General features: G+C 35.3%; 5 protein-coding genes across 9 annotated transcripts in view; 3 read left to right on the top strand and 2 right to left on the bottom strand.

The window, feature by feature from the left end:
• The window catches only part of LOC133882024 (E3 ubiquitin ligase PQT3-like), a 6,342-nt gene extending 1,663 nt beyond the window's left edge, over positions 1 to 4,679 (top strand). Inside the window, exons 4-14 of one of the 5 annotated variants that reach the window (XM_062321112.1) lie at positions 1 to 24; positions 114 to 190; positions 298 to 354; positions 576 to 693; positions 790 to 938; positions 1,099 to 1,263; positions 1,349 to 1,477; positions 1,727 to 1,768; positions 1,944 to 2,194; positions 2,320 to 2,373; positions 4,261 to 4,679. The exon at positions 1 to 24 is cut by the window's left edge and continues 143 nt beyond it. In XM_062321112.1, the coding sequence (XP_062177096.1) occupies positions 1 to 24; positions 114 to 190; positions 298 to 354; positions 576 to 693; positions 790 to 938; positions 1,099 to 1,263; positions 1,349 to 1,477; positions 1,727 to 1,768; positions 1,944 to 2,194; positions 2,320 to 2,373; positions 4,261 to 4,413 (1,219 nt within the window). In that variant the 3' untranslated portion in view covers positions 4,414 to 4,679. Of the gene's footprint in view, positions 25 to 113; positions 191 to 297; positions 355 to 575; positions 694 to 789; positions 939 to 1,098; positions 1,264 to 1,348; positions 1,478 to 1,726; positions 1,769 to 1,943; positions 2,195 to 2,297; positions 2,789 to 4,260 lie in introns of those variants that run through there. The other 4 variants (XM_062321111.1, XM_062321110.1, XM_062321107.1 and 1 more) reach the window with 4 other exon arrangements.
• Positions 4,680 to 9,462: 4,783 nt separating this feature from the next.
• On the top strand, positions 9,463 to 21,506 carry LOC133881714 (methionine--tRNA ligase, cytoplasmic-like). Its single transcript, XM_062320722.1, has 18 exons — positions 9,463 to 9,655; positions 9,773 to 9,918; positions 10,016 to 10,160; positions 11,010 to 11,163; positions 11,751 to 11,906; positions 15,403 to 15,633; positions 15,743 to 15,886; positions 17,197 to 17,287; positions 17,455 to 17,561; positions 17,664 to 17,778; positions 18,144 to 18,274; positions 18,383 to 18,448; positions 18,597 to 18,725; positions 18,839 to 18,976; positions 19,070 to 19,190; positions 19,599 to 19,834; positions 19,944 to 20,045; positions 21,023 to 21,506. Exons 2-18 carry the CDS (start codon positions 9,783 to 9,785, stop codon positions 21,251 to 21,253), a joined length of 2,433 nt encoding a protein of 810 aa, XP_062176706.1. The 5' UTR covers positions 9,463 to 9,655; positions 9,773 to 9,782; the 3' UTR covers positions 21,254 to 21,506.
• Positions 21,507 to 44,367: 22,861 nt separating this feature from the next.
• Positions 44,368 to 49,990, top strand: LOC133882927 (gamma-glutamyl peptidase 5-like). Its single transcript, XM_062322166.1, has 4 exons — positions 44,368 to 44,871; positions 48,612 to 48,764; positions 49,363 to 49,530; positions 49,647 to 49,990. Exons 1-4 carry the CDS (start codon positions 44,563 to 44,565, stop codon positions 49,746 to 49,748), a joined length of 732 nt encoding a protein of 243 aa, XP_062178150.1. The 5' UTR covers positions 44,368 to 44,562; the 3' UTR covers positions 49,749 to 49,990.
• A 6,282-nt stretch (positions 49,991 to 56,272) lies between these two features.
• Positions 56,273 to 59,219, bottom strand: LOC133882158 (uncharacterized). Its single transcript, XM_062321268.1, has 5 exons — positions 59,070 to 59,219; positions 57,777 to 57,830; positions 57,509 to 57,592; positions 57,213 to 57,388; positions 56,273 to 56,678 (listed from the first exon to the last, which is right to left on the bottom strand). Exons 1-5 carry the CDS (start codon positions 59,089 to 59,091, stop codon positions 56,580 to 56,582), a joined length of 435 nt encoding a protein of 144 aa, XP_062177252.1. The 5' UTR covers positions 59,092 to 59,219; the 3' UTR covers positions 56,273 to 56,579.
• Positions 59,220 to 67,589: 8,370 nt separating this feature from the next.
• Positions 67,590 to 69,290, bottom strand: LOC133882286 (anthocyanidin 3-O-galactosyltransferase 3GT1-like). The gene is made up of 2 exons (XM_062321417.1): positions 68,428 to 69,290; positions 67,590 to 68,298 (listed from the first exon to the last, which is right to left on the bottom strand). The coding sequence occupies exons 1-2, from the start codon at positions 69,236 to 69,238 to the stop codon at positions 67,748 to 67,750; spliced, it is 1,362 nt and encodes a 453-aa protein (XP_062177401.1). The 5' UTR covers positions 69,239 to 69,290; the 3' UTR covers positions 67,590 to 67,747.
• Positions 69,291 to 71,448: the final 2,158 nt, after the last annotated feature.

The raw sequence follows: 71,448 nt of genomic DNA, 5'->3' as shown, positions 1-71,448 counted from the left end.
TACTCCAGCCTTGGACTGGCAATGGTGAGATGCCTTCTGCTTTTGTTGCGTTATTTGATGCTAATGGTTGGTTTTAGGTTACCACCTATTCACAATCTTGTATTCAATTGCAGTCATGGTCCTGATGGTTTTGGCCCTAGCAGAGGATTTGAAAGGGGTATAGCTGGTAAAATGGGCGGACATGGTTTTGGTGAGTCTTTATACCTCATTTTGGTTTTATGTATGTCACGTCAATTACTGCTAAATCTATTTATGCGATAAGCTGAAATTCATTATCGTCTTTTTGTGGTCGAGCAGGGTTTGAGTGGAAAACACCTCCGCAGGGCTATGTGTGTCACAGGTGCAAGGTGCCCGGTATGTTCATTTTTTAATGATTTTTTTCTTCAATGTTTTTTTCTCTTCCTCGTCTTCTTAGTTAGTAAATTGCTTGCCGATTGCTGGTGAGAGAGAGAGAGAGAGAGAGAGAGGGAGGGAGAGAATTGCTTGCTCAAACATTTATCTTTGCAGCCAAAAAAAAAATTAGGAAAAGAAAAGAAAAGAAAGTGTGCTCACTGTGTGTAGCTTTGTATCTACAGGGCACTTTATTCAGCACTGCCCTACAAATGGTGATGCAAAGTTTGACATTATAAGGGCGAAACCACCAAATGGCTCATATACGTTGTCAAGTGGTGCAGTAGCTTTGAAACCAAATGAGTAAGCTGATAACCGTTAATATTTTTTCTTTAATATATATAGAGTATCTATATTTTGTCTTGAAAATTGATTAGAATGGTTATTTGAAAAATACAGTGTTGCTTTTGAGAAAGAAGTGGATGGTGGGGTACCATCCACATGTTCTGTTGGTGAGCTACCACCTGAGCTCCACTGCCGGTTGTGCAAGAAAGTAATGAAAGATGCTGTGCTGAGCAAGTGTTGTTTTGAGAGCTTTTGCAATAAATGTATGTTGTGATGCTTAAGTTTTAAAATGTGGTTACTTTCTGCCCAATTTGGATATTATATAGAATCTCAACTTTAATACTCTATGGTTTCATGAGCTTTTCTTCATCCATCAGTAAATGTTTTATTCTCAAGCTCATATGTTCATAAAATTTTACTCAGGTATCAGTGACCACATAATCTCAAAGACAAGGTGTGTATGTGGGAAAAAAAATGTTCTTGCTGATGATCTCCTTCCAAATAAAACGCTCAGGCATACAATCAATCGTATATTGGAGGGTGGTAACAGTAGTTCTGAAACTGCTGGAAGTACCTTTGCAGTTCGAGGTTCGTGCTTTACTAACATGGCTTTTATAGTAATCATAACTATGTGCTATTATACATTTTATTAACATTTTGTCTTAAAATTCAGATATGGAATCTGATCATTGTCTGCTGCCCAAAGTTCCATCCCCAACATCACTGGGGAGTGCTCTCTTGGCTGAGGAAGAAGTTCACCAGAAAGTGCCTACCAGTGAGGCTGGTAACGTTTTATTCTGTGGTATTTTGAATCTATTTCTTTTTCCTCCCCCCTCCCAATACCTATTGAGTCGAGTGTTTCTTAGATCTCATTCAGCTCATGGAACTCCACGTCCTGTTTTTTAGTTATGTTTGTTGCATTGGGAGCTTCATGGATAGTTGTCATAACACATCTGAGACGATAAACACTATTAAAAGAATGCTGAATATTATATCTGTTGGTTGTTGTAACGAAGGTCTCATCGATCTCACATTGTATTTGATTTTGCAGGAAAGAAAAAGGAAAAGAATAAAGCCCGCATGCCTGCAAATGGTATGTTCATGCTCTTCCTTTGCTTTTTTGTCTAACATTTGATGAAATTTTTCTAAAGATTGGGTTTCTTTTAGTGGCTCTGGCTATGAATATACTTAATTTTGGAAACTGCAATGGGGCGGTTGCATCCCTTACGATTTCAAGATAATTTATTCTAGTTTTGAATGCCTCGTAGATTTACAGTGGAAAACCTCTGAAGACCTTGCAGCTGAGAACAATATGATGCCTTCTGGTCCCTCTGCCTTTAATCCATACTGGACTGGCATGCAACCTGGTATGGATGGGTGTCTGGCACCATATCCTGGTGCTATGCCTTACATGGGTTATGGGATACTTCCTTTTGACATGGCTTTTGGGGGTATTGTACCTCAAGACCCATTTGGTGCACAAGGCTATATGTTCCCTTCTATTCCACCTCAAAGGTACGTTGCGTTGTACTACCCGAAGTTCTTGCTTTTTAAATAGTTTTGAACCATAAAAATGCAGTTTTTTTATATGACTAATTAGGTTAATTTCTTTATGTTGACAGGGAGTTTACCAAAGATTGGGAGTTTGGTGGGGTAGTGAACCGCGTTGCTGATGTTCCTTCAATAAAATTCAAATGTGTATGTCTTTTGTATTGTACTAATTTCCCTTTACCCTCATTATTTTTATACTGCTGTTTTATGAAAGGAAGAGATATTGTTTTGTTGCTTCTGTTAAGGTTAAATAATAGATATTTTAGAAGTTGGAGTCCATTTGTCTTTAGTATATATATTTTTAATGATGCCCCATCTAATTATGGAGTTATCATGGGAAGAGAGTGCCAGAACATTTCAAATTTTGATTTCTCTATCTATGCCTATTTGGCAATTAAATGCACATGTAAAGTGGATGAAAGGCAATGGTTTTGAGTTGCGTGGCTATAGCAGCTTGTTTCTGGTCCTATAGCCTTCTAATCTCATTAGTGTATTCATCTCCGGATATTAGAGTCCGAAAGAGAATGCATTAACGGGTTTAAAAAGTCTTTTAATACATAAAAAGATGTGTCAAGCAAAAATTGATCCTTTATATGTACTTTTTCTTTTTTCTTTTTGAACTCTAAAAAGGCTTAAATCCTTGTTTTGGAGAAAGCTTAAAAATAAGGCTTTTTATAAATTTTTTTTTCTTTTTTTCTTTTTTATTTTTTTATTTTTGAAAAAATACAATTTAGCCTCTTAAATTACCAATTATTCTCCGGATAGCCTCCGAGCTATCAAGGCTTGGGCTTTGGCCTCTCAAACTGTCAAAACTTTTGAAAAAATCATTTTTGGGGAAATGTTTCCACAATACCCCCGTCACATGTTATTATTCAATTAAAAATAATTAAAATAAAAAAAAATTCCAAAAAAAAAAATCATAAACTAAAATTTCTTTTCTTATTTGTATTTGTATTTTTTTAAAAAAAATTATGGGTGTTTGAGTGGTGTTTTTTTTCTAACCGCGACTTAATTTTTTTTTTAAAAAAAATGACACGTGACAGGGGTATTATGAAAATATTTCGTCAAAATGGGTTTTTTTCAAAGATTTTGGTAATTTGAAATGCCAGAATGCAAGCCTTGATAATTTGAGGGGTCATCCGAAAAAAAGGGTGACAGTTTTGGGGGTCAAATTGTATTTTTTCTTTTTATTTTTGTACACTTTATTTTTCAACGCAATTCTAAATAGGCTCTTAGCTAAAAGACTTCCTCTCTAACCTTTTAGCTTTTTGAATGGCACTTGCATTTCTTCCCAAAATGGGACTTGGAATTAGAGGTATAAAGCCAGTCGGTTATAACTGACTGGTAATTGGATAACCGACCATCGGTTTGAAATAATCAGTAATCGTAATCGGGTTTTCACACACTACTTGGAACAATAATGTTCTTTTTATTTCGAGAAATTCTAGGGTTACAAAATATTTTACAAAAAAAAAAACTCTAAAAAGATGTGGCATAACATGATTGAATTTCTCAAAATTAAGATTAATCTCCTCCTCAATCACGTTATATATCGGAAAAGTAACCGCATTCCATCTATTAAAACTGATGTGGCGTTCTATCCAACAAATGTTATGGAGTACTACGCCACATCAATTTTGGTGGATGGAATACAAATACTATCTAGTATATAGCATTTCTATTTTGAAAATTAACTAGTTTGCTTTGCAATATATTTGATTAAAAGAAAACATGGGTTATGAAAACATTTACAATGTCATATGTTTCTATAATTATGATATGGACGTGTAGTACCGAATTTGAATTTTTTATTTTATTTTAAAAACCAAAAGCATATTTTTGTTCATGATCATTAACAAATAATTTAAAATACAAAATATTTTTCAAATGATGATATGTTAAAAAAAAAAAAAAAAAAAAAAAAAAAATACACTCTTTGTAAAACGATTATCAAACATTAATTTCTTTTTGTGTCTAATAAGTAAAATGAGCCAAGAGAATTGGGTCTGATATGTGTTTATTCCCTTCATGCAGAAGCATATCTCCCCTTTAACATGCATCCACCGCCATGGTCCAGCTAAGAGGAAATCAGAGTACTATGCAAACGGAGAAGTGAGCAAGAAGAAGAGAGAGGCCACCAGTGCATTTGGACATTCGACGCATCATCGGTCAGCACGAGTAGCTTAGGATTCAACTTCAGCACACCAATTTGTGGAGAAATTTTGACCTGAAATCTTAATTGTTTTCTTTTAAAAAAAGAAAATATTGTATTTTATTTTATTTTTAGAAGTGTTTTTTGTGTTAAGAATATTTTTGTAGTTTGTTTTAAAAAGTGTATTAGTGGTGGAGCACTGGAGCCACATTTGAACATTTGTTTGGTTAATCAGTATTTGTATAGAGTTTTCAAGAATATATATTAAATTTTCTTTTCACAAACAGACCTTAGAATTGTTATGGGATTCTAGCACGTAGATTTTTTCAATTCTAACTATGATTTTTTCAATTAGATAGTTGATAATCAATATTTATCATTTTTAAATTATTAAAATATGATAAATCATAATAGTACTTGTAGGATATATATATACACCAGCCTAAGCATTAGGCCGGGCCAATCCAATACCATAGAATTTGAAGGTTTCGGTGCACATTAAGGTTTAGGTTCAGATTTAATTACACTTTCTCATTTTAAAATTTTAAAAAAAAAAAAAAAAAAAAAAAAAACTTCGAATGAAATCTAGACGATTAAAAAAAACTACAACACATAGCATAAGCCAATTAAAAAACTACACTGTTTCTCATGGCATGGGCTTTTTCGGTTTTTTCGTGAGATTTTAAAATTTTCATAAGCTCGTACTTGTTTGTTTTTTGAGCAATTTTTTTTTAATCTCTTATCTTATATTTTTAAACATATAGTAATTTTTGCGGAAAACCACCATAATTAGTACTCATCCAATCAAATTGAATTTGTGCAAGTTTTTTTTTTGCAACCTAAGCATGCATTGTTAGGTTAGTAACGCAACATCATAAATATTTTTTGACAAAATTTCATAAGATTTTTCAGCAAATTTTAAAACAAAATAGAAAATCCCACTCAAAACAAAACTTTTTCACAAAAAAAAAAAAAAAAAAAAAAAAATTCGAACTTCTTTCTATTTTATATCACATCAATACTATTTTACTCCTATTCAAAATTTTTCTTTTTTTAAAAAAAAAAAAAAAGAAACACCTCCCAACAAGGGCTACAAAACGGGACCATATCATTGCATTCACAAACAAAAAACCCATTTCCCTACTTTATTTTTACTTTTTTAAAAAACAATCAATTTCTAAACATTATAACCTTTTTTACTTTTTATTTCAAATCAATAATTTTTTTTTTAGCGTCTGGACGTTATACTGGGCCGTCCAGACGAAATCTTGGGATCCGACTTATTTGACTTGGAATTTACACAGAATCTTCTTTGAACTTCTAGAAACACATTCTGAAATAGCCTTCTTTAAGCATGTGACACTACAACTTGTCATAACAAGACTCTTTTCATATCGAATAAATAACCTCTGAATATCTAAAGACTCTGGAATACACGGCATTCCTATAAAAGCAACAATATTTCAGGATAGTGATTTATTTTGTCCCCCTTTGGCCATTCTGGGACAAAAATCACTTGACCAGTTAAAAATACAATTCCTGTCTAAAAACTAATATATTCTCATTTTTTATCTCAAAAGGACAAAGGGTAAAACAGAGTATGAAAACCATAGCTATAAAATACTCACCATTGATGTCTCAACAGGATAAGGGTAAACAAAGTATATAAAATCCAAGACAGAAAATTCTAAAAACCAAAAATAACAGGGATAAAGAGAAGTGTCTACAAGTAGCCCAAACAATCAGAAGTTTGTAAAACAACTAATAGAGAGAGGAATCAAAATCCTCAAAGTACCAAATCCTGCTGATCCACTGAAAGCAAGGGATGGAGAGAGATCCGTACATAAAGCTGGATTTGTGCTACTTCGGCTTCTATCTCCTGAAGCCGAGAACCATAGACTGAAAAACTTTAGTCACTTGAATTTGCAAAGCCTGAACCTGATTATCCGCATATTGAAATCCTCTAGTCAATTGGTCTGTAAGATAAAATAGAAGATTCACGATTGAACCTCTAACTGATGCAGATCTGGATGAATGATACTACGGAAGGCTCTGCATGAGCTGGGGAAAAAAGCTCATCTTAAATCCTGAAACCTTTGGAAATTTAAACAAATAACTTCAACAACAGTTAATTTTTCAAAGAATTCATTTGTCAGATATTGTACTGAGAGCTGCTGGACAACATATTTCTGAAAAGATTTAAACCGAAATCTATCCAAAAATAACACCACAAAGAATTATTAGATCTTGTTAGTTCCAAAAAGAATGTGGTATTATGACAGCTGTCAATTGGATGCCCAAGAATTTATAAAAGCCTATATAGCAATCCAAATGGCATAGATATATCAATATCAACCAAACACACAGACAGAAAATGATTTTCATGCACAATATTTCAAAAAAATATTTCAATATTCTAAAAAGCACAAGAACTTAACAGAATAAAGAAAGACACAGCAAATACTATAGAATAAGAAGACATGTACAGAGAAAGCCAAAATCTCGGGAGAAATCCGTGAGACAAACACACAACATGACATAATAAACCAATAAAAATGCAGTGGTGTAAAGATGGCAGAGAAAACAAAGAAAAGGATAAAAACCTGTAAGGATCTCGTCTGGACGTGATGCCAAAGTGTTCGTACGGTCCACTTGCCAGACTAGCAATTGATAGGAAGGCATGCGTCCGGACTGTAAGCCAAGTCCATCCGGACGTTTCACACTGAAAAGCTGAAAACAGAGGAAAATTTGTAGAAATAATAATTTTTCCTAAAGTTAGCTTCAGAATACGCATGTATAAATAATTGATAAGACAGTCAAATAGCAAATAAAAAATATACAAAGATATAATTGAGAGTTAAGTATTCAATTAGCCCAAATTTTCCTGCAGATAGAAATTTTATATAGATTACTCAACTGATGCAATGCGTGAGTGTGTGAAAGTTTTCTCAATAATGTATGATATTCGCTGATATGATTTAAAGCAACTGAATTTTCTAAACAAGAGAGAAATTCAATGTTGGATCAGTCAAAAGTCAAACCTTATTTTACTAGAGCCTAGCCGCCCTCATTTGATACACTCTCCTTAAGCTACAACACTTTTTCTTTATTTAGTCCTTTAGTGACTGTCTATTTCCGCAATGATTTGACCACTGACTGTTTCTATAGGAACAAGTTTAATAAGAGATTTATAGTACAAAAGCAGTGGATCTTTTTATTTATCCATATTTTATGAATTTTAAATGTTTTTTTATCACTTGGTGTTGTAACATACCTAGAAAAAATGCCATAATTTTCAGGTTCTAGGTTCAACTAGAGAATTTGTCAATTTGACAAGCTTAGCACAAAAAATCTATATTATCAGAATTTTCAAAAGTCAAAAACCAAAGAGTAAAAAATGTACCTTAAGGGAACTTTGGATAGTGTACAATTTTTCATCGCATGGGAAAAACAACTATCTATCATTAAGATGTAGCAGGTAAACTTAGTAGATATCACACATAACTCTCAATCATATATAAGCATATTTAATCAATGCATAATGAACTGAGATATCAGGCAAAAACACATGCAATATCTGAAAAGCTATCAAAAGAAAAAATAAAAATTCTGCATCTTCTTTCCCAATTTTTTATTTTATTTTATTTTATTTAATGTTGAAAAAGATAAGACAAAAAAACAACAAAAACATGTTAGATGAAAATAAATGCACAAACACCTCCTAACATGTATGGTAAGGACAAACCTGACCTAAGGGAAAGAGATTTGAAAGTACCAAGACAGAAAAGCAGCAGCCTGATGTGCTTTTTTCTGTTATCCCCAAATAATACCTGCAGAAGTTTCTCAAGATAACAATAGAAAATATGAGGGATAAAATAAATGTTTCATCAAACAAAATGCAAGGCATGAATAAGATATGACATGATGAATTATGCAATGCAAACATACCTGACATGCGCTAGGATTTATGAACCAAAATCCTAGGCATGGTAAGACTTCAACTTTACTAGGTGAGTCTACTCCCCCTCAAGGGGTGAATGATCTCATCATTCTTAACCCATACTTGCTTGACCTGTGGAGGTGATTTGCGGGTCATGTCCATGTTGGTTATTCTCCTTAGCATACCTTGCATCAGGCTCAACAATCCCTCATAGCTATGGTTGCTATTGGGCTTCTGTGGCTTTCTCTTGTAGCGCCTTGATTTGTTTTTCTTTAGTTTGTCACTCTGATTAGCAAGAACAAACTGCTGCTGATGCCGTGGAGCCTGATGTGCCGTCAGAGGTAGAATGCTTGAGGTAGCTTTTGTTGATAGCTTCCTCTGAACCTTCGCCTTGTGAGCTTGGAGCTGTGGACACTTGGGTCGGATGTGACCGGTGATGCTGCAGTGATGACAGGTGGGCATGTTTTTTTTGTTGGAATGCTTTTTGACAATCTCTGTAGATTTATGTTAGCATTTTCACAAATAATATTGTCCTTACCTTTTATATGTCTCCTATGCGGATGGACATTTAGTCGAGGAAGAATTTTAAACTTTACATTTCTTCAGAGCATCCTGCTTAATCCAAAGCCTGTGGGATTTTTCAACAAATAATAATTTGGTCTAATATGACAAATCTTCCCATAATTATGACAAGCAGTAACAAACTTACTTTGTGTTCCTGATTCATTGGACTTTGGCATCACATGATTATTTTAATCGACTGGAAAATCGGCTCCAGGCATTAACCGGCTCCGAGTAATCAGAAAATCGGGAAACCGGTCTGGTACCCGGTCATTTATAATCGGGTAACCGGCTACTCAGAGCTAGAACTAGTTATTAATTTTCTAGACACCCGGTTATAACTGGGTAACCGGCTCAGGGTATATCTATATATATATATATATATATATATATATATTATTTTTGAATGGGCTATAATATGTATAGTACATGGGCTTTTTTTTTTTTTTTTTGGTTGTTGTTGTTGTTGTTTGGGCTAGGCAAAGGACCGGTCCGATGATGGTCTGGGAGTACAACACTCGTTACACTCCAACTTTGCTTTCAGTTTCAGAACAATTTAGTAGACCCTGACCCGCCGCTCTATCCCCTTAAGTCCTAACCCTTGTCTTAAGGCTGCCCTCTCCCTCACGATGCGGTTTTACCGAGGAACTCAGGGTTTCATATTCATTTCCTCTCTTCCGTGTCTCTGACGCCGCACTCCTGCTCAGTCTGTCTCTGTCTAAAACCCCTCTGTAATATCTTGAAGTAGAACAAGTTTCCGAGCTGAGAAAAGGAAGGTATGTAATTTCAACGAGCTTTGCTTTTTTCTCAAATTTATTTGTTTGTTTGAATATTCAGTCTTTTCCCTTTATTTCTTCTCTTCTCTTCTCTTCTCTCCCTATTTGCTCGTAGAGTGGGAAGGAAATGGGAGATACCGGCAACGACGTCGCAGTGGAGCGGAAGGCCGGGAAGCTTCCGATCGAAGGCAAGCGGAACATCCTCATCACCAGCGCCTTGCCTTACGTCAACAACGTCCCACATCTTGGCAACATCATCGGCTGTAACTCTCTTGTCCTTTGTTTGGCTCCCGATAAGAAAGCAAAGATTTTCATGCATGTATTTGTTTTCTGATATCTCTGTTTTTTTTTTTTGGGAAGGTGTGCTGAGTGCTGATGTGTTTGCTCGGTACTGCCGGCTTCGGGGCTACAATGCGATATACATGTGTGGAACAGATGAGTACGGGACGGCCACAGAAACCAAGGCCATGGAAGAGAATTGCACGCCTAAAGAGATTTGCGACAAGTAGCATTTTCCACCCAAGTTTATTTTTTTTATTCTATTTTTCAGCCTCTATATGTATTTTATTTCTATGTATGACGTTGAATTGCAATTTGTATACCGATTCTATTTTAGGCTCAGTTTGTTTCGACTTCAAATGTTATCTGAGGTAAAATTTTTTTTAATAAGTCATTGGCTTCAAGGAGAAGAGGGCAAGGGGAGATTCAAATTAGTGCATGGTCCTCAACCGATTGAGCTATCCTTGGGATTAAAACTTTTCAGTTGAAAACATTTTTTTTTTGGGAAAATTACTGATTTTTCAGTGTTTTAGCTATTACTGGAAAATATTTTTCCCTGAAAACATTTTTCTTTGTTTAGTTTGCACCCAAAAAATTTTCTGCTGGGGGGTGTCTCCTGTGGGGATTGGTGCCTACAGAAGAGGGAGTGTCAGGGGTGTGGTGGGTGGCTCCGGTGGAGGTTGATACAGAAGGGGGTGGGGTGTGCCTTGAGGTGGGTATCCCTTGGGAGGTGAGATTGAAGAAAGGAGTTGAGGACGAAAATGTTTTATTTCTTAAAAAAGGTAAACCATTTTATGGAAATGGAAAACAAGTGGGTGTTTTATAGTTGATCAAGTTTTCCCAGCACAACCAAACACCAAATAATACTGAAAATGTTATATGTCAAAACAAATGGAGCCTTATTATTACCTACCTCAAATTCCATGAGGTGGGAATGACCCTTGGTATTTTTAAGCTATTCTCTCTTCTTAAAGTTTTTTCTTTTTCTTCTTGTTTCAAAGCTTTTTAGACGTTTAGAAAATAACCTGTTCCACAAGATAGGCCTTAACCCATCTAATTTGTTTTGCATTTGTAGATACCATGCGATTCATAAGGAAGTCTATGACTGGTTTGATATAAGTTTTGATAAATTTGGACGTACTTCAACCCCACAGCAGACTGAAGTTTGCCAATCAATTTTTAAGAAACTGTTGGAGAATAATTGGCTTACTGAGAACGTAGTGCAGCAGGTATGTGTTTTTTATTTTTATTTTTTGATACATAAGAGATAAATTTATTAAGGGCCTAAAGGCGCCCCTAAGCATACAGGAAGTATGTGTGCTTAGTGAAAGAAAAAAGAAAAAACACCCGTAAAACCCAAGAACATAAGGAAACTCAAACACCCCAACAGGAACTAGCCCACAAAACCTAGAGTCCATTACATCACAACAAGGGCACTCTTTCCTTTGCCTCGTCTAGAACCAAAACCCCTAGTATCATAATTGATCAAGCACTCAAAGTTTTTCACCTCTCTACTCCATTTAGACTTAGAAATGGAAATTGAAACCTCTTGATGCTGCGCCACATCAATTTGAGCCAATAAATCCAAAAAGCCCTTCATATTCCCCTCGCCGGAGACCCCCCTCGTGTTATTTCTTGTTTATACTTGGTGTATCCTGTACTTTGTTGACCTCTATATTCTTGTTTAGTTGTCTGGTTATTGGTTCCGGTGTCTCCTATTTGTTTTTCAGTTCTTATTGTGGTCAAATTATAAGCTTCAATGGTGATAAATGCATTTTACCTCTTGCTACTAACATCCAATTACTCCCATATTCAGCTTTACTGTGATACATGCAAAAGGTTCTTAGCTGACCGGCTTGTGGAGGGTACTTGCCCAAATGAGGGGTGTGATTACAAGTCTGCACGAGGAGATCAATGTGAAAAGTGTAGTAGGCTTTTGAATCCAACAGAATTAAAAGATCCTAGGTGCAAGGTACAGTGCTTACTTCTAATATTGAGGTCTCTATTTTGTTTATCCAATTTTAATTTAGGAATTTGATTGGATAAAATATTATCCATATCCACACTCAGGTTGTTTTTTGCTCCAAGGTAATAGTATCCCTAGCAATGTTGTTAAAAGCGTGCCCAAGCGTGCTTGATGTGCAAAGCGCGAAGTACCAAAGAAAAAGACACTTCTTACCCCTGAAGTGAAACTCATGTAATTAAAGCACCTGAAGCACAAAAAGTGTGTGCTTTTTTGTGAAGTGCTAGTTACTAGAAAGCAGGCTTTTTATTTTTTATTTTTCGTTAAACATGTGTGATTCAATTAAAAAGAGGATTGGATCTAAAGCCAATTGCAATACACTGTTGAAAAATTATATTGGCTCTATTTATGGTCTAATACACTACACACAAGTTTGTTTTGCTTTACATATCTAAATCTTTGGGATAAAATCTAGAAGAATAAGACACTTGAATCTTAAGGGACCACCACATCATCTACTCACCTCCTGTAATGACCTAGGGAAAACATTATTTACATATGCGCTATTACTCTAAAAAGACTAGTCAAGTTATAATTAGAGCTTCCTAAAATAACTTATAAAGCCCAGTCTCACATAATAAGGAACTAATGTGGGGCTTAGCTCAATCTCCCTTTTTCAAGACAAAATTTCATTTTTTTTTGACATTGTTTTTGGGGGTAAAAAAGAAAAAAAGTGTCATGGTACTTAAAACAATATATATATATATATGAAAAAAGAATGGCCTGCAATTTAAAATTGAGTAAAAATAGAGCATTGATTATTTTTTATTTTATTCTTTTAATTGTAAGTAGTTTAGTTATTTAGTTATGCTATATATTTTGCAGTTAATTTCTATACTTATCATTATTGCGATTTAGTTATATGGTATTATGGCCATTGAGGATTAACAAATAAAGATCTTGCATGGTAGTATGGCTATCTAGCAGATTCGAAGAGAACATGAATGACTTGACATGTATCTCAAAAATTTGCGCTTGGCTTTGATTAGGTATGTGTTTGCACTTTGGGTTCTTGCCTAGGCTTTTTGGGGTTTTTGCACTTAAATGTGCATGGTGCTTTTAACAACACTGGCACTGATCCTTAGCCAGGGAAGGCATAGCATGCTTGGATGCTTTAAAAGTATGTAGTTCATCTTGAAAGCGCATTTTTGCACTTAAATGTGCATGGTGCTTTTAACAACACTGGCACTGATCCTTAGCCAGGGTAGGCATAGAATGCTTGGATGCTTTAAAATTATGTAGTTCATCTTGAAATGGCATTTTAATCCAGACATTTTATTGCTTTCCCTTTTAGATAATTTTGATTTTACAACCTCTGATCCTTTTGGCCATTATGGTTTTAAAACTATAAACCTAATCTAAAATTCTTGTTAAAGTAGAAACTTTTCCAATAAATCATTCAGAGGATAAGAAAACTAGTGCTTGGTAAATGCTTTTTCCGACTAAATTATGACTTCCAGTCAGACAACCTTATTTCAGGGTTGAATTGAGTCCTGATTTATGTTTGAGAACATGTTTGTGAAATAATCACATCAGAAACATTGGGAGATCCCGACATGCCCTTACTCTTTTTTTTAATATATTTTTATTACTTAAAAAAATAAAAATAAAGGGAGATTTCCAAGGCACAAGCTCCATGTAAACATAGTTCCAGATTTTTCAAAAATATGAAACAACACGCAAAAGAAAGTATGATCACATACCTTAGTATTGATGGCTAGGGTTTTTTGTTAGTGATGCACGGGTAGGGTTTCTCTAGAGACCTTTTGATCTTCTCCTCAATTCTAATTGAGTGGTAAAGGCTCTATTGCATGATATTTCCTTTTATAGATCTCTTAACCTAGAGCCCTAAACTTGGAGATCAAGTCCATGGGACACTGGGAATTTGGCCACCACAAGGAATGGGTGTTCGGCCACTATTAGGAGTAGCACTCCCATGCAATTTCGACCGGCCCCAATAATTAGCTTAAAGAGGGATGCAAAGGGAAAATAAAACTAGCTCCAATGGGCTTAGGGCACTTGTCATCTCATGACTTATTCTAGATTCCCATTAATTACAACTTATTCTACAAAAAAGTTGTAATTGCACTCAAGTATTTTTTATTTTTTATTAATCAAGAGCTCCCTTGACTTCTTATAATTGCATTTGACCCCTCAATGAAATATCCGTAGTGAAATTAAAGTCGAGAGTAATTATTGTCGCTTTATTTCACTATCTCTTTATCCTTGAGTAACCAATTTAATCTTTTGATTATTCTCATACTCTTCAAATCATATTTCATTTGCATTTAATTTTAAGTAATTCCTTACTAAAATGCTCATACTCGAGACTTAGAACAATCAATTTTCTTTAAATCTATCTCAAGGGAATATTTCATATCTCTTTGATCCCAATCAAAGTGATTATGGATTCTATCTTGAGGAGCAGTGCTCACACAATGTTGCATGTGATTAGCCAACATATTGAGGTTTCGATCATAGATGATCTCACTTCTAAATGTATTAAAGTGACTTACACTTCACATTTGAGTTCACATTCCTCTCGGAATTAAAAGTCAATGCTATAAGCAGTTGTGAGTTCAAGTTATTTAATTTGTAGTAGTTTATAGAATAACAACTCACGTGGTCCAGTTTGGTGCATCGTAATCACACCAACAAAGTCTCCACTTCCATAATCAAGATAGATCATTATGATTAATATGTTGTAGTCTTATCAAATGGAATGCTCACTTCCATCACTGACTATAAATTAGGGTTTATAAATTACAAGGTATTATGGCTTATTCTGTGTGATAATATCTCATTAACACATTTAAACCATATTCAATGTAACTTAAGGATTATATATGCATAAATATCACACGTGTATATAAAGATATGCCCAATGGTCTAATTTATCTCAGAAAATAAACAACTTTATTATTAAACTGAAAATGTCACACAAATCAAATTGGGTTTTAGGTCACAATCTCTAACAATTTAGTCACTTGGACCTCGTTCTTGTTGAGATTATGTTTCGTTGCTAGGGGTGTTGGTTCTAGCCCGGGTTAAAGGCAAGAGGGCCCTTGTTGTTGTGTAAAGTAGTACAGGTTTCTTTGAGGGCTCTGGGTTTATGTGGTAGGGTTGGGGGTTTCTTCTGTCTTTTGGGTTTTTTCTGATGTTCTTTCTTTGTTTTCTGTTTTCCCTTTCTTTTGGTGTCCTTTTTGTATACTCCCTGTATGCTTAGGGGCGCTTGACGCCTTTTTTTTTTTTAATGTTATTTCTTTCCTTACCTATAAAGAAAATGTTTCAGTGTATATAAATTCATCTTCGTCCTCCATGATCTTTATAGAAGAAGATAAATTATAGAAAAACAAGCTACTGTCATTAGATATATGGAACTGTGGTGATATTTTGATATTCTGTGTTACACTTCTAGTTGATACATAAGCTTTATCTCAAACAGGTCTGTCAGACAACACCACGCATTCGTGACACAAATCACTTGTTTCTTGAACTACCTTTGCTGAAGGACAAATTGGAGGAATATATCAACAAAATGTCTGTGGCTGGATCTTGGAGCCAGAATGCTATTCATGCAACATATGCATGGCTTAAAGAAGGGCTGAAATCACGATGTATTACCAGGGATCTGAAGTGGGGGGTTCCAGTACCACATGAGAATTTTAGTGATAAGGTTATTAGTTATTGATTGAAAAAACATGCTGAACTTATGCTGCACCCTTCAAATTTTTATCTTTTAAATATATTTTGGCAAATTTTTTTTTTTGTGTGGTGGTGGATAGGTTTTCTATGTCTGGTTTGATGCGCCTATAGGATATGTCTCCATCACTTCTTGCTACACATCTGAGTGGGAGAAATGGTGGAAGAATCCTGAAAATGTGGAGCTGTATCAGTTTATGGGCAAGGATAATGTGCCGTTCCACACTGTAAGTGTTATAAATTTCTATATTTTGTGATAACTTAAAGAAAGAGGGCAAAATACTAACATTTGTTAGCTTTAGTTTCTTGGATTTGTGTATGTCAATGTTGATTACTCAGCTGAGAAACTGAAGTTTAATGATTCTTTAAAGAAATCACCATATTGGCAAAAACCTGTGTTATTATTTTCCGTGTTTTCAGATTTTGTCTTGCTACTTGTAACAATTTTTTCTTTTCTTGCCTTAACTTTTTGGTCCAATAATTCCCTAGTACAGGTAGTCGAGATATCTTGTTAGTAACATACAATTATTGCATCTTATAACTTTAAAAGGTTACACATATCCATTACACTTTCTACATAATGTGCAAGAATTATGGGTGCTTATAATTTTAGAACCTTGCAATGATCACTAAGTTGGTAGCAAGTTGTTGTAGGATATAGGTAGGTGTAGATTGTGTACTTACTCTTATAGGGATTGATATCTTGTATCATCGTGCTAGACCCTGTTGAATTGTTTTTCTTTGGATCCACATGGCCATTTTGCTATGATGAAATCCTTTGGACTCGCCAATTATCGATCCCTATTGACTTGCTTTGGATATAATGACACTGGAATCTAAATTGTAATGAATTGAGTCTTTCATTGATCTAAATCAAATCTACAGAAATGAAACTTCCTGATGTTATAGAAATAAAGTTTAAAATAAAATTGATTTTTTAGTTTTGAGGACCGTGAGAGGATTTTGGAGGAGATTAAGTTTTTGTTTTTCAACACATTGTATCTTTGGACAGCTGCGTTTATTTCTCATTTGGTGATTAGTTATCATGATTTCTTCTTCTTTTTACCCCTAATAGCTAGGTGGCTTCTTTTGTATACTTCATTTGTACCTTGGGTGCCTTACGCTTTTATTGATATTTTGGTTACTTATAAAAAAAAATCTTTTTGTTTATTTATTTATTTTTATCATTTTCAAACTGCTAATTCAAGTTTAATAGCATGGATTACATAGCACCAGGAGAGTTCAATTATTTCGCCTAATTAGCGTAGTAGGTACCTGCATACAAGACTATCATGAAATTTTTGGCTTCAAAAGTAAACCTTGAACTGTACATAATGTAGCAACTTATAGCTCTCCCCTTACTCTACACCCCTAAAACAAGAAAGAGGTGGAGATGGTTGTATTGGTGGATGCTTTGAGGCTAGTAAACCTGTGTATGTCCTTTCTTGCCCATGGTTGTCATGGAAATATACAGTTTGGCTTGGCTGTGGGGTTCTCTTTTCTTGTATTTTTTACTTCAACTTTATTCTTGTGTCAGGTGATGTTTCCATCTACGCTTCTTGGAACTGGCGAAAACTGGACTTTAATGAAGACCATCAGTGTCACCGAATACTTGAACTATGAAGCAGGTTGGCCAACCATCTGGTAGTGGTTTAAATGATATGCTACAGTGGCCAAGTTATCAAGCATTTAGATATGGATGATTGATGAATAAACTTCCCTTTTTATGTTGCAACGATGCTTCTCATTTGAACAGCTTGAACTAGATGAATGTTCATTTTGATGGTTTTTACAGGAAAGTTTTCTAAGAGTAAAGGTATTGGAGTTTTTGGCAATGATGCAAAAGATACAAACATTCCTGTGGAAGTATGGAGATATTACTTGCTAAATAATAGGCCTGAGGTAATTCTTGTTATACAGGATATATTTTGTCTTCGTTTTAAATATAACTCTAGATTCTATTAATTTGCTTTCTAGATTTATGACTGGGTTTGTGTAAACTAGGTATCGGACACATTATTTACATGGACCGACTTGCAAGCAAAATTAAACAACGAGTTGCTAAGTAACTTGGGCAACTTTATAAATCGAGTATTGAGTTTCATTGCTAAACCCCCAGGTTGATCAACTGCTTACCTTTAATTTCTCAAAGTTCTGTTTGTTCAGATAGTTTTTATTTATTTATTTATTTGATTCCCCTCATTGTGGGATGTACTTATAATACTTCTGATTGCTGTTATGCTACAGAACACTATATTTAAAATGTGTATGTTTTATTCATCTGTCTCGCTGAATGAGAACAATATGTACATGATGAATAATGCAAATATTTAGAAGGATAATTCTTTTTTAAAGAATTAACTACAGTGCCAATCACCCATATTATATCACACCAAGACCTTTGATGTTTGTAAAATTCTGAATGCCATTTGCCTTTTACTCATGGGTTTTACTGGTATAAAGAGACTGAGTTTCTGTTTACAGGTCTAGGATATGGTTCCATTATTCCTGAGCCTTCAGATGCTGACACAGATCCGTTGAAACATGAACCAACAAAGAAATTGGTTGGTAGCATTGTTGAGTATGTGGAGCAATACGTAGAAGCCATGGAAAAGGTGATTGAAATTACTGGATATATTGCATGCAATTAGAAGCTGCTCCATGCCTCTATTTCTCTAATTGCTTTTGCATTGGAATGGCGTTCTTATTTGCAATGTGTATAGGTTAAACTAAAGCAAGGACTAAAAACTGCAATGAGCATTTCTGGTGAGGGGAATGCATATCTGCAAGTAAGTTCCTATTTTATTTGCTCTGATTTGGATGCTTGTTTTATATTTTTATTTTTATGAATCTATTGGTTGGAAACAGCACTTCCAAAATGCCTGCGAATTTTTTTTTGTCACTGCCTGAGACACTCTGGTCATTAATGCTATGTAGGAAAGCCAATTCTGGAAACTTTACAAGGAAGATCAACCTTCCTGTTCTCTCGTTATAAGAACTTCAGCAGGGCTTGTATATATACTTGCATGTTTGCTAGAACCTTTTATGCCATCTTTCTCTCTTGAGGTAATGTAACCTGCCAGCAGATCTCTCTGTGACATTCCTGGAAATACATAGTATTGTTTATCATAAATTCGCTAATGCAACTGTGCAATGCTGACATTGTTTTGGTCCTTAAGGTTCTTAAGCAGCTCAATTTGCCTCTTGAAACTCCATTTTCACTTGAAAAAGGAGATATTGATAGGGCAAGCAGACCTTGGGAGATCCTGCCAGCTGGTCACAAAATTGGGACACCAGAGCCACTGTTCAAAGAATTGGTGTGTCTGCTATTTCTATGAGTTGTTTTGTGAATTATAATGGGCCTTAAGCTAGCATAATTACTGATTTAGTGAAAATCAATTGTTGTTCAGAAAGATGAAGAAGTAGAATTTTTCAGAGAGAAGTTTGCGGGCAGTCAAGCTGATAGGATAGTGAGGGCAGAAGCGGAAGCAGAGAAGATTGCTGAGCAACTGAAGAAAACAAAAGTTTCAGGTTGCACTTTATTTACATTTTTTTATTTTATATTTATTTACTGTCATGTCTAATGGTTGGCAATTCAATTTCTGCTCGTTGCATGGGTTGGATGTCATATACATGCTGCATTTTCAAAACAATAATTTCATAAAAGCACTAGCTAGCTAACTTATCTTTCATTCTCAGGTCTTCTCTGTTCAAATGCTAACTCTTTTGTTTTTTACGATTAACGTGGTTCCCTTGTGGTTGACAAGTTGTTGATATTACAGGAGTGCTATGATGATTGTAGCTTTTGATACCTCTTTCTGGAGTATTTCTTGGTTAATCTTAGTATATGTTGATGATATTCTTGGTTTTACTAGTTTGTTTTGCTTAGAAAGGCACTATTCGTTTGTTTTGCTTATAGTAAGGCATTATTTGTAACAGATAGCAGTGGCAAAAGGCAACGGCCTACAAAATCTGCAAATGAAGCCAATGCAAGGGCCACTGCTGAGCCAGAAATTTCTGTTACAAGGCTTGACATCCGTGTTGGCCTTATTACAAGTGCTAAGAAGCATCCTGATGCTGATTCGCTCTATGTGGAAGAGATTGATGTGGGTGAAGCGCAGCCCCGAACCGTTGTTAGTGGACTCGTCAAGTATATACCTCTTGAAGAAATGCAGGTTTTTGTTCGCTGCTTTACAGATCACAATATTGGAATGTGCATCTTTATTTTTTCTTTAAATAAATCATCTGCAAGTCTAGTAGTTCACATTTCTGTTTCTTTGGCAGCAAAGGAAGGTGTGCGTTCTTTGCAACCTGAAGCCAGCAACTATGCGGGGTATAAAATCACAAGCAATGGTTCTTGCTGCTTCCAGCAGTGATCACACCAAGGTTAGTGAACCCATAATACATTTTCATCAGAATCCTCATCTTATCTGAGTTTTTTTTTAAGCCATATTTCAAAGTGATTATACCCTTCCTCACCACATGAGGATTGAGTATGATGTTACCGCTATAGAGAGCAGCACAGATTGCTAACTTGAAAAGGATGTGGATTGCTTACTTTGTTTTTGGGTTTCTCACCTCTTTAAACCCCAAGGATAGTTTAATTAGTTGGGGGCTACACCTCATGAAGCGGATGTCACTAATTTGAATCTTCTCATCCACTCTTCTTGGGGTCAATTACTTATCTATAAAAAGAAAAAGTTTCTCACTCGTTCAAACCAGCAGGGGGCTATTCTTTGGCAATTTTTGCCAGAACTTGGCAATATCTGCAGCTTTAGAAAAAATCACGTCAGGTGTGCTAGATGATCATCACTTTGGCCTTTTGCCATTTGCAGGTTGTGGCCAAATAAGTGTGAGGATATAATTTTGGATCACTGTGGTGTTGGATGTTTGGTTAAGACACATTTTAACATGTTCCACATTTTGGCACGAAATAGGTTAACAGTGATTGCTGCATCATGGTGTAAGATGTTTTGGAAAATGTAGTAAAGCCCACAATTGATGGCCAACATTTTGGCTCTATCAGTCAATGCGTTTTGGAGGTATTTTTTGTTTTTGGATTGAAAAAGTGTTCTGATATGACATAGAGGTGAAAACAGTTTTTGCATTTTTAGTAGTGTTTTGTGTTTGGATTGATTGTTAATGTTTTTGTTTTAAGAAGAAAAAACTAAAGACCAAAAATAGAAATTTTAATAAACGGAACCTTTATTGACACAATTTTAAGAAGTTACTATTTGTTTACAAAATTTAATCAGTTTTGTAGATCCGTTTTGAAGATATAGATGGCTCCGATATATTTGTTCTTGTTTAAGTAACGGTCATTGAACTTGAACACTAATGTAATTGATGGTAAAAAATCTTAGGTTGAATTAGTTGATCCACCTCAATCTGCTCGTGTTGGAGAAAGAGTTACATTTCCGGGTTTCGACGGTGTGCCTGACGATGTCTTAAACCCAAAAAAGAAGGTATGGGAAACAGTGCAAGTGGATCTGAACACTAACTCGGAACTAGTGGCATGCTACAAAGATGTTCCATTCACCACATCAGCTGGTATTTGCAGGGTTTCATCCATTTCCAGTGGGTCAATCAGGTAGATAAATGTCTTTGTTGCATTATTTAAAAACAATGAAAAAAAAATTAAAAATCCCCTAGATTTTGCGTGCAATTTCTCTTATTTTTACACCGTTGTGTTTCCATATATATGAATGATTTACTTTTCTTCATCATGTTGGTATAAAAAACAAGTCCCAAAAAAATTTGGATGAGGGGATTTATACAACTTTTCTTCATCATGTTGGTATGAAAAAAGAATTCCCAAGAAAATTTGATGAAGGGAATTTAAGCAAATTGATCTCTCTCTCTCTCTCTCTCTCTCTCTCTCTCTCTCTCTCTCATGTTTATATAGTTCAAAACATTGAGGACCTAACATCTTGCAGGACTTGCAAGTACGTTGACAAACCATTAAATCTTGCAGGTTTAAAACTGATTCAAAACAGCTACCAAAAAAAAACAGCCCCTAACAGCCAATCTGAATAAACCGATATTTGCTCATAGCACTTCATCACATGGTTAATACTAACTGCGAAAGCATTACAGATTAAAGCAAAGTTAATAGGGAAAAATGTTGTTTCAGTTCCCGGGTTTGACTGCTAATTAGGATTTAAAAATTGACAAAGCACTCTTATGGTAATTTTTTGTAGGGATGTGTTTGTTTCATAACTTATTTACACAACTCCTATGCAATTGAAGATGCATCGGTGGGACTTATGCATGTGGGTTTCACCATTCCCACCAATGTGTTTAGGATTGTGTAGAAGTTGTGTAAATGAGTTTTGCAAAAATTATTTTCCTTTTATTTAACAAATAACTACCTACACCAACGGAAACTATTGATGTGTCATATCAGTACTAATAGAAAATAATAGAAAATAGATTGTCTCTTGTGACAAGTTAGTGGAAATATGCTGCGCTGGATTAACATGTCATTTTTTACCAGGAAAAAATAAAAATAAAAAACTAAAAGAAAAAGAAAAAAGCAAGAGTGAGGGTGGCCACTCCAAATTGGTCAGAGGAGATGTACGACCATTTCTTTTTATTGGCATTCACTAAGATATCAATAGTCCAAATTATAAATCTACTCTCAATATATTTTTTTATTTAAAAAAATAACAAAAAAGAAAAATTGGTTAAGGGGTGGCCAACCACCCTCATAGGGGTGGTCGGCCACCTAAACCATTTTTTATTTTCTTTTTATTTATAAGTTTATTTTGAGACATTTAAGATTTATTTATTACAAAATCAAACCACACGAACCAATTTGATAATTCTTTATATATATATATATATATATATATTTTATTCTGTTTCCTTTGTCCTATAGAGATATTAAGGGGGAGTAAATTTATTTTTAGTTTTTCTAATACTCTATTTTGCCCTTTGCTATTTTGAGACAAAAAATGAGAGTATTTTTTGTTTTGCACCGGGAATGTATGTGCTTTAAGATGCTCAAAGAAGATTCTGTGCAGATTTCAACTTAGAAAAATCAGACATTGTGAAGATCTACTAGCTCTCTAAAGGTTGGCGGTGGCCCGGTGTACTGTTGCTGTGCCCGTGTTGAAATCTATTTTGGGGAGGAACCCTAAAATAAAAGAAAACATAGAAGACCCCTTCAAGTAGGAAACTTGGTTAGAAGACGTTCATGTTGGGTTACGTATCAGAGTGTTAGATACGATTACTGCATATGGGTATGTGAGTGTTACTGTCTATGTACTGATAGTGGATTTCCTGGGTTTGGCTACCCCGGAGTGATTTTTCTCTTCATTGAGTTTCCATTTCATTAACAAAATATTTGTGTTTTTTAAATTTTGCATTTACTATATTTTGTTACACTTTTGCACACATACACGGTAATTTAGAAGTCATTTATTTTTCAGATCTGATGATGAAGATGCTACCGGTGGAACGAAGCTGGAGGACCATGGAACCTGGTGGAGTGGAGCGTATGATGAAGAGGTCTCCTGAAGTTAGTAGATCTGATTTGGAAAAAAAAAAAGCAGATCTAAGAACTTCAAGATACTGGGAGAACCATGACTTAGATCGGGAGGAGGAGAAGAAGGCCAATCCAACTGCAGAGAAGCTATTGACGGCGGTGCAACGGGTGGATAGAACCTCCAAGGGAGGTAAAGCTAGAGAAACCTCTAGCCGGATATAGAAGGGCCTCAAAGGAGGCGGGAGCAGACTGAACATGGGCGGATAGAGGAGAAAGTGTGGAGAAAAAGGGTGGTGGGGAGGGAAGCTTGAACCAGCCAAGCTTTTTTCGACAGAAAGTTTTTTCGAGGAGATATGATACATTGCCACCCTAAGACACAACTCATGACCACCTTGGCCCACGTGACAATTTTTACTTTTACTTTCTTCTTTTTTAAGAAAAAAACCCTAAAACTAGCTGGGAGATCACCTTGCCACATGGGAAAGGTGGTCAAGAGTCATTTTGAGGTGGCAAAAGATCATATCTCATTTTCAAGAGAGTTCTCGAGGCGTCTTCGAGAGCAAAGTTGTCCAATATTATTCCTTCCCTTTTCATTCGTGGGTGGCATTAACTTTAAAAAGTGAGAAATTTTAGAGTACTGAATACAGTAGAAATTTTATTAATTGCCTCAAATCTTACAATTGCTAACTGTACCGCTTTAAGCAGTTAGTTATGAAAAGTCACCGCTAATCACACTATTCTAGATAGTACAATTAGCTGTTATTAACTGTTAATAACTACCCGTTTGTACTATCCTAATTGAAATTAATTCGTTAGTGTTTTTAAAGTAGATCAGCAACTGCAAAGATTATAATACCATCGATCCTTAAGAAGCTCATGAAAGTAAAAGAAAAGTATGATACCAAGAAGAAAAGCTTCTGTTTCTGCTCTTAATTCTTTTTATGCTACTCGTTAAAAATTATTTAGCATGACAATTTGTGTACTTTAAGGCGTAAACGAAGTAGATAGCTTGATTTACTCCATCATCTAAAGCCATCCAAAGCTATCCCTTTAGCCACATTTATTGATATGTTAATCTGGTTTTTAAGTTTTCAAACTTGTATTAGAATCCATGATAATGTAAGACTCTTCACATCTATATATTTTGCAATACAATTACTATTTTGGTATTGAACGCCAAACCATTGTTTCAAATAATCTTTTACGGTATTGAGACAAGAGTTACAAAATGGTTTTTGTAAATTAAATTTATATTTGTTAATGTAGACGTAAAAAAGACGTGTAACGTTCAAATTTTTTCACTATAAATAGAATCTTGTATACAATCAAATCATCAAGCAAAGATGTAGTCAAGAAAAGACTTTAACTGTGGATATAGGCCATATATAGACCGAATCACCTTAATTCTTTGTCTCTCTTTCTTGTTCTCATATCTTTTCTAGATTATCCGTTCTTACATGGTATTAGAGCTATAGGTTAACGCCAGTGTTGGATCTCGAGTTTTTTTTTTTTTTTTCCTCTTATCATTTTGTCTATGAATTTCACGTATATCAAAGTGAGGATCCATCCATTTATCTCCAAGTTTTGCTTTAGCAACTAGCAAATCGGGATACACATTTTTTACAATAAACTTTTATCTTGGGGCACTCTTGCAAATATTCTATCTTTGCGTTGCTGAAGGCCACTTTTTTGCAAATCCAAGAAAAACTTATCCACACTAAATGCCAACCTAAAGGAAGATGCTACTGGTGTTGAGCTTCTTCTCTATTGGATGAACTTGGTTGGATTGATTTTAATAATTTGAAAGTGACTGAGAAATGAAGATCCTGCAGGTGTTGAGAGTTTCTTCTCTGATTTTGTGGACGTGTTTAATATTTGGAGTTATCATTCAACTTCTGTTGGAAATTGATGGAATTATTGGTTTCCTTGCTTTTGTATAAACAGTGCAAAACTACCAGTTTTTGGAGTCACACAGTTTGATGCTGATTGTCATCAAAGGAAAGCATATTCTCTCAATTAGCAAATGACAATGAAGTGCTAAATGGATTATAAGAAGAATTTAACATGCTAATGATGTTGGCTAAGGAAATTCATATTTGTCTCGATGTGTTCGATCTATAAATTTTGTAGAGAACTTTTTTTTAGAGAGTGGCCGGGGGCAGAACTAAGATTTTTGTATGGGGTCCGAACCTACGTAAATAAATAAATACATAGAGTCCCTTTATGTGTGTGTGCACGTGTGTTTATGTAAAGTAAAATAAAAGCAGAAAGGATTCCATAATAAATTATAAGTCATAATTGTATACAAAAATTACATGACTATAAAATCATTTATACTAGGATTTTTTTATTTTTTTATTTTTTTAAGAAAAAATAATGTTATAAGCCTATAACATTGCTTCCTTGTTTTGGTCCGAGTATAACTAGAAAGCTAAAACCATTTGAGGATGGAAAATTAACATTGACCGGGCCATGCTAGTGAAAATAGTATTTTTACATGGCCGGATTGTGAAAAATTTTAGGTTGCCAAAGACCCCCCCAACTATCCACCTAGGTCCGCCCCTAGAGTGGCATTCAACCAACTTAATAAATACTAATCCTTTATAGATTACAAATTATGGATTGAAAATAGTGGTTTCCTTTCCTTGATACTACAATAGATAGCTCGTCCCATTGAGTTTAATTGAGACGAATTGAGCTCTTGTTCCATGTGTAAGAACGTATAATCTAGGAAATGGATGAGAACAAGAAAAGAAATAAAAAATTAAGGTTGTTTGATTTATGGTCTACATCCACACATCAAAGCATTTTCTTGGCCACATCTTTGCTTAATGATTTGATTGTACACCAGATTCTATTTATAGTGAAAGAGTCTAAACGTTATACGTATTTTCTAGTTTTTTATTAACAACAATAAATTTAATTTACACAAATCATCTTGTAACTCTTGTCTCTTATAACTCTTGTCTCAATACGCCCCCGCAAATCCAATGGTAAATCACGTACGTTGAGGTTTGATCTTGAACAACAAATGTCTGAAAAAAAGCTATTATAGCTTGAATTAGAACATCGGCTACTATGACTGGAACTTTGATTTCGGCAATTATGGCCGGCATTGGCTACTATGGTAAGGACTTGGGTAATTGGTGATTGTTTGGCTGGCATCAGCTACGATGGCCGGAATTGAGCCAACTATGAGCCTTAAATAGGCCATATGGGCCAAACGTAACATATGCTTCTTTGGGCATTTTTATTTTGAATAGATTTCTTTCTCTCTCTCTCTCTCTTTTTGTCCTTTTTTTTCTTAATGCAGAAAAGACCAATTTGCTACCAAACAATCATAAAGATGCACATAATTGCCCCACGCTCTTTGAATAGGGCGTTACAACGCTCTCTCTAATCTACCAACCACGTGGTGTAATAATATTGGTAACTTAGCGTTGGCTTCCCATCCTATTTTTCATGCCCGAACAAAGCATATTGAAGTTAACTACCACTTTATTCAAAAAAAAGTTGTTAATTGGGACATACGAGTTAAGTTCATTTCAACAATTTGATTGTCGCTCATATTTTAACAAAAGGCCTTTCTTCTGCTGGGTTTTCTTTTCTAAGAAACAAGCTCATCATGATTGATTCCCCTCCTGTTCGCTTGGGGGGATGTTAAATTAAGAACAAACAGAAAATAAACATCATGCAGATCTCCTGACATTGAAATCATACTCAAATCTAAAGTTATCCAAAGCTATCTGATTAGCCACATGTATTGATATGCTTCTTAAGTTTTCAACTCGTAATATAATAGAATCCCCACGATAATGTAAAACTGTACATATCATCTATATATTTTTCATTACAATTAATGTTTTGGTATTGAACACCAAACATTAGCGGCCCTGAATTATTATGTTACGATCTTTGTATTCCACATTGATTAAGTGTAATATTAACTATGTGTACGTATATAAGTTTTTAGGCACGTTTTCTTTGTAAAACGGTTTTTAAGGGTGAGTTCTACCCAAAATTTGTATTATTTGGTATCAGAACAAAACATCGCGTCATAAGTTCGAGTCACGAAGGGGGCAACCTATGGGTTAGCTATATTAAAATACTGATCGGTGAGTTGAGCTGCCAAAGGAGAAATGGCTACCAATTGGTCAAAATCGATATAGTGGGTTGTCGTGGACATCGACTGTAGAAGTGTGATGGTATGTTATGATTCTTGTGTCCCACATTGGTTAAGTCTAATCTTAACCATATATGTGTATATAAACTTTTGGACAACCTCTCGCCGCAAGTTGGTTTTTAATGGTGAATTCTATTTAAAGTTTGTATCATATTAATATTAGTCGTCTTGAGTCTCGATGATGTTCTAACTCAGTCAGGTTTGTATCATATTATTTTTAGTCATAGTCATTTTAAATCAAATGGAGAGGATCCTTCTCTCTTACGCAGCTTCCAACAAGAGCATGTGCTACTATAGTTAAACCCTAGATTAGCTACAGTAAGATGGAACTGTTTATTTGTTTATTTGTTTTCTTTTATTTAAGCTCAAGTTTAGCTCTAGTAAGATGACACTGTATATTTAATTAGCATTACACGTTTCTCAAAAAAGGAAAAAAACAATAAAAAATAAAAAAACAATAATACTGTACGTGCAAGTCATGCTGATGTAAGACCAGACCGTCGGTATCATTTCTTATGGTTTGCTAATTTTTAATATTTTTATGTAATTTTCGGCTTTTTAGATATTGGATATTTTTTCTATTTAAAATAGATTTTAAGGTTTTACTAGTCAAAATAAGTTTTTATGAGATAATAAATTAATTAGGAGGTGTCTAATAATATTTTTAGTTGATAATTGATTTAGGGAACTTATAAATTGGTCTCTAAGTCTATAAACAAAAGTAAGTTTTTAGGAGATAATAAAATAATTAAGAGGTGTTTAAGCATATAGATCCACTCGATGATGAACACTTGCACTGAACTCGCACGAGCGCTCATATTTTTTTGCTTCTTTTTTTACTTTTATTTCAAAACCCGGCTCGCTCCTGATTACCTATCTTTTGGACCCTTTGCAATTATTTTTCTCTCCTTTTTTATTTTCTTATGAATTTAATGAACCCATTATGAATTTAAGACAGTCATTTATGGCAACGGTAGGAGAATGACAATCACATATCAGTAATAACAGAGCATTCCAGCCAGGTGATAACTTGGACATTTGATTTCCTGACCATTGACACTAGTAATTCTTGAACTTATGCTTGATGTCTTGATCGTCTTCCAAAAAGAGATTCTTTTGAACTCAATTGATCTTGACTTTAGTAATATATATATTTCCTCCTTTTTTTTTTTTGTGTTTTTTTGTTTTTGAGTTGAAAATTGAACCAGTCTGATGGGGTTGCAGCTTTTCGGAATATGGAAAGCTGTAGGGAGGTACCATTTCCCTTGGGTGGCTTCTCATACTCCATAAAGCCTAACTGCTATACAAATATGACAAAAAAAAAAAAAACCTGTTTTATATCAAACAGGTTACAAGATACTCAGAAATCACTCCCAGAAGGCCCTTAGCCGGCTACACCAAACGAATTTAAAAGATTAATATATAATATATTATAAAAGACCCCCCCTTGGGGATAGCGGAGTTGGTTGGTTAGCCGGGATGCAAATTTGGATGAAAAATTATCCACATCTAGCTAGCTAGTTACTTTAGAGCATACCTAGTGAACTTTCTAAATTTTAGTTAAAAAGTTTATTTTAACTACTGCTTTTAACGAACTTCCTCCATTAAACTCTCCAAATATTTCTCTATTTCAACTAGATATTAATTTTTTATTGGTTTTAAACAACCGCTCCTAACAAATCAGGAGAGAAGAAAAGTGAAGTAAAATGAGAGAGAAATAATTAAATATTCAATATCTCATGAAATTTATGAGCCAAATTTGGAGTGAAATTCTGACAAAGAGCGAAATTAAATAGAGAAATTATAGAGAGTATGTTAAAGTTAAACTTTTTTTTTTTCAGTTTTTCATCAAATTTTGGTAAAAAATTTGAGATGGAGAGCTCACTAGGGATGCTCTTAACAAAAATATTAGTGGGTGCATGCAACATTTGGGCGAGCACTATTCACTAAAAAAAAAAAATCTATCATTCTCTCTTAATTTTTTTTTTTTTTTTCTTTCAAAGAATAAAGAAATCATTTATTTAAAAACTTATTTAAATAGAATACTAAATGATCTTTTTTTTTTTTTTGACATTGACTAAAACGATGTTGAGCATGATATATATATAAATGCACTAAGGTCTCCGTTTGTGATGCGAAACTTTTATGCTTTTGGTCCGTAGAAAATCCGTAGAAAATCTACAACTTTTTCTTCCACTACGCAGTGGGAAGCAGAAAGCGGAATAATAATGTGAAATAATGCTTATCCTAAGAATTAAGATCCCACGAAAATTGGCAGAACAAGGAAACAAACACACAAGCTGATGGGCCTGCCTGAAACCTTCCCGGCCTCCTGCTTGATAATGGCGTGTACGTGTATTGCACCCATGGACGACATTGGCCAACTTTCCATTTCTCAGGTCACACCCCTCCATTAATATTCCCCTATGTGACCTTCCACCGATCGAAAGATCTATTTTTCGCAACTGGCCGGCCACAACGTTAATTCTCACGTAGCTACCTAGCTAGCTAGCTTGGGTGCCCACTTTCATCCTATGAAAAAAATGAGGTCTATTATATATATATATATATATCATTTCCGATCACCTTGCTTAATTTCTTCCTCCCCATTTTTGTTTTTTCTTTACAAGATTTCTGCTAAAAGACACAAACATGCACCTTTCTTTGTGCTTCTTCTATATTGGGTTGGCCGGGATCAGAGCTCGTATGGAATCTATCTGTCCACGTAAATGTTGGGCTGTCCGACCACTTACTAGCTAGGATGATTAATATTAGGAATCATCTTTTTATCATTATAAAGTTTATATGTCTTTTAAAATAATCATTGAATTTGTGATGAATCACCATTAAATTTTGATCTAATAATGATTTCAAAAGCAACATAAACTTTCGAGGGATAAAAAAAGGTCTCTATATATCATTATTCTACTAGTACATGTGAGTCTTATATACACTCTCTCGCATGTGCTGCTAAAATTGCTAAAAGAAATGTTTGTTATTTAGTAAATTGTCATACAACTGTAATGATATGGCAGTGAAAATTCAAATGTTTGCTATTTACATGCCTTTGTTGATCCAAATGTCAATTTGAACTGCCACGTCATTCCTAGTTGTATGACAGTCTCATAATAATCTACTAAATAACATTATTCAATTGCTAATTGTTGTAAATCATGATCCTTTTTTTCCCTGCACCTCAATTTGTTCTTTCATAAAGAAATGTGAATCAAACTCACTCTTTTACACTTTCATGTGCATACTCCCTAATGTGACAGTTATCATATCATCAGTTTTTAACTACAACGTTTTTCAATTTCACGTGCTTACTCTTTTTCTACAACTCTCACATTAAAGAGTTCGTCTTTCATTTATCTTTTCTTTTCTTTTTTCTTTTTTTTTAACAAGAAATACTAACATGTACTCCCAAGTGTACAGTATTAATGAAAATTACTACTAAATTTTAGAAAAATTGACATTAAATTCAATAATAATTCTTACTGCCACTTAAAAAAAAAAAAAGGTAACCACTTAAAAGTGCACGTTATCATTTTTCTTTGTGAACATACACCCACGCACAAAGCTTCATCCCATCCCAAATCACCATAACATGCGTGCCTTGGAAGTAACAAAGAAATATTAGCATAATCATTTCTCTTTTTTCGAGCTAACCATGGCCATTGTTTTTTTTCTACATGAATATTAGCATATCTTTTATTTTTTGGACGACATTGACCAATTCTTTATGAAAAATAATATAAATACATTTCTTAAATATTTTATTTTCAAATTTTATCGTACATTTCCTGCCCTACATTTTCTTTCTTGGACGGCATTATTCATTGGCCGATTTATTTATTTATTTATTTTTATTATTAGACTGAACACACGAAAAAGTGATGAGGAGCCGTTTTAGAAAATCAAATTTAAATAACAACACAGTTTTCTAATTATATATTGAATTTGGAAACTGCCACCTCCATCAATGATGTGACATTTTGAATCTTTTAAAATTTTTTTTGTATTTTAGATTATTTATCAATATTTTTATTTTTTTTTTTAAAAATAAGGTTTACTACAAAGTCATGTTGCATGCTCTCACTCACCTTTGACGCCATGCTCCGCCCCGCCATCGCCATCTACTGGTGTTACTGTTTTGTGGGTTTTCTTTTTTTTTTTTGGCTGTCTTTTATTTTCCTTGTGTTTTGCAGCTCTTTTTGTATTTTGCCGCTTGTTTGTTTAGTGGGTTGCTATCTCTCAGCTTCTAAGCACTTTGATCTTATCGTGGAGACTTTTGTAACTAAATTTGTGTTGGTTTCTATCTTTCCTGTAGACTATGACAATACATATTCAGCTTCAACCTCAACTCTTTCTGGTGGTTGTTATTGATTTCAAGTGGAGGTTTAGATAGGTTCGCCTTAGGGTCTGTTTGGATTTGCGATTTAAAAATTTGCGATTTAAAAAAAATAATTTTTAAAAACGCAGTTTAGTTTTTAAAATCGTAGGTTAACTTTTTAAAATACTGCATTTTCAAAAAAGCACACCATTGCATGTGATTTAAATAAACACTTTTTTGCATTTTCAAATCGCAATTTTTTTAAAACGCAGTTTCCAAACGGTTCATTTTTTACGATTTAGTTTAAAATCGCACTTTTTTTTCTACGAAATCACAATCTCAAACGCATCCTTAATTTATATTTTTTTTACTTTTATAACTACTTTGTACGGTTCATCGAGAGAGAATCAATTATTTATTTGACTCATTTTTTTACATGTAATTATATGTGCAATTTTTAGTTTACATTTAATGTTGGTGAGCCCACTCCAAATCATCCCCTTATCTAAGCTCTTTATTTATTCGATTAAAAAAAAAAATCGATTTAAATATAGCACGAGATTCCGGAGGCATACGTGTATGGCACCCATTTGGTAAGGCGTGCACGTGACTGCAAGCAGGCGATAGAAAACCACGTGATAAGTTCCGATAAGTTCCGTCCACGTACTTGTTCCGACAGTCCGACACACTTTGAGGCTTTCAGGTTCAGCTGCTCGACTCGAGGATGGATGCAGACTATGCAGTGTTTGGTCTGAAAAGCCAAACATTTAATTTCTATATTATAAAAATGTGGGAGAAATCTTTGGCTTGAATCATGCAACCCTTTGTCCATTCCTAAAATTACATATATATCCTCACTACTACAATGACCATTTAGCCCCCCACCCAAGGGATTCACTCTGATTATTTATAGATTTATTCCCATCAGATATCACGAGAAAATTGGATTTATAAAACAATATAAACTCAACCACATAATTTTCTTTTAAATTGAATTTGAAGAAATTTTTTAATTCGGTCTATAAAAATGTTATATATTCATCTTACATGAATTTTTTATACTGTTAGAATAATTTTCGGTACAGTGACATACACTCTTATTAATGCTTGTTCCGATTACTACAAAACAATAAATATAAACAAATAAGCTTATTGTAATATGTCACTGAAAACTGTTCTAACAAATATCAAGAACAAAGTTGTATGAACTTGTTTAGAGGTAGAGTCTAGTACCCATGCTGTATGGCTTTGCGATGCTGCTAAGGCGGTTTGGTCTAAATGCCCTCCTCGGATTCAAAAAAGTCTTTTCGGAAATGTTGATTTTCTGAACTTGTTTGGGAGTTTGAGTGGGAGTTTAGATTTGGAAGACATGGAGTTATTCGCTATGGTGGCGCAGAGGATATGGTTCAGGCGTAATAGGTATGTTTTTGAAGGTGTCTTGACCCCTCCAAGCTGTTTGATCAGAGGCGCAAAAGAAGCACTTTCGGTCTTCAAGGAAGCCCATGATTCTTCTTTCCTATATTCTCATCAAAATTCTTCCCCTTTATCTCATCAGTGGTCTAAACCTCCGCATGGGGTTTATAAGCTGAATTGGGACGCTGCGGTGGATAGGAAGCAGAGGATGATAGGGGTGGGTATTGTAGCCAGAGATTCCAATGGTAAGGTCCTAGCGGCTAGGTGCTCTTTCCACCGTTTCATTTCGAACCCGTCTGTGGCGGAGGCATTCGGAGCTAAACTATGTGCTGAATTCGACCTTTTTTTGGGTTTGAAGTCTGTGGTGCTGGAAGGGGATGCTTTGGAGGTGGTCCAAGTCATTTCCAGGGAGAGCGTTGATGCTGGCTATCTCGACAACCTAATAAGGGAAACGCACCATCTTCTGAGTGTTTTTGACCGCTGGGTTGTTAGTCATGTGAGGAGGGCAGGAAACATGGTGGCTCATAAGCTAGCCAAACTGGCTGTTCTCCATCAGCGGATTCAAGTCTGGCTTGGCACTTTCCCGGCCTTTCTGTCGAGTCTTGTTCTCTCTGAGTGTTAGTTGTGTCTTTCTTGTTGGGAATACAAGCTCATTTCAAAAAAAAAAAAAAAAAGTTGTATGAAAATTTATTATAAAAATATGTGTTTCTCACATGTTATTTTAAAATACATGTAAAATGTAATGCAAATGAACGAGTGACATTTGTATAGGCTAGTGTTAAAAAAATTTCTCAAGCCTAATTTGAAAGAAAATTATGTCTGTTTGGTTTATACAGTGACTCAGTGAGTGGTGTTAGGGTACTACAATTTTATTATAAATTTATTTAAAAATTAATGTGAAAGTTCATCATTAGTAAAATAATTAAAAAAAATATATGGTTTATCAATTTTTTATTAATTATAAATTGTTACGTCAATTTGTAATTATTTTTTAATAAAAATTATATATCTCTTTGTTTAGGTTAGAAAAAGAAAAGAAAAGGTTTCCACATTGTTTAAGGAGGTAACTTTTTGGAAAAAGCAATATGACAAACTTGATGAAAACTTTTTTATGAACTTCCGGAAGAACTTTTCTCTCGCTTTATTTTAAAGGATAATTGCACCGTTGGTCCCTGTGGTATGCCATAATTATTTTTCACTTCCTATGGTTTAAAATTTCATGAGAGGTCCTGTGGTATACAATAATTACGTTTTACTCCCTGGGTCGATTTTCCGTCCACAATTTTGACGGAATTTGTTAGCCCTACATGTCAGTGACACGTGTACATCTTAATAAAAAAATTAATTAATTTATTAAAAAATAAATAAATAAACTTATTTAAAAAAAAAAAAAAAAAAAAAAAAGAAGAAGAAGAAGAAGAAGAAGAAGAAAAAAAGGTAGGCTTGGGGTGGCCGAGCCACCCCCTTGCCCCCATTTTTTTTTTTTTTTTTTTTTGAATTTGAATTTTTTTTAAAAAATAAGTATTTTTATTTATTTTTTAATAAATTTATATTATTTTATTAAGATTGAACATGTCAGTGCCACGTGTCACCAATAAGATGGCGACACGTAGCTCTGACGTAGCATTTGACGGAATCTGTTAAAAATTTTAACAGAATTTGACGCCAGGGATCGATTTGTAATTATTGCATACCACAAAGATCTCCCATGCACTTTTTAAACCATAGGGAGTAAAAAATAATTATAGCATACTACAGGGACCAATGGTGCAATTATCCTTTATTTTAATATTACAAGTCAAGTGGTCACATACTTTTAGCTCTTTAAATATTGTTTAAAAAATTTAATTTAATATCTAAAAATTCTAATTTTGAGCAATGTAGTCCTTAGTTTAAATAGATGATTATCCTTCATAAAATTTGATGATAGGGTAAAAAATAGTGGGTTAACTATGTTTTTAAAGTACAAAAAATTCTCGCATATACTGTAAAATATTTTAAGTATCGTACGGTCATTTATCGCAAAAACATTTTATTTTACTCACAATTTGGGGCTCACAAAATTTAATTATAGGACATTACATGATAGTATAAGTATGCATATTTCATATCAAAATAAATATGCTCCCCAAATCATCATTTTATGGTTCATATGAGAATTATTCATTTTGTACGTAGAAATCCTCAATAGGGTCCCATTCAAAGAGCTCGGTCCCCTCGTCTACAAAGTATTTTACCATCAGTTGGGTCTCTAAATGATAAATCCTAGTCTAGCACCTAAAATTTCAAAAATTTTGCATTTTGCTAGAAAATTGTTACAACGCTATAGGGTATAGGTAGAATAGTTTCATCGATAGGTCAGTTATTTGAACGAATCGACCAGTGTTAAAATAGTGACTATTCATTCATCTTCTCTGAAACATCATTCTTCCAAACTCTTAGTTATAGCTCTCTTTTTTCTTTTTCTTTTTCTTTTTTCTTTCTTCTTCTTCTTCTTCTTCTTCTTCTTTTTTTTTTTTTTTTTTTTTTTTTTTTTTTTTTTTTTTTCACTTCTCCAAAGTTTTAGAGCCTTAAAAACACCTCATTTGAGTCATTTCCACTTCCTAACAATGTCTTGGACTCAAAAACACAATCTTTTTACAAAAGATCACAACTTTACATCTACCACTATGTTCTCTTTCAAACAACCCTTCTAAGGACCTATTACACATCAACACGTCTAAGAGCTAAATATCATCTACTCTTTGCAATGTGAAACTCATTCTAAAACACATCATCTTTAAAACTCAACTCTCTAAACCTAAAACTAAAGTTGTTCCTAAGAAAAGTCATTGCTTTTCACATGGCCTTTTAAGTTTTTCCTAAGAAATATCATTGCTTTTCACATAAGCTCCAACACTTACACACTCTCACGAAAATAACATGCAACACAACTTAAACTTAGCTTAAACATATAGTATAAACAAAATAGAGCAAAGGATAGGGCGACAGAGTACCTCTCTTGAAGATTTGAAGTCCAAAAACTCAAAGACTTCAAAAACCCTCCCTAATTTCTCTTCTCTTCTCCTCTCTCTATCTCTCTCTAGAGGCTTTGGGCAAACAAAAATCGGCGTTTAGGGGTTGCTTTAGAACATTTATAACCCTCCCACCACATATGTTCAAATTTGGCTTTATTTAATTTGCATGCAAACTATTATCATTCAAACAGTCCCCAATCGAATCGTTCGAACTGTTATTAAATTTCCATTATGATGTGGATCGTTCGAGCAGTCCTATGAACGACTTTCCTATTTTACCGTTATATATTGCTCGTATTGTCTTCGGGCAAAATTCCTTCCCTCTTTGATCCTTGTGACTAATTACACCTTTACTATCATCACTTAGGCACTTAATAGAGTGTTCTTAATCCTAATTTAGAGCAGGGTATTACAAACGCAATCTGACAACAAACACTAAATGCGTGTCCAATCTCACCTAACCCACACACTTGCTGACATGTGAAAATGTCGTTTCGACTTACCCGTTCGAACTCGCCTTTTCTAAACATCAATATGGATCATCTATCTTTTTATGTCATGTGACCCTTTGCCACATGGAGATTCCTCCTCATTCGAACACGCCCAAACCCGTTCGAGTGTGCTTACTCAGGATTTAATCCCAACCCCGCACCCCAATCTTTTCTTGTGCAAGATTCCAACTAACACGTGGACATTCCTCCCATTCGTACGCGATTCCAATGCGTTCAAACGTGACAGACTTGAATCAAATTTCTAAGGTACTTAAATAAAAAAAATAAAAAAAGATAAAAATAAAAATTCTCCCGTTTTCGATCAAATACTTTTGAGCCTCATCGTGATCGATATATTTTCACCAAAATATTTATTTAAATTGCTAATTCATTATTAAATTTTAATTTTCTATTTTCCTTCGCATTTGTTAATTTCAGAGTGTTACAATTATAGAAGATTTTGGGGTAGAAATTATTGTAGGATAGATTGATTGGCCTCCTGTCTCTCTCTTCCATAAGTTGATTGAGGCAATTATGGAAGTAGAGACCAAAGTGGTTTTCCTAGTTATCAAAACTTTAGAGAAGGAACCACAATAAGCAAATGGGCTAATCACACAATGAGCCTCCACCAATCAAACTTAGAACACCTTATATGCTTTTAAAGTGGTTGAATGTCATTGGCCTTTGAAAAGATAAAAGAACTTTGTTTAGGACTGGAATGGGATTAATACCATTGATCTTTAAAAACTGATTGAATTGACTAGTGAATTGTGAGTGTATTCAATAACTTGAAGTCTTGACCCACTTTTATAGTCCAGCAGTTCCCACTATATAATCAAGAAAAATATCTTCTAACTTTTTTATTTTTATATATTATCCTTGATTCCTTTAGCTACCTTCATCTAGGTTTTGATTCAACTCTTCATATATTCTAGGCCAAAGGCTCCTACTCACATATTATAAGTATAATTCGAGTGGAAAAACATTCATCATATCATCATTAGTACTATATTCTTTTTTTAGATGACGGTAGATAATAGAGGTGGCAATTCGTATTTACGTGTTGAGTTATGTGAATACGAATTGACATTTCAATCCGACCCACTTAATTAAACAGGTCAAACATATAAACTCTAACCAGTTAATTTTGTGTCAAGTTCTTGAATCGTGTATAAATTTGGCAGCTTTTATGTCTTGTGTTAGGTTCTGATCGTATCGAGGCATGTGTATAATTTCGTGTTAGATTCGTGTCAGATTTATGGATTGTGACAAAAATTGCCAACCTTACTAGTAAAACGTGATGGACTGCATATTAATTGCTCTCCTCTAAAAATCACAAATGAAGCCAAACATATATCTAGGGAGTTTGATATAATTCCGAAGTAAAATTTAAAAAAAAAAATACAATTTTTAATAATTAATTTATAACTAAATCTTCAAGTTCTTATACAAAAATATGACTTGTGTAATGCTATTCATGCCCAAATATTATAATATAACTCAAAAGCACACACATATATAGATATGTACTAATCAATTTTCAATTCATATGTAAAAGAAAAGAAAATAATAATATTAATTATGCTAATTAACTGGACGCTTTCTTTGCAAATAAAACTCATCAATTATCATATATGTACCAAATAATCTTTTGGGAAAACTTCACTTATAACTCCTGATTTTTCATAACTTTTGCAATTAAGTACTTAAACTTTGCAAAGTGTCAATTTAGGGGTATCTATCTTTCAATTTTTTATTTTTTTTTTAATTTCAACCCTCCATTAGAATTTTTTGTTAAATCTGGTCAAAAATTTTAAAATACCCCTCTTTTTTAGGAGAAAAAAGAAAAAAAAAATTGTTAGGATTTAGATGTTGGTCAGAATTTAACGAAATTTACAAAAATACCCATGCATGAATTTTTGAAAATTATTATAATTTTTTTTTTTAAAAAAAAAACAGTAATAAACACACAGGGGTATTTTTGGAATTTTAATAGGATTAAACAGAAAATTCTAACATAGGGTTTAAATTGAAAAAAAAAATATTGATACTATAAATTGATACATTTTAAAGTTTGAGTACTTAATTGCAAAAGTAATAAAACATCACGAATTATAAATAAAGTTTTCCCAAATTTTTAAGAATGTCATCCTTGATTTTATGTTGAAGTTTTGTCTTAATAAAGTGCACATCTTAGTCAAGACTAGTCTCAATCTATCAACCAGATAATAAATTTTTGACTTCCAAGTTTTCACCAATGCTCGACATAAATTTAAAATTTGTGGAAACTTTTTTATAAATCTAAATGACGAGGCACATTAATAAATAAAAATATTGGGGGACCATTCTGCATGGTTTCATAGGTGTTGCATAAGGTTCACACATACTAATTCATGATATATATATATTTTTAAGGGAATAGTTCACATTTCATATAGCTTCCGTTATGAAATTGACAAATCCAACTCTTTCAAAATCATTTCTATTAGTTTAAGCTTTTGGAATAGACAATGATATTACAGTTTAATATAGTATCAAAGCCAAAAATCATAAATTTGAACCCTGACTCCATCAATTTACACCCTATTTAATTAAAATATTTAACGTATTTGGCCTTATTAAAATGGAGTTTGAACCCAGATGTAAAAGAGGATGTTAAAGTGCTGATTAACTAATTATAATTTTTTTATTAACTTAAACTTTTGAAATAAATTATAATTTAATATGTGAGATCTCCTTATACAAAACATTTTTTTCTTTTTAATGTAGACAAATAATGTGAGAGGAAGGAAATGTTTAAGCCTTTGAAGAGTACACAAAAGGTAATTTGGTCTTGGTTTTGTTTTTTTTTTTAAAGAAAAGAAACAAAGAAAAAGTAATTAGTCAAAAAGCTGGTGGAAGATCACCCTTTTCTCAATATTTATACTATCTACAAACAAGATATATTTTGGTAGCATCAAAGAACCGACTCGATCGACTGCCACTAAGCCAAGAGACTCCTTTGTCCCCAAGAATATATTACATGTCAATTCCCAAACAATGAATTAAAGGTTATGCACCAGAATTAGGTCCTAAAAAGTGTTGGAAAAGTTGAAAGAAGGGAAAGACGCTATCATTTTGATGAGTCATACTCATTCCCTATGTGTTGGAATTGATCGGAAAATTAAAGTTGAAAGAAGGGAAAGACACTATCATTTTGATGAGTCATACGCATACCCTATGTGTTGGAATTGATTGTGGTGTTTCATCAACTTTAATTCGACCAATTTAATTAAATGAGTCATTCATTTCAACCCTAAATCCTTAATTTTGTATTGGATTCATGTCGAGTTTACGCCTTATGTCAAAAATTGATTGTCATTATATCACTTACTGGGTTCGAGTCATGTTGAAACATGTGTATTAAACAATATAGGTCAATTCTAAACCGACCGTCGGACTCCTCAACTCTAACTCTTTAATTTCGTATTGAATTTGTGTTCGGTTCGCAGATCGTATAAAAAATTATTACCCTTACTCGAAAGTGTTCAATTTCAATGAAATTTGAACAACTTAATTTGGAAAGATTCCAATTCCACCCTAACACGGCACATTGGATCTCAAAGTAACATGTTACTTCTCAACAAAGCAATACGCTGTTACTTACTCATCTCCAGAGGGAAAACAAAAAGAGAGAGAAAAGCAAACAAAAGAGGAAGATGTGGTATTTGGTTTTCAATAATTTGATTTAATAATTTGTGCCAGCCTGTCCATTGTGCCCTTATGATGTGCAACTTGAATTGGAGGTGAATATGGACTACGCTACACTCCCTCCACACCCTACCTCTACACCACATCATAATTCACCTACTTCTTAAATGGACTTTTTACAAAACTTTATTGGATGGTAATTTGGCTTGTTTGACCCGAATCAACCCGAATCAATATGGCAATTTCAGTCGACTGAACTTAGACCCTAGTCAATCGAGCTATGTGTCAAACGATGAATTAAATTGTAATTTAACTCGTCTGACCCGAATCAACCCGCATTTATTGTGAATACTGATGGCTTGGTCGACCGGGTTTAAGTGTGAGTAAAGGACTTGCATGGCCTTGAGAGAAGATGTTTAAAGAAGTTGTTATGCTGCCCAAAATAAATTAGTATGAAAAGTATTTGAAAATTGAGGTTTTTATAAAAACTAAGGTTTTGTTCTAAAATTTGAAGTTTGGAGTTTTTGGATGGTTTTAAACGGTTGTTTTGATGGTGTTAAAGTAGTAGAAGACCTTTATGTACTACCTAGTGTGAACAATGTGGAGTTTTGGGGGTAATTTTTAGACTTTCAAAACGCTACTAGAACCCCTTCGATCGAATGAGCTCGAGTCAAAGACAACCTGAGGGCCTCAATCAATACTTCGATCAATCGAGATGTTAGAAAGAACCTATCCAAGAGCCTCGTTTGATCCTTCGGTCGATGGCCGGCCTTCTAGTCTGGCTGGACAAACACTTCTCTGTCGATTCTTGATTGACCAAATCTAGGTAGCTTTATAAATATAGGGTTTTACGGGCAAGACCATAATTTAAAGGTTTTAAGGGTTCAACGAAAGTCTTAGGGCTTTAGGATAGGTTAGAATTTGACCGTTAGATGTAATGTGTATGTAGACCGCATAGGAAACATGGTCGCAAACGAGACGAGGGTAAAATCGAAAAATGACAAAAGTTGTAAGTAAAATATCTTAGCAAAGCTTTGTTGAAATGTTTTACATGTCTTAAACTGCTATGCATGATTTACTCATGACTTTGGGCCTTATGAATTGAATATGTTATTTGTGAACTATATATTACATGGAGCTTTACACTTTTTGAAGAAAGAGATATTTCATGAAAAACAAATTTGAATATTTTTAAAATGTTTATCTATGACCCAATGTGATCATATGAGTAGGGATCAAAGGGTTAAACACTTATATATATATATATATATATATATATGATTAATAATTTTTACTGTATAAAAAATAAAAAATAAAATAAAAAATAAAATTTTTTAAACAGAATAAAAGAGAGAAATAATAATAAAAAAAAAAAAAAAGATACATGCATGCAATTTTTTGTTGTGTGAATCAAAGAATTATGTAGTATTGCTACGTGAAATATCCGATTATTCTACTATGCAGTTTAATATTTAAGGAATAACTAATGTTATATGCAATACTCATATCCTTTCTATTCCTCAAATTTGACATGATCGATTTTCAAATAAAAATTTAATAGTGATTCATCCTAAATCTGAATTATTTATTATTATTATTTTTGGTAACAATTCAAGAATTGATACTACCAATATGTTGGCCAATGGCATAATAGGACCTGCCAACGTGATGATCAATAAATAAGCACTACATCAACCCACACTTGCTGCTACTTTATCATGCCTGCTAAAAAAAAATTTGACAATATCATGGAAAATTAAATAATATTGAATTATATGATTCATTCAAATTTTTGCTAAGTGGACAGTTGGGTACAATTAAAATAAATAAATAAATAGTGGGCAGTTGGTTCTAATACTTCATGGAAATAAAATAAGAAATAAATCAAAAACCAGGATCATTGCCTTCTTATCCTCTGTGATATATCTCTATTTCTTTTTTTGTCGTTTTTTTCTTCCCTTCATGACCATCATAAATATTCGGCAATTAACTTTGTATATTTTTCAATATAAATGTTGGCTTGGTTTAGGGTATCAAAATACAGTTAATAAAAATAATTTTTTTCCTTTAAAAAAAATAATAAAAATAAAAATAAATTTTTTAAAAATGTAGTTAGGAATTTTAGTAAAATTGTGATTAAGCCTTTAATATTATGCGTTCTTTAACAACACACCCATTGCCTGCAGTGCGAAATCAAGTGATTTTTCCACATTTTCAAATGAATTAAAAATGGGCTGTTAGCCTGAGAAACCATGAGGCCAAACACACTATAAATCAAAAGAGATACATATCGTTGCTGTGTTTGTTAATGCTTTTAAGAAGAAATGTTTGTTTTTTTGTTTGAAAAAAGATGTTCTTACATGACATAAAGGTGAAAATAATTTAAAGTGTTTTGTGAGGATAAAGATTCACAGTAATTACTTGCTCAAATTAGACATGTAATGTGAGACACCTCATATGGAACCTATATGTCCAAATAAATTTTGAGCTATTTGACCACTTTCCTAGACAGGTAAGTTCCATATGAAGCCTCTCACATTACATATCCGAATTAATAGAAATTCGGGACATAATTTATGTGAATCCCAATACATTTGGTAAATGTTTTGGGTTTTTTTTAACGTTTTGAAGAAACTTTACTTACCCCTAATGTACCAGGAATTTTGCAATCGGTGTGATTTTAACTTCAACCCCCTACTTCCAACAACCCCCCACCCATTTTTTTTAAAGCTAAAATACCCATTTAAAAAAAAAAAAAATGAAAATTATGGTGACACATGCCGTTGCCTAGGGCTGTCCAGATCCACAGCCACGATGTGGGTCAGTCCAATTTATTTTTATTTTTTAAAAAACGGGGCATTTTAATAAAAAAAAAATGATGAAATTAAAAAGGAAAAATTATTGGGATACCTCCATTGTAAAACTTAAAAGTTTAATGTTGTGATTATAAAAAGAGAAATGATTCCTACACTCATTTCTCACAACAGTCACATAACAAGCTGACGTGGTTGGTAGTATTTTATTATTTTTTTACAAAAAGAAAACAAAACAAAACAAAAAAAGTAATAAAATATTACGAGCCACATCAGCTTATTGTGGGGCTGTTGTGAGAAATAAGTGTAGGGATCATTTTTCTTATAAAAATATTGATACTTCGTAAGGTAAGTGAAGTTTCTCTTAAAATTTTTTGTTTTAAAAATAAAAAACGAAAAATACCTCCATATAATTTTCACAAACATTAAAATAATTCCTTTTAAAATTGAAATATTCGTTTAGAAGTGTCAAAGGCTAAGAAAGGAATGCTAATCTCTTTTTTTCCCATAATCAAATCACACAAAAAAAATAAGAGCTCTTCTACACATTCTTCCATCATTCCCCTTATCACCTTTTTATAATAAAAAAATTGATTTTTATTAAAAAGTTGTTTCTGATGTAACATTAGAGACAACTTTTTAATAAAAATCAATTCTTTTAAAGAAAAGAAGGTGACGAGGGATGAGCGGAGGAACTTTAACATTCCAAAAAAAACAAATAGGCAAAGTAAATGCAAAATACTATAAATATAAAGATGATTGGCATTTAGTTTCCCACTTTGGCCACAGTTTCTTTGAAAAGTGGGAAACTTGTATGGTTTTTGACGTAACGTACATCTCTTAATACTGCCATCATCCCGGTTAGATTCATCAATTACTATAGCCAACTTGATAAAAAACTAAAATCTAAATTTTATTGGTTTTTAGTATATTGTTATAGGACTGCTATGCAACTGAATGATATGACAGTAAAAATTAATTACTATACAACTGAATATCGGGACAATAAAAATCAACTTTTGAATCAGCAAAAACTCGTAAATTTCCTTTTAAAAAAAAATCAAAAACTTATTTTTATTGTCACACTATTCTAAATTATATAAGAATCTTATAAGAATCTACTAAATAAATAGGTTTCTCCAAAATTAATGAGATGAAAGCAAAGGCAAAAAAACTTGGTGATGAAAGAACAGAGGAGGGAGGACAGAAAATGTAAATTAGGCAACAAAGCATGGCCCTTTCTTAAACCCACCACTTTATAAGCAACTTCTATGTTGTCCCTGTGAGAGTACAAGCAAGCACAAAACTAAACAAAAAAACAAAGAGGAGGATCATCAATTCATCGTCTCCCCCACCCTCCTCTTTCTCTCTCTAAATTTGGCCAATTTAGAGAGAGAGAGGAACAATCTCTTTGGTATTCTGTGTGAAATTGAACCCCCATTGGAGAGGAGAGAGGTCGAGAGAAGTTGAGGAAATGGGTGGGAAGAGGTTTTGTGTTCTTCTGTGCGCGGAGGACTCTGAGTACGTGAAGAAGATGTACGGAGGGTACTTCGGGGTGTTCGTGAGAATGCTGGCCGAGGAAGGCGAGAGTTGGGACGTCTACCGCGTGGCGTCCGGGGAGCTACCGGACGACGACGAGATCGCCCTCTTTGATGGGTTTGTCATCACCGGAAGCTGCAATGATGCGCATGGGAACGACGTTTGGATCTGCAAGCTGTTGAATCTGTTGAAGAAATTGGACGACATGAAGAAAAAAGTCCTGGGTATTTGCTTTGGACACCAGGTATTCCTTTTATTTCTTAAATTTACTACTAATACTTCAATGGCGTTGCTTGTGTTATCTGTAAATCACATTAAATTAGCTTTCATCGTTGGAAAATGCGATTAAAAATTACAAAAATAGAGAGAAATGCTTGAGCTTTTCTTTTCTGCTCGGGGATTTTCCACCCTCCGCCATGTGTGTTGCAGTAGAAACCGGTGGATGCCGCATTGACACCTTTCTCAAAAGGTTAAAAGGGTTTTATTTTTTAGGAAAATGATAATTTCATTTTCAGTTTTTGTATCTTTCTTCTGACCAAGTAAAGCCACTTTTTTAATTTAATTTAATTTATTTTTTATTTTTTATTTTTACCATGGAAGTTATAATAGGAGATGGTGAGACAATGAAGGAAGTAGGAATGTAAAATGCTGTTTGCAGCTGGAAATATGATTTAATTACTCCAAATTGACCACTTGTCTTAAGGGCATCGACGTCATCAGTCAAATTTATTGGTTTTTGTTAAACGTTCTTTTCCATTCTTCATGATGCAAGTACAACCATACTTTTAGGTTCAATAAAATATATATATATATATATATAGAGCATGTTTGGGTAACTTACGATTTTTTATTATATTTTATTATTTTTGAAAAGTATGTTTGAGTTGATTTTTGAAATTTAAATTCTACTAAAGATTTATTTAACTTTTTTTTAATTTTGTCTCAGAATTTTTAAACCATTCAAATATAATTTTAAAACACAATTTTTTTTTCGGTATTTATGATTTTGAATATAGTAAAAAATAGTGGAATAAAAAAAATAAAATAAAATTACAGATTCAAACAAGCCCTAAGAAAGGGAAAGATCTATCAGCCTCTACTTTACAAGCATCTTCTGTTTTTATTATATTTTTCAAGAGTAAGTCTATTGTTTTTGTTGAGTCGAGCATATTTAACGGTTATTTTGAAAAGTGAGAAAATGATGATGTATAAGACAACACGTCTCATTTAGCACACATAGACTCCATTCCATTGTGCCATTGTTGTGTAGTGTGAGTGTAAGGATCACTCCCCATTTTAAAATCAATTTTATATTTTTTTTTAATCTTTTTTTCTTTCTAACAAAGTGTTAATAATATAATATTTGATTTTTAGTTTCACATTATTGAATTGTATGTCAATTATATATCAATTTACTAAATAAAATTATTATTTTTTAAGGAGTGAAAGACAAAAATTATCTCAAAACTGGTTAGTAGGAGGCTTGTGAGCTCGTCTTAAAAACATGGCACTTTTAGGCCGTGGCGGACCCAGCCTTGTGAATATTAGAGGCCTAAATTAAAAAAAAAAAAAAAAAAAATAAAAAAATTGGGAGGCAAAACTTAAAAAATAAAAAAAAAAAAAAAAAAAAATTAATTAATTATTTTTTAAAAGAACAATTAGGCAAAAATTTTAGGGTTTGGAGGGGGTCAGGCCCTGACCTTTACGTAGGTCCGCCACAGCTTTTAGGAATTTTTTTTTTATATAGATTTGTAAACAATTTCTTATAAATTAATTTATAGGAAATTTATGTCGGGAGTCATTCATGTTTGGTTTTGGCGAGCGTGAAAAACGTGAACGTGAACCGAAAAAAAAAAATGAGGAGGCGGGTTGGAGTGTGGTCCATCACACAGAAGTTTATGTGTGAGTGGTCCATGGAATAACACTTGTACGTTACCAACCTCATTGGGGACCATAAACGGTTGTATTTGGTAAAGAGTTGTACCGTGTGTGGGGGCAGTTGCAAAATGGTCCTGCTCCTGCACACGTGGCTTTGAATAAAGGCTCCAAAAAAGTTGGAAGTCTGGTCCTATTAGTCTATTACCTTTGGCGATAGGCTATTTTTATTGTCATGTTATTTCAGTTATACAATAATTTATTAAGATGACTTCCCGCCTCACATTTTTTTATCATTGGGATTGAACAAGTGTGAGCGGAAGAGTAGTTATCATGTGGTGTCGGTTCTCGGTTGCTGGACATGGGGACGTCACGTTATTTCAATTGTACAATAATTTATTAAGATAATTTCTCGCCTCACATTTTTCTATCATTGGGATTGAACAAGTGTGAGTAGAAGAGTAGTTATCATGTGGTGTCGGTTCTCGGTTGCTGGACATGGGGACGTCACGTTATTTCAGTTATACAATAATTTATTAAGATAACTTCCGGCCTCACATTTTTCCATCATTGGAATCGGACAAGTGTGGGTGGGCTGGAGAGTAGTTACTATGTGGTGTCGATTAGCAGTTGTTGGACATAGGGACGATATGGATAGATTAGCCATTGTGGCCTTTATACTCTGCTCGTACCCAATTTACTCATTTTTATCCAGATCAGGATTCACATCAATTAGCTGTTTAAAATTTAACTCGAATAGCTGAATCTTATATGGACTTTTTCACATTGTTTAAGGCTTCTGGTTAAATATTGTTGGTCGAGTTATTGCCACGTTTAAAATAAGTTAGTTGCTTAAAGATTTTGATACTTTATAGAAGTGGCATGCTTATCTCAACCCCTACTTTTTATTTTTTTAAATATTAGTTTGCTGGCATTCTTGGGGTAGGTGGCTTTGTAGGTGAATAATCACATCACCTTCCCCATAAGGGAGGCACACAGCGGCGAGTTGTGCATAAATTTAGCCTATATATTTATATATTGGATGAATCATTTAGCCCATATATCAATCAAATAATTGACTCGAAACTTAAAAATATATTATCCTCGTTGCCCCATTGTGGACAAGATCATATATGTTTGGCCCGGATCCAAATCTTCAGCAATTTAATATTTGGATTATTAGTAATTTGGACAGCAAATATAAGATAAATTGTTTGGATAAGTAAGTCTCATAAAAACACTTTCACATTTACTGTTCGAATTGCTAATAATTCAAGCAAAAAAATTTGACGAAGATCTCTGTCCATCTCCCATTCCGCGGGCGTCACTAATTAATTAGTTGTTGGTGGGCGGCAAGTCAAAATCTATCTCTTTCCCTTTCAGTATTATTGTGCATGCAGGACAATTGCTTATCAGGGCTACCCATGCCACCCTAATTTTTCCAAAGGTGAGACGTCCTTATACTGTCCTCCATTCTTGGCGCACTAAGAGGGTGCTTGACGCTGCTACATGCACACGTTAGCTTACTTTCTGAAAGATAATATAATGAGGAATATAAAAATAGGTATAAAAAATTAGTTATGCGATTTGGTCTATGACTTACGTCCACGTGATCATAAAGCTTAAAAAGTTACATTTTAATCTTATTTCTTTTAATAATGTTTACCATATAAGAGATTTCTATTTGTATGCGAATCAGATAATATAAATAAATTTTAACTATAATTAGATTATCGTTTTTAACTGTGATTAGATGATAAAATATATTCAACTGTAACTAGGTTACAATATTTAACTGTGATTAAATGATAGCCTTCAACTGTACTTATACAGTATTCAACTCCTATAACTTTGATTCTTCAACTAATTTCCAACCCATGAATGATTGCTCTTTTTTTGTTTTAAGGATAGGATAAAGTTCTCTTGTTGGTGTTCCTGTAGGTAAAAGATTGTTTGTTGCCTAGTACAATCTAATTGGTCGCCTTTTTTGCATATACGACAACAAGTGCTCCATCACGCATAGTGGAGTCCAATATTGTTTAGGCAAAATCATGTTCTTGTTCTTGAGCATCCAAATGAAACACATATGATTGATGGTTTTTTGATCAGATACTAGGCCGAGCATTGGGAGGAAAGACAGGCCGGAACATGTCAGGCTGGGACATTGGAGTTACAACCATCCATTTATCATCATCCTCAAAGCTCTTTTCATCTCTGAAAATTCCACCAACTCTCTCACTGATTGAATGCCATCGAGACGAGGTATTTTTATTGATAAATGAATTTGGTAACACTAAATCACGTAGTAATGTTATTTAGTAGACTGTTATACGATTGTCATATAATTAAGATAATGTGGCTATTAAATTATCACTTATCTCAAAAGCATAAATTAATAGGAAGATGTAAATTTAATCATTTAATTAATATTTTAATCATGACATTTGGTTTTGATGCTATATTAATTTACCACTTATCCCAAAAGCTTAAGTTGATAAGAAGAGATAAATTTAATCATTTAATCAATATTGTCTTATCATCAAGTTATATAGCTAGTTATAATAATCTATTAAATAATACAAGCAGGGCTAGCAATTCGGATTGGCGGGTCGGGTTTAGGACAACTTGCTTGACCTAACAACCCGTTAACGGTCAACCCGAACACGACCCGTTTAGTTAAACGGCCCAAACTTTTTGACCGTAACAAGACCCGCTTGACCTGTTTAATAATCAGGTCACAAATGGGTCGACACGTTTGACCTATTTAGACCCAAAAGCGGCGTTTGACCTAGCTATCCGAACCTGTTTATGCTAATCACAACCTGAAATTGATGGTATTTTGCTTGGTGTAACATATCAGGTCAGAGAACTTCCTCCTAAGGCTGAGGTGATTGCATGGTCCGACAAGACTGGAATTGAGATGTTTAGGTATGGGGACCATATTATGGGCATCCAAGGTCACCCCGAGTACACCAAAGACATTCTCCTGCACCTTATTGACCGCCTCCTCCAGCTCGATATGATCATGGTATGTCCTCCGTCCGATCAACTCTCATCATTAGGGTCAGCAATTGAGTGGTCAAGATTACTTGTTAAAAGCTTGAACATTTTGATCAATATACATCCATATATATATATATGCAGGAGTCTTATGCTGAGGAGGTAAAAGCGAAGGTGGGGGCACTTGAGCCAGACAGAGAGGCATGGAAGAAACTGTGCATTAGCTTTCTCAAGGGTGGATGGTGAATTTGTGGTGATAAATCAATAATATTATATTCTGAATGTATTTAGAATATATTCTGAATATAATATATATTCTAACAATTTAGAATAAAAGAAAACTGTAAATATGAAGTATTGGAAGTAGAAGAAGAGAGATAGACAAGTGTGATAGGCACGTTTAGCTGTTTTGATGTGGCATTCTAAGATATGATGAATCATGTCAAATAAATTACTAAGGTTTTGTCAATTCAACTTGTTTTATTTCATGGTGATGTGTCGTATCCCGGTTTATTTCGGCGTAAAATATTTTTTTTTTCTATTAATTGAATGTTTTGCGTGGTGTAAAATATTGATAAATTTAAAAATATTTTCAGTTAATAAAAAAAAAAAAATTAACTTTTACGTTGCGCAAAATCGTTTGCCAAAAGATAACGCTACGGCAATTTAAGAATGTAGAGTGAAAATATGAATTAGAATATTTCTTCTATTAAAAACTTTCAAGGAATAAACCATTTGACTCCATTAATTCAAAATAAATTTGAAGGTCGTCTATATATACTATGTATAGATTTATAAATACTTTCACTAATATATGCATACAAAAATTGGTAAACTTCATCATGTTGAGAAGGGTTTCACTTGCAAAATAAAATATAGGGTTAAATAAGTTCGACTCCTATGTGGTTTAAAGATTTTATTTTTTGCTTTCTGTAGTTCATTTCGTATCGTAGATAGTACATTGTTTATGGTTAAAGACGGAGATGGTATGCCCATCCAATTTTCATCCAAAAATCGAAGGAAATTCAAATCAAAACTTCTAAAAAACTGACACATGTCATATACCTAAATAAAAACTAAAAACTAAAAATAATAAAAACTTCAAAAAAAAAAATTAACTCTTAAAAAAGAAAAAATTTAATTTTTTTTTTCGAAAAAATGAAAAGGAGGAAGCCATCCCCATGGCCGGTTCATGGTGGTTCGGCCACCCCTAAAGAGCAAAATGGGGGTGGCCGAAACCACCCCCAAGGCTCGACCACCTCCATTTGGCCTGGGGTGGGATCGGCCACCTCCACAAGGCTAAAAAGAAGAAAAAAAAAAAAAAAAAAAAAGTTTCGGCCACCCCAAGGAACTTCGCTCTTGGTGGTGGTTTCGGCCACCCCTATTTTGCTCTTTGGGATGGTTCAGCCACCCTCAAACCAGTCATGAGAGTGGCTCAGTTACCTTCATTTTGTCTAAAAGGGTGGCTCGAGCCACCCCCTCTTTTCTTTTTCTCTTTTTTTTTTTAATTTTTATTATTATTATTTTTAGTTTTTTTTTTTTTTTTTTTTTTTAATTAAGCATAGGATACGTGTTAGCTTCTTAGAGGTGTTGACATGAACTTCTATCAATTTTTGGACAGAAGTTGGACAGAGGTATCATTTCCATCTCGGATCCGGTTTCTATGCTGTTAAAAAAAGTACAGCATAGGTACTGTTAAAAAAATGAATGGACCAGATTAAAGAGCAGCAACAGACGTCGTAGATGTAAGGAATAACAAGTAGCACTTAACGCCGTTTGTTTTGAAGAGAAAAAAGTTTTGGTTTTGCACCTTCATCATCTTTGGCTCTTGCGTACCAGCTTCAAGGGAAGGGAAAACTACGTTTTTTAGTAGATCAGCTTCTGCGCACTCTTTAATTTTGCAACCCGCTTCTGCATGCATGCAATGAGTTGGAACAGGATCGAGTTCTGACTCTGTGCTGACTCGTTCGCAACTAGGTCTCTTCAAATTTTTCCCCTTCCTACTCAAAAATTAAAAAATAAAAAAAAAAAAAAATAAATAAATAAATAAAATTCTTCCCCTTCCTTGTATTATTGGTCTTCTGGTTCTTGGCGTGGACTTGGAACTACTGGTTTACACTTCTAGAGATAATTTGGTTCTTGAATTTGTTGGATTTCTTGCATGTTCGTCATTTGAAGCTGTTGGAATCTCTCAGCAAAGCTCCCCACCATGCTTATTTGCAACTTTCACTTATGTTGGGCATCTGGCCGCCGGTTGGACCTTAAAGAGAAAGAAATTGGTTCATATTCATCCACAATACGTCAACCCACCTTCCCAGTACCTTCCCTCAAAAACATCCTATTCCCAACTGTTTCCAGCCCTGAACTACCACGAACATTGCCTTCCTTACAAGAATCTAGTCCACTCAAAAACGTAGTTTTTCCCTTCCCTTGAAGCTGGTACACAGTTACTTGAATAAAAACGAAAACTGGTACGCAGACAGGATCAGAGGATGAATAAACAAAACCAAACTTTTTTTTTCTCTTCAAAACAAACGGCGTCAAGTGCTACTTGTTATTCCTTACATCCACAACGTCCGTTGCTGCTCTTTAATCTGGTCCATTCATTTTTTTAACAGCATCCATGCGGTACTTTTTTTAACAGTACAGAAGCCAGATCCTTCCGTCTCTAGTCATAAACGAGGTACATTTACGATATGAAATGAACCACAAGAAGTAAAAAATAAAGTCTTTAAACCAAACGAGGCAAAAACATATTTAACCCTAAACAAGTAAAATATAGAAAGTTTCTTTTTGGTTTGAATTTGAAGGGTATTAATAAAATTGCCGAAGAAAAAGGAAAGAAGAATATGAAAAACCTCTCCAAAATTTAATAAGTTTGACTAGTTTACTGAATTATTTATATTTGAATTTGAATTTGAATTTGAATTTCTATTAAAACGTGGAAGATATGCTAAAGATGGAAGAGAGAGAAGGGAAAGGTTGATCATGTTAATTGAAAGATTATGAATATATTTCTGTGTCTTTTTTTCTTATTTGACTAAATTTATGTTTGATATCGAAAGGAAGGACTACGTGGGGAAGAGATAATAAATAGGGTTAAATACTTTATTAGTATCTGAGTTTTAAGCGTTTTTAAATTTAGTACTTGAGTTTTCGTTTGTATCATAAGTGATACATGAGTTGGGTAAAAATTCATTTGGTACCTCTGTTAGATTTTTCGTTCAAATTTTAACGGACACTCCAAACCGGCCAAGGGGGTGGTTCAGTCACCCTTTTTTTTTTCTTTTTTTTTTTCTCTCTTTAAATTATTTTATTATTTTTTAAAGATTTTTATTTTTTTATTTTATATTTTTTATATAGTGCTACGTGTCAACCAATAAAAATCTTTAAAAAATAATAAAATATTTTTTTTTTTAAAAAAAAAGAAAGAAATAAGAGAGGTGACTGAGCCACCCCCTTGGCCGCTCTGGAGTGTCTGTTCAAATTTGAACGGAAAATCTAACAGAGGTACCAAATAGGTTTTTACCCCTAATTCAGTTACCACTTATGATACAAATGAAAACTCAGGTACTAAATTTAAACACGCTTAAAACTCATATATCAATGAGGTATTTAACCTCTAATAAATAATAAATAAGAAGATGAAAGAAATATTTAATTTTTAAATTTTGATCTATCAATAATTTAAAGCCACATCCTACTATATCACGTGGACTATTATAAGAGAAAGAAACAAAGTAGTTCCTATCGTCCCTCAAAACTATGAGAAATGATCCATACACTTATTTCTCACATCATCCCCACAACAAGCTAACGTGGCTGGTAATATTTTATTATTTTTTTGTTTTGTTTTCATTTCTTTTTGTAAAAAAATAATAAAATATTACCAGTCACGTCAGCTTGTTGTGGAGCTGTTGTGAGAAATGAGTGTATGGATCATTTCTCCAAAACTATTAGATGCACACGTAGATCTACATCATAATCAATTGCTGATTGACATGTGGCATAATTGATAACTCAACCTATAGTGAAATTACAATTTTATTTTTAAACTAAAAATAAAATTATAAAAAGGGTCAAAATCTCACTAGATAAGGGGTGATCGACTGCCCCTTTAGACCATCCCCAGCAGCTTAAATAAATTTCTATCTATTTTACATAACCAAAAGTTACTTTTTGCTAGTTTACATAATCACCTTTAAAACTATCCTCCAACCGATTATCTAAATTTACATCTATTTTATTAAAATAATCATTTTAATTTTTTTATTATTATTTTTGTTAAAACCTCATGACCATTCCTCTCCACAAACCCGAAATCATCTCACAGGCATTTCATCAACCAAACGACCCGCATTTTCAAGATCAAAATCAACCCACGGTAATTCACTACACTATTATCAATCAACCATAATTATCACATAGACACACCACACAGACTACACACAACCGGCAACCATCACGGCATCACCACCGCACCACCATCGCACTAGACAACCGGCAACCATAACCACCACACCAGACAACCGGCAACCATAACCACCGCACCAGACCACCAAAAACCTCCAGAAAATCGGCAACCCAAACCCATATGCCCTAACTCAAAAACTTCCAGAAAATTGGCAACTCGTACCCATCCTCCCAAATCTCAATATGAAACGGCGTCACAGGGTTTCACGGCGAGTCTATGGATCAATTGGATCAAGCCGACGAGGACCACAAGGAGGACGAAGTTCTTGGCGAAGAACACGGTGACCCACGGGTTCTGCTCAAGCTTGTGCGGGAGGGGCTTGCGAGCGCAGCGAAGTGCCGCGTTGGTGGTGTTGGCCACGGGTTTCTTCGCTTGCTGGGCCTTTATTGTTGCCACCGGTGGGGCTGGGTTAGGGAAGTGAGGCTTCATTGACGCCGAGCGATTCGACATTGGTGGTCCTCTTCTCGATCACCATTATACCTATCCTCCAAGCATGACCGACTGAGAGAGAGAACGCCGAAGAACAAGCAAGAAAACGCGCACAAAGAAAGAACAAGAAGCTTCGAGAGAGTGAGAAAAAGTAGGGAAAAATAATAAAATATAAAATACATCTGTGAACAGTGTCATGCCACATGTGGCGTGACATTGTTCACAGATAGACAATGCATCTATTCGGGTGTTGGTTTGCATAATCTTTTAGATGAGAGTTTTATTGTTTTTGCCTTCTACTTTAGCCAAAAGTTGAGTTTACATAAACTGTTGGTAATGCTCTTACAGACGAGAGAGACGACAGCTCTTTTTGTCCCTAGTCTGTTAAGGGATGGCCACTATTTTTTTAATTTTTCTAAAAAAATCTTTTAATTTTTGAGGGAGGGGAGTAGAACTGCTACTTTACAAGCCAAGTCAATAATTATGTCACGTGTCAAACGATACTTTTGATATTCCAAGGATTAGTTTGATATAACTACAAACCCTAGCCACTAAATAAGTTATTTTTCCTAAGAGAAAACCAAGACATAGCAAAAGCAACACTAGCATATATTTTGTACATAAACTTCATCTATGCCATTGCTTGGAAAATCGAGGACATAACACTACGAGGATAGATCTTGTTAAAAGCTAAAAAATATATTTGTTAGAGAAAAACATAAAGCTAATTACTATAAGCTCCGTATGGTTTAAAAAAAATGACTTAAAACTCCATATAATAAACATAAATGACAAATAACTTCACTCCGAACTTCTTTGAGTCTCATATCAACACCAATAATAATTCGACACCTATCCCCTACATTGACAAAGAACAAAAAAAATCTATAGAGATGGTCCAACCACACTTAAATTGTCCAGGTGGCCAAAACACCTCAAGCTTTTGATAGTGGTTCAGCCAACCGAGACTGGTTGATATGCAGTAAATACAGTTACACAACCAGCCATCCCAAAAGGAATGACAAAACAACTCCCAAGTCCCAAACACTTAATTGAAGCAAATGAACCCCAAGAACCTGTTGAACTCATCATCACGAGTGCATAGTTCGTGCAATGCAAGGAAAACAATAGATCCCCTTCATGTTGGCTCCATAAGGTTATAACTAATATATATATATATATATTCTACACAGCGAATGATATTTTATTATTTTAAGCAATAGATCCCCTTCAATGTTGGAAGTTTCAGTAAACCAGATTGTCTAAAGACTACACCTCGGCTTCTAGGTCTTGGCAGGCGATGGGGGTAGAGAAGAGAATGTTATTCGGTACTGGCCAACTCCAATGTTTACTAAACTTGCTCCAAACTTTCAGTGTCCCCATAGGGCACTATCAAACTCTCCCAAGTCCCAAACAAAACTGTAAGACTTGAACTGTGACCAACATTGTACTCCACCTATAAATTTTACAACCTTAATCAAGCAAAACTTCCAACATCTCAACATGCTCCATCAACAATACTCCATTTCCAAACTTCAAAAATCCACCAAACCTAGAAATAACACAGGAGAGATGGTCACACTTACAAAACATGCACTTAAATAACCAAGATATGTTATTGGCACAAATTAACAAGGCCTAACATCCAAATATATTTAAGTACCACATAATTTTTTGCTACCAGAAAGCCAAAAGCAATAACGAACTACATTTCATTCAAAGACAAATATCAATAACCTTAGGACAGATATACTGTCACATGTACAACCTCTCGACCAGCTGATTCAGACAAGTAGTAGTTGATAAAGGATCCAAGTATGGGAGATAATGTGCTTAAATTAACAGTAAGATAATAGGGGACAAAGTGTATCTTTCAACAAGATCATTTATTTGCATCCTGAAGTCTACACGTTTCACCAATGTATCCAATGAGACCAACAATAAAACAATAAGAGCAGTCACAAACCAGTTAGTTTATTAGGGCAGAACAGGATTGTTGTAAAAGTCCCCAGTTCAATTAACAATAAGACGTGACATGCTTAAAGAACCATTGTCTTTATCACCCTCACAAATCTTAACCAGAAATGGAGTACCATATCATCATATCATCACAAACGTCAAATCGGAATAATAGGTGCAAAGTTTCCATTGCATGGAAAAGCAAGGGGAAGTGTTTAAGCATTCAACATAGAACCGGAGTTCCTCCTGCACTCAGCCAGCATATCCATGTAGAACTGACATTTGCTGAGGTCACTGCCATAGTTGTTCAAGCACTACAAGAAAACAAATGCCAAAAAAACCATTAGCACTTAATTCATTTTTTCCACTTTCACCATGTATAAGCCAGCCAAATCCATGAAAATATCAAAATAATTATCTCAAAAGTATATGAGGTAACAAAACAGAAGGAAGTTAGAAAATAAAACTGAATGGAAGTAAAAAATCAGCTTCTAACTTCTGGAACTGTCAAGGTAGTACAACAAAACAGAACATAGAGAACACATATATTAGGAATCTGGATTAAGTAATATAGTTAAGTTCCAGAAGCTTTAGACAGTTACCCTAAACATTCTACCTCACAATCAGCAAGTAGAGAATAACTAGAATTACGGGAGAAGGATTTGCATAAATGCAAGAGTTAAAAATATAGAATATTGAAGCAGATCGATTTGTTGGGGACTGGGGGCATTTCAAATTTTGAATACTTCTTTGTAAACTTGTGGATGAATCCATAACTTTCAGCTATCTCCAAAGAGACCGCCAGATGACATTTTCTAACAAGTGATTTAAAGAGAAGAATTCCATACATCTTGGAATGCCTTGGACTGAAAACCACATGCATCAGAACCACCAAGACTGTTTGTGGTAGGAACTGGGGAAGCAGCAGCCTCAGTGGCCACAGTTTCATGTTGAATAGTGCGAGGACCCATCACAGCATCCACAGCCCTGTGGGCCACTGCACTTCCAGTGCCAAAAGCCATGCCTGCAATAAGAGATAAAATTTAGATTAGTTCCCATATTAATCTTGTAACAAGAATCATTAACTAACAAAAGCATAATGAAATAATTCACATCCTGACAAAAATAACCTTCCTTCACATACCCTGAGCTATTGTTGAACCAATGCCTCCTAGAATGGATCCACCACTGCCAGCCTGTGCAGGAGCTGGAGGAGGAGCACGATTAACTGCATCAAAACAAACATTAGCATTATACACAATTACACAAAGACGAAACTGAATAGAATGAAAGCAATCAACTCAAGGTGGACAGACCAAAATAATATCACCGTGAACAAGACAAATAACACAACAAACAAAAACTTAAAAGAAAAGGCCTCGTAATTACTGCATACATAGTTACAACATTACCTGGCTGAGGGGGATTCCGCACCGGAGCAGGACGAGCAGATCGAGCAGGTCTTCCTGCAGCAGAAGCCAAACAGAATCATTAACCCATCAACAGAAGAAAAAGAAAAAAAGAAAAAGAAAAAAGACATAATGGCATAAAGTCAAAACCAATGAAAGGCAGAATCATCCACAGATGCACATTCAAGCCTCTAGTCTAGATAATGCAAAAGCCACCGATGACAACGTAAAGCAAGTTCCACAAACCTTCATCAAATTCAGGCATGCAAAGCCAATTGAAAAGCAGACCCAAGTCGCATTCATATTTCATGAGAAAGATACACACCAAAAGCTCTTACTCTTATTTTTAGCTTCTCTCTTTTTTTCTTTTATGTTTTGAAGACACTACTGAGATTTAACACTTTCTAGACTAAAACACACTTTCCAAAAGGTTTACCAAAAAAACATTTTTCTGAAACCCCCACAAACAAACACTTTTCAATTATGCCCAAACCGAAAACACTGTCCATTTTTTTGCCTCTTCAAAAACTATTTTCAAAACACAAAACAAAATCACTTTCCAAAAACGCTTTTTTTTTTTTTTTTATAAGTTACACTTCCCAAAAACTTTACCAAACATAACCTTAAGCTTTAACCACTACTCCCACAATGCTATATATCACTAAGGTCGGATATCACTACATGATAAGCGTAGGTGACAAATAACCATGTCCCCCACAGTCATAACCAAAGTTCAACAAAATCAAGCGGAGACAACATCCTAATACCAACCCAATTGCATCAATGAAAGCGTTATACAGTCCCAAAGGTTATTTTCTTTTACTATATCATCTACACATCCACAAGCATGTCTTTAGAACACCTAATCCATTAAGGCACAAGGCTTCAAGCTCGATATAAATTGGTTGCTAAAAAGCTCAAAATTACAAGCAAAAAAATATCGACACACTAGTTTAATCTGGCAACAAATAGCAAACTTCATTTCTTTAAAGATAAAATGCAAAGAGAAACAGCATAGGAAAACAAAAAACTCAAAAGCCTCTAAATCTCAAATTTCCCAATATCTGGGGAAAAAAAAAAAACACTAAAGCCCTAAGTCAAGTCTTTCCCTAGCTGAGGTTCTTTTCATTTCACAAAAACACAGATTAATAATCTGAAATTTCTTTTGTTCTCCTCGGTTTTCCCAGCTACCAAACAAGATCGTAACGAAACCCTAGAAATGACTAGAGAAAAAACCAAAGAGACCATATAGCTTTGAGGCGTACAGATCTGAAAAAAGATAAGGAGGACGCTCACCTCCGGAACTTCGGCGAGCCATGGTTTGTGATGAGGCGGCGGAGAGACCGAGGCGTAAATTCCAGAAGAGATAGAGACGAGATGAGAGATGTTTGTGAACTTTGGTTCCCCAAAACCCTGAGAGTCGTTTTTTTATGGGAAGCGATGGGTGATCCAGTCCGGTCAGGTTCACGTGAGGTTGAGAACGTGGCATTACGTTATTGGGTATTGGAGGTGGGACTGGAAGTCTGTGATCATCGCGTGATTGGCTTTTGGAGAAGTTAAAGACGTGGTATCATATGATTGGCTTTTCAGGTGAGACTGGAATTATTTATTTATTTGTTTTGGGGGAATATACCATAGTTTAAGCCTACCAAATAAAGAAGATATTCCTTTTAGCAGGTAGAAAAGAACAAGGCCTGCAGCCCAGGGTGGATCAAGTTATGAAATCAGTTGGGCCGGGATCTTGGGCCCAAATTCGGCGAATCTTTTTCTCCGTTTCTTTTCTTGGGCCACTTTGGCCCAATCCAATTTTCTGATTTTCCAGGACGCAATATGGTTCTAAAAATTTCTTTTAAAGCCCAAATTTTCGGGTGTTATAGTTAGTAGGGAAGATATATGCATCTGGTTTTTGAATGTTTTAGTACATTTTTGTTTTTCTTTTTTTTTTTTCTTTTTTTTTATGGAAAATAAAGATGGCTCGAAGGAGCTTCACAATCCTTCTTCTCTCGCCATACAATCCGCTTGCATTGAAACCCCCAAATCTTTCCGTTTTAAGGACTCCAATTTGTTTGAATTTTGCTATGCATCCTCTACCTCGTCATCTTCTCCAAAATCATTCACATATCCCCTGTAATTTTCTTCTTTGTAAATCAACTACTGTGATTCTTCTTTCTTTTATATATATATATATATATAGATATATGATGTAGTATGATTTCTCATGCCTATAAAACGTCAGTATTTACTTCATCAACTATGTCACCTCTTTTTATCGATAGCTAAATATTCATGAAGTAGTTGTTACTGTTAGAAATAAAGAAAATGGTGGCTCTTCGTGAAAACTTAGTGAGCATTATACTGCTGAGACCGTTGACTCATTATTCCACATATGCGGACGTGGTAACTACCACAATCGTGTAGATGTTAATGTTTTGGTTGCAGGTACCACAGACTTCAATGAGGACCATGTGGCTTTATATTTGGAATTTTTTTTTTTTTTGAAAAGATATTTGAAATATTTTGACTAAGGCTATGCGCGTCAGTCGTCGGTGTCAAACTCATAGATAGACAACTTTTGATGTAATTCTTTTGTATATGGAAATGTGTCAAACGTAACACCTTTTGTATAGTCATTATTGTGTTATGTCAACAATACTTGATAAGCGATCATTTGAAAAAAAAAACGGAGCCCTTCCCTCTGAGTTTTTCTCTTGCGAACGAGGAGGTGAAGCTGTAGTCTCTCTCGTCCCTGGACGTAGAGTTTTGTCATAACACGGGTGTGCGTTTTTTTGGCTAGGGTGGTTTGATGGAGGAGTTGTCTTCCATGTGGGGAAAATTTTCACTACGAGAGGAAGAAAACGTGGGAGTCTTTTTGGAAGCACCTGAGATCGAGCCTTTGGTGAAGCGGGGGAGAACATGTATTGTGGGGAAGCTGATTGCGGATCGGATTATTCCGAAGGAATACTACAAGGCTCCATTGACCCGGATCTGGCGTCCGATGGGGGAATTGCTGTTCAATGTTATTGGTGAGAATTTATTCATTGCAGAATTCAAATATGGAGAGGACAAAACTCGGATCCTAGAAGGGAGACCGTGGATTTTTTACGGACATTTGGTTTCTTTGGTTAATTTTGATGGGCTGACTCCGCCGAAAGATTTGAAGTTTGAGCGTGCATCTTTTTGGATTCGGATGTACAACCTCCCACTGGCGTGCATGGGCAAAACAACCGGAGAGAAGATAGGGGCTTCAGTTGGTTTGGTGGAAGAAGTGGACGTGAGTGAGGATGCGGCTGGGTGGGGTGAATATTTACGGGTGAAGGTTTCGATTGATCTGTCCAGACCTTTAGCGCGGGGACGAATGTTACATCTTCAGGGCCGTTCAACTTGGGTAGCTTTCAAATTTGAGAAACTGCCTAAGTTCTGTTACAAATGTGGTGTCATTGAACATGGGAGGATGGGGTGTAATGAGCAGGGTGCAGGGAAGAAGAATGGGGACGAAGAGGGGTATCCATATGGGCCATGGCTACGAGTAGCTTTCCCTCCCAGAAGGGGTACAGGGGGAGACGTGCGAAGAGAAGGCCGTCCCGCTACAGGGATGCAAGGTTGGGAACCGCCAGACAAAAGCTCCCAATCTGGCGCCTTTCAGCAATGGCGTACTCGGGCGTCGGAGAAGGAGTCGGACGGCAGTGGGGAATCCTCACTTCCAAACCCTAGTTTGCGAAGGGAACAGCTCAGCAAGGAAACGGAAGATACGTTACGGGCAAAAATTAATGCGGGAATATTGGACAGGAGTAATGATCGTGATAATAGCGATTCGAATGAACTAATAAGGAAAGGAGCGGTTAGCAAAGAAGGAAAGGAGACTGACAGAGAGGAGTCAATTGATGATTTAAATTCGAATTTAGATGGGCCAACTAATGGGCCCAAGGCTCAGTATTTGGGACAGTGGGACTCTGGAGCAGGCCGGATGGTGTATGAACCCATTGGTGTCACTTATAGTCCAAATAAGCTGGGAGAGGAAATCTTGTACCAACATTGTCATCCACGTGTCCGGAGTGGACGTAAAGAGAAACTAAGGGAGGATGTAGCTTTGAACAAAGTGTCGCCCAGTCTAGAAGAAGCTGATGGTCTGAGCAAAAGGAAGAATCAAGAAGAAGCAATTTCAGGAGATTTCAATGGAGGCAGTGAACGGAAGGCTCGGGGTTCAACCACTTCGTGGAAGAAGCGGGCCAGACAGGGGATGTTTTCCCCAGAAAAGCCTATTAAAGTGGGGATTCCGGAAGGAAAGAGGAAGGTCGAGACGATGGCTGAGGAGGGAGCTTCAATGAAGCCGAAAAAAGGTAGGAAAAATGCTACTTTAATCACTGAAGAATCAGTAGAAAAGGCAGGGGCTGTGGCACAGCCCCGGCCAGCCCAATGAATGTTTTGAGCTGGAACTGTCGGGGGCTTGGGAACCCCCGAACAGTTCGAATCCTCCGCCGGTTGGTGCGGAAAAAGAAGCCCAATGTGGTTTTCTTAATGGAAACCAAGCTTGTAAGTCAGTCGATGGAGTATGTGAGAGTTAAATTGGGATTTGATGGACTGTTCGTAGTGGACTGTCATGGCCGAAGCGGAGGTCTAGCGTTGATGTGGAAGTCGGAGAATAATATTCGAGTGCAGAACTACAGTAGACGACACATTAACGCCATTGTTAAGAACGGGAATAATGGCAAGGAGTGGAAATTTACAGGATTTTACGGCAACCCAGAAGCCGCAAATAGATCAGAGTCTTGGAGTCTTCTACGGTTTTTGTCCTCAATGGCTCCGGAACCCTGGCTATGTGTTGGAGATTTCAACGAAATTGTGTCGTTATCAGAAAAGTCAAGTTCATCATATAGATCACCATGTCAAATGCAAGCTTTCAAAAATGCTCTGGAGGACAGTCATCTCTCAGACTTGGGTTATTTGGGACCGAGGTTTACGTGGTGTAATGGTAGATATGGAGAGGATTTCACACGGGAGAGACTGGACAGAGCGGTGGCGAATGGGGAATGGACAAATTTGTTTGATGTAGTGGAAGTTCATGTCCTTCCACGGAGTAAATCAGATCATCACCCCTTATTGGTGTCTTTCTCGAACTCGAGGGATGTCAAATGGAACAAATGTAGGATGTTCAGATATGAAGCCTGTTGGGGAAAACACAAGGAGTCTCACCAACTCATCAAGCAGGTATGGAGGGCAAAACAACCATCAATTAACCCTTGGAATAATTTTCAAGGAAAATTGTCGGGTTGCAAAAAGTCTCTGAAGCAGTGGGTGAGGAAGAACTCAAATGCAGTGGAGGATCAAATAAAAAGAAAAGAACAGGAGCTCAAAGTCATCCAGTTGCATGACAACGGGGTACAAATGGACGAAGAAAGACAAATAATGGAGGAGCTGGATAGTCTGTTGGAACAGGAAGAACTCAAATGGCAACAACGTGCAAAGGTTAACTGGTTGCAGCATGGGGATCGTAATTCTAAGTATTTCCATGCTGCAGCCACCCAAAAGAATCGTCGGAGCAGGATTTTAGAAATACAAGACATCAGTGGTCAGAGGTGTACAACCAAAGAGGCGATTGAAAAGGCTTTTGTATCTTATTTTCAAGAGCTTTTTAAGGGGGGAACTCAGCTTGATGTTGATCAGTGCATCCAAGCTTTGGACAAGAAGGTAACGGACTCTATGAATGATAATCTGGTGGCGGAAGTTATTGTGGAGGAGATATCTAGGGCGTTGCATCAAATGCCTCCTCTTAAAGCCCCTGGCCCAGATGGATTCAGTGCATGCTTTTATCAATAAAATTGGGCGCTGGTCCACAAGGAGGTATGTGAAGCAATTACTCATTTTTTTAATACGGGAATGCTGGATTCCAGTATTAATAACACCCACATAGCCTTAATTCCTAAAGTTGCTAACCCTTGTATTGTCTCTGAGTTCCGACCAATTAGTCTCTGTAATGTTATATATAAAGTGCTTTCTAAAGTGTTGGCAAATAGGCTGAAAACAATTCTTCCTGCTATCATTTCACCTACTCAGAGCGCCTTTATTCCGGGGAGATTAATAACTGATAACATCCTAGCTGCATATGAGACGATGCATACAATGCAGACTAGGATGTGGAGTAAGGAGGGATATATGGGTATCAAACTCGACATGAGCAAGGCTTATGACCGAGTGGAGTGGTCTTTTCTGGAAGCGGCGATGCTTAGTATGGGGTTTGCGGAAAAATGGGTGAAGTGGGTGATGACTTGTATTCAGACTGTCTCCTATTCTGTGATTATCAATGGAAACCCAGTAGGGCACATTAAACCTTCTAGAGGGATTAGACAAGGAGATCCTATCTCTCCTTATCTTTTCCTCATTTGTGCCGAAACTCTAAGTGCCCTCCTTTTTAAGGCTGAAAGAAACGGTGTCATAACTGGTGTTCCTACTTCTTTCAGGGGCCCTAGGTTGAGTCACATTTTCTTCGCTGACGATAGTGTGCTCTTTTGCAAATCTAATGCAGTAGAATGGAGACGAATTATTCGAATTTTGGGCATATATGAGAAGGGGTCAGTCCAGAAACTAAACTTGGCAAAGACCTCTATCTTTTTCAGCAGGAATACTAGCCAGGCAAGAAGGCAAGAAATTCTGGATTTTTCGGATTTGTCAGAGGCTCACAGAATTGATTCCTATTTAGGGCTGCCCACCTTTGTAGGCAAATCCAGGACAATTGCTTTCAAGGATATTATTGATAAAGTTTCCAGAAGGCTTGACAATTGGAAGACTAAATTTTTGTCCCAAGCCGGGAAGGAGGTGTTATTAAAAGCGGTGGTGCAAGCGATTCCGACTTACAGTATGGGGGTCTTCCAGCTACCCATTGGTCTGTGCAAGGAGTTAAACCAAATGATGCAACACTTTTGGTGGAGCCACATGTCAAAAAACTCAAAGATTCATTGGATGAGTTGGTCCAAAATGGGAAGATCTAAAAATAAAGGGGGACTTGGCTTTCGAGATCTAGTAATGTTCAATAAAGCTATTCTTGCCAAGCAAGGTTGGAGACTCATGCAAGATCCTAATTCAGTGGCAGCCACCATTATTAAAGCAAAATATTTTCCCCATTCCTCTTTCCTTGATGCACCCCTTGGGGCAAAGCCTTCTTATGCTTGGAGAAGCATTTATTATGCTAGGGATCTTTTATGTAAAGGCCTTGTGTGGAGGGTTGGAGATGGACGAAAGATCAAGGTCTGGGGTGAAAAATGGTTGCCAACCCCCTCAACATTTTCTGTTCAATCTGTTCCAAGAATGTTAAATGAAAATTCTCTGGTGGCGGATTTAATTGACCAGGATACCATGAGATGGAATATGGAACTTATACAAGCAGAATTCATGGAGGAGGAAGCTCAGGTAATTTCGAGTATTCCTTTAAACCCTTTGAAATCTGAGGATAAACTTATTTAGAGATGTTCAGCGAATGGTGATTTCTCTGTTCGGAGTGCATACCATTTGGGCATGGAATTGCAAGATTCAGAGGGGGGTCAATGCTCGTATACAGGAAAGGAAGATTTCTGGAAGGTTGTATGGGCCTTAGAAATTCCAAATGTGGCAAAGCTATTCATCTGGAGGGCTTGTAATGAGCTATTACCCACAAGAGTGAATTTGGTTCGTAGAAAGGTAATCGAGATGAAAGCATGCCCATGCTGTGAGATGGAAGATGAGGATGCCCTTCATGCAATGTGGCTATGTCCAGCTGCCAGAAATGTTTGGGGTAGTTCTGTATCCTGCTTTCAAAAGTATTGTTATGCAGGTACAAATTTTAAGGGGCTATTTGCTTATTGCATGGAACGTGGTACAAAGGAAGAGCTGGAGCTCATGGCAGTCATTGCTAGACGCATCTGGTTACGTAGAAATGCATGGTTATTCGAGAGGCGTTTTGATCATCCCAATACAGTTTATAATGAAGCTTCAAGGTTATTTTTGGATTTCAAAAGGTGCAACACCAAAGAACAAGAGTCGTCTGTATCTGAAGGAAGGGAGGAGGCACAAAGTAGAAAACAAACATGCTGGATTCCCCCACCAGATGGTGTTATTAAGGTGAATTGGGACGCAGCTTAAATGTGGCCAAGGGATGGATAGGTCTGGGCATCATAGCACGTGACAGTAAAGGCTTATGTATGGGAGCAAGGAGCATAACGCAACATGTGAAGACTGACCCAAAAACGGCGGAGATAATGGCAGCTTTGCAAGCTATGCAATTCAGCAAAGATGCGGGTTTTTGGGAGGTGATTTTCGAAGGAGACGCAGCTCAAGTGGTCAAGGAAATAATGTCGGATCCTCCTTTGTTATCAAAGGCGGGACAGTTTATTGAAAGCATTCAACAGGAGATGCACCATTTTCGGTCAGCTAGTTTTCAAGCTATTCCACGTGATTGTAATATGGCTGCTCATAATCTAGCTAAGAAGGCCTCTCATAATATTATAGATCTTTATTGGCTGGAAGACATTCCTTTGAGTGTTAGTAACATTATTTTTAGGGAACAACCGTGTCCCTAAGATCCTATTTACATAGGATCAATATTGATGTATTCTTTTTAGAGTTGTAATAATAATTGATTCTGTTCAAAAAAAAAAAAAAAAAAAAACAATACTTGATAAGCATTAAATACTTAATTTGTATTACAGCTCTTGATGATGTAATTATTTCTTTTGGATAATGCTAAGAGTTTCCGCTGCTATATGTTTAATGTCTTCACAATAAGTGTCTTACATGATGAAATTTTTTTACCAAACTATGAGTTCATTCTTAATGTTTGGAAACTTATGCTCCGTTTGTTTCGGCGTAAAATGATTTCGGCATTTTTCGGTGTTTGGTAGGGGTGAAAAAAATAGTCAATCGAAAAATGATTTCTGTTTGACCAAAAATGCTTAGTAAATTTCGAAAAAATTTTACGCTTTTTAAAAGCGTAAATCATTTTCCGAAGATGCTAGACACATTCGACCCCTATTAAACGACACAGTCGACCTTCACTTCAAGCAGTCAACCATCATTGAAATCTTGCCAGTACCGAAATCCGACAGCATCCGGTCAATATCGCCGGAATCCGGCGATGGAATCTGGTAACCCCAGATTACGGCCTATTGGCCGGATTCCAGTGGTTCTAGCAGATTCCGGCCAGTATGCCGGAATCCGACCAACGCATATTCTGACGAAACTATTCATATTCTGACCTTTATCTTGAATTATGGCTATAGTAGCCAGAATGGCAGAATCCGATAAAAGTTGCCGGAATCCGATCGGTCAGTGACGGAATCTCGTCTTCGGTAATTTTTATATTATTTTAGATTAATATTTATATGTTTTGAATAAAAATTGATTTTTATAGGTTAATATGATTGAATAAAAATATTAAAAATATTTGTAATTTTCCGTACGCGCCAAACACCGAAAAATATTTTCGGCGAAAAATATTTTTCAGAAAAATGACTTCATTAAAATCATTTTACGACGAAAACTATTTTACGTCGAAACAAACGGAGCATTAGTAATTGCTTTGGTAAATTATTGGCTTATGGTTTGTTTTCCTAAGCCTATCTGTCCTTGCTTTCCTTTCTTCCTAGTAATATCCCTAAATAGAAAGCTATCTTGTATTAGGAATTTATTTTCCACTGCTTATTTATCTAGAGTTAATGATAAGAAATCTCTCGGGTCTTAGTTAGGCGACAAATAGGTCTCGGAAGGTATGCTTCCAAACAAGTCCTTAAGAGAAAAGATTAAAAAAAAATAAAAAATGATTTGTTCGAAATTAGGATGAAAATTGTGTGCTTCCAAACAAGCCCTTCGTCTCCGGGGCATAGATATTTACGCAAAAAGTTAAAAGGGATGACATACATGAAAGTGATAGATAATATTTTATTCAGTATTGAAGTAGAAAGCGAAGAACCGCCATGGATGCCATGGAACCGAGAACAGCTGGTTAAACTTTAGGACGCAGAGATTAGATCTGCCAAACTATTCAAGTCTTTCTTAGCACTGTCAACACCTTTTAACACAACCTCTTTCAGTGCTTCCGCCTTCTCCCTCATCACCTTACCTTGTTCTTCTCCCAAAACGAGTTCCAAGCTCTTGACCAGCCGATTCTTCGTGATCACACCTCCCTCAACTCTGACACCAATCCCCCACTCCTGTATCATCCGGCCGACCATGTAATGATCGCCGAAGAAAGGCCTGCAGATGAGCGGAATCCCGTTTGCAATACTCTCGCAGACAGAGTTTGCTCCACAGTGTGTCACAAACACGCCTATAGAAGCGTGCGCCAGTACCTGTGTCTGCGGTGTCCATGGCACTACTTTTCCATGCGTCTTAGTCTTCTCAAGAAACCCTTTCGGCAAGAATTCCTTTGACTTGTCGTTAAGAGACCAAAGAAATGGAACTCCAGTCGTTTGGAGTGCCTCCGCCACTGCTATTAGCTCCTCACGCGGCAGCGAAGCCAAAGTTCCAAATCCAACATACGCCACTGATCCCGATTTTTTCTCTGTTGTTATATAAATAAAACGATTAAATATATTCATCATTTCTTTATCGGCTTAAACATTTGATGATATAAGGCATATTTAGATTTCCCATACTGAAAACGGTAAAGTAAATAGTGATTTAACATTACCGTCCAACCACGACAAGCAGCCTGTTAGATCCGAACTCGACGGTTGTAAAGGCGGCGCCGGCAGCGATATGGATAAAAAGCCGACATGAAGTACCTTCTGAAGCTTTGATTTAAGGTCATGATTCAGAGGGGGAGAGTTCAGTTCTTTAAAGAAACCGATAACGACAGCAGTAGCTCGTGGTAGCGTGGAACCCATTTGACTTAGCGTGCGTGAGAAAAGCGACTCTTCTTCGCCCTCCCGGACCATCACCTCCTGGGGTAACTCAGCAACACGCATGGCGGGCAACCCCGGAATAAAATCCACCGTTCCACTACCAACACAACGCTCGCGAATGACGTCCGTATAAATGTGAGCGGAGAGACAGCATGGAAAAGATGTCCAAACAGGGATCCATGGAACACTCATATCCTCGGCAATCTCCGAGGCGGAAGTACTCAAGAATGCGTCGGAGACCAAGCAGGTGATTCTCCTACCGGTCTCCGCCGCCGCCATGTCTATACCCTTTCTGAGAATCCCGGGCGTGGCCCTGAGAAAAAGGTTTTCAGGCTCTAATGGCTTCCCCGTAAACACGTGACCCTCGGGGACTCCGTCTGCCACTTGGTAGAACTTTATGTTACGTGGAACGTCCTCAGCACTTGATTTTGACAAGAGCGAGTGGGAGGACTTCGCTGTGCTTAAGAATGAAAAGTGAACGTTCGGGGCGGCGGCCGCTAATTTACGCAGCAGACTCAGACCGACGGAGGCGTGGCTGGCGAATGGGAATGCCAAGAAGGCCACATGCTTCTCCTCAGAGCTTTTGGTCGCTCGCATGGTAGTATAGATATTCGGTACCTCGGGCTCGACAGTGAGAAACAAAAAAATATCTCTTGGCCTTTTGGCGAAGAACCAATTTCTTACTTATAGAGAAGGCTGAGAAGCAACCGGCCGGGGGTTGGCGCGCGTGAAGTTGAGAAATATATTATTATCACATGCCTGCCTCTACCGGGAACTTACTTAATTGGAGATATTAATTGGCTCACTCGCAAGTCACAATTCGCCACGTGTGCAAGAACAGAAAGTACTTTAAATATTGACGGTGGATATAGGTAGAGAGTGTAATATAATAATATATATTTACGCCTCAATAGATTTGGAGGTAAAGCAACAAATCTAAGTGAGACTTTTTTTATATTTAAATATTAATTAGATTTATTTTAATGTTCATATTATATTTTTTTTATTTAATAGGTTAATTAGAGTACTTTCTTCTTTTTATAAAATGTATTTTATTTTATTTTATAACTTATTAGATATGGAATAACTTGTCACTTAATTTAAAGACATGAAATAATAAGACTTAAAGAAAAAACTAAAGAGAAAAATGAAACGAAGTTGTGTAAAGAGTGATTTGTAATGGAATATAATGTGAAAAAATGTTGGACGTTGAAGACTCTATGATGGCATAATTCTTTTTATTATGTACAACGTAAATAATAATAATTTATGCACTTTCAAGATTTTTCATATTCTTTTAAGCATTTAATTCAAATAAAACGTTGGAGAAAAAAATATACTATTTGAACTTTCATGAATAATAAAATGGAGTTTTTTAAAAAAGTAAATAAATGAGACTTTCAAAAAAATTATAGACATTGAGATTTAAAACATGGCTAGAATTTAACAATTTGAAAATCTCAAATGTTTAAGAAATTTAAAGAGATCTTAATCCTTTTCTATGAATGTAAATAATGAAACTTTCAATTTGTAATTATTTTTATCATAATTAAGAACTTTAATTAAGAGCCTTAATTAGGGAGTATTTATTAATTTTGTATTATATTAATACCTTAATTTTTATTTCTTTTATTTTTAAAAATATTTATTATATAACTATTAGTTGGGGGTTGAGCCGCCATGATGCTTTTGGTCACATTATATAAACTCAGTCCTTATACTGAATTAAGGTATATACTGAATTAAGGTATATATAATGGCGGCTCAACAAGATGGACAACAAGTCTTAGTCGTTTGTGAAGTGAATTTGGGAAGGAAAATGATTATTACACTCACATTATACAATTTCAGCACTCACACCAGACACAAGGAAGTGGAGTGTGAGTGTAACAATCACTTTTCATTTGGGAAAGATGACCTTCTGCTAGATAGAGTAAGAATAGATCTCCCGTGGAATATTCTTTGTGCCGTGTCCCGTGTCCCCATTGGACAGGGAGTTTGGTTTAGAGACTTTAGTTTTTATATTTTTTGGTTGATTTTGTATGGGAGATTGTATTTCGCTTGGATTAAAGATGGAAATAGTATTTTCGTTTAAGAAAAATTCACTTTAATATTTTTAAGTAGTTGACATGTGTTTTATACTCAATTAAAAATAAAATTAAATAATAAAACAATTAAAAAAAGCCTTTTTAAAAAAAATAGAGAGCAAAATGGGTGACCCAAAACTACTTTCAACAACTATAAATAAAGTATTATTTACTATACAAAATAAATTATAAAAAATAAAATCTTTAAAATACGTGGCGTCAAAAATGACCCTTCGATCTTATTATTTTTAATATAGTAAAGGTTGTTAGATACCTAGGTTGACTGTGCATGTCGGCTGAAGTACGGGGGTTGTCACATGCCTGCCTCTACTGTTCCTAATTGCTCAGTCACCAGTCACCAGTCACCAGTCAAACCTTAGGATGCGCGCCTACATAACTTCCACGATGACCTACCCATCGCCATAAGCATATATTATTGAGATTGAAAAATGCTAAGATTTCTTTTAATGCTTTTTTGAGGTTCTTTTATATTAACATATAAAAAAATTTAACCGTTAGTCCATATTGTATGTTATAATTATTTTTTATTTTTTATGGTTTAAAAAGTTCATGGGAGGTCCTCGTGGTATGCAATAATTACAAATTGATCCCTGGCGTCAAATTCTGTTAAATTTTTTAACAGATTTCGTCAAATGCCACATTAGCGACACGTGTCGCCAATAAGGTCCATCTTAATAAAAAAATATAAATTTATAAAAA

Source organism: Alnus glutinosa, chromosome 11 (assembly GCF_958979055.1).
Source record: "Alnus glutinosa chromosome 11, dhAlnGlut1.1, whole genome shotgun sequence".
Lineage (NCBI taxonomy): Eukaryota > Viridiplantae > Streptophyta > Magnoliopsida > Fagales > Betulaceae > Alnus > Alnus glutinosa.
Note: the sequence above shows the minus strand (reverse complement) of the source record. Positions and strands in the feature narration are given on the sequence as shown.

Excerpts from the sequence above, each read along its gene's own strand:
- LOC133882158 (XM_062321268.1), bottom strand. The coding sequence starts at position 59,091 with ATGGCTCGCCGAAGTTCCGGAG. Across the intron at positions 57,831-59,069 it reads GGCTCGCCGAAGTTCCGGAG|GAAGACCTGCTCGATCTGCT; the intron begins GTGAGCGTCCTC and ends CTTCTGCTGCAG. Across the intron at positions 57,593-57,776 it reads GCGGAATCCCCCTCAGCCAG|TTAATCGTGCTCCTCCTCCA; the intron begins GTAATGTTGTAA and ends GTTTTGATGCAG.
- LOC133881714 (XM_062320722.1), top strand. The coding sequence starts at position 9,783 with ATGGGAGATACCGGCAACGACGTCGCAGTGGAGCGGAAGGCCGGGAAG. Across the intron at positions 15,634-15,742 it reads ATGAGAATTTTAGTGATAAG|GTTTTCTATGTCTGGTTTGA; the intron begins GTTATTAGTTAT and ends GGTGGTGGATAG. Across the intron at positions 17,562-17,663 it reads TGCTAAATAATAGGCCTGAG|GTATCGGACACATTATTTAC; the intron begins GTAATTCTTGTT and ends TGTGTAAACTAG.
- LOC133882286 (XM_062321417.1), bottom strand. The coding sequence starts at position 69,238 with ATGCGAGCGACCAAAAGCTCTGAGGAGAAGCATGTGGCCTTCTTGGCA. Across the intron at positions 68,299-68,427 it reads CTGCTTGTCGTGGTTGGACG|AGAAAAAATCGGGATCAGTG; the intron begins GTAATGTTAAAT and ends ATATAACAACAG.
- LOC133882927 (XM_062322166.1), top strand. The coding sequence starts at position 44,563 with ATGGGTGGGAAGAGGTTTTGTGTTCTTCTGTGCGCGGAGGACTCTGAG. Across the intron at positions 44,872-48,611 it reads GTATTTGCTTTGGACACCAG|ATACTAGGCCGAGCATTGGG; the intron begins GTATTCCTTTTA and ends TTTTTTGATCAG. Across the intron at positions 48,765-49,362 it reads TTGAATGCCATCGAGACGAG|GTCAGAGAACTTCCTCCTAA; the intron begins GTATTTTTATTG and ends GTAACATATCAG.